At 42.0% G+C, this 58,318-nt stretch overlaps 3 protein-coding genes and 1 long non-coding RNA gene across 4 annotated transcripts in view; 2 read left to right on the top strand and 2 right to left on the bottom strand.

The window, feature by feature from the left end:
* Positions 1 to 2,793, bottom strand: part of LOC146968019 (retinol dehydrogenase 13-like) — a 4,807-nt gene extending 2,014 nt beyond the window's left edge. The window contains exons 1-6 of the mRNA XM_085761267.1: positions 2,727 to 2,793; positions 1,369 to 1,487; positions 1,090 to 1,245; positions 897 to 1,001; positions 554 to 766; positions 320 to 421 (exon numbers count right to left, since the gene is read on the bottom strand). Of these exons, the coding sequence (XP_085617393.1) occupies positions 320 to 421; positions 554 to 766; positions 897 to 1,001; positions 1,090 to 1,245; positions 1,369 to 1,487; positions 2,727 to 2,791 (760 nt within the window). The 5' untranslated portion in view covers positions 2,792 to 2,793. The remainder of the gene's footprint in view (positions 1 to 319; positions 422 to 553; positions 767 to 896; positions 1,002 to 1,089; positions 1,246 to 1,368; positions 1,488 to 2,726) is intronic.
* A 5,603-nt stretch (positions 2,794 to 8,396) lies between these two features.
* Positions 8,397 to 20,182, top strand: sbk1 (SH3 domain binding kinase 1). The gene is made up of 4 exons (XM_085761252.1): positions 8,397 to 9,067; positions 17,093 to 17,334; positions 18,027 to 18,229; positions 18,721 to 20,182. Exons 1-4 carry the CDS (start codon positions 9,030 to 9,032, stop codon positions 19,549 to 19,551), a joined length of 1,314 nt encoding a protein of 437 aa, XP_085617378.1. The 5' UTR covers positions 8,397 to 9,029; the 3' UTR covers positions 19,552 to 20,182.
* An 11,374-nt stretch (positions 20,183 to 31,556) lies between these two features.
* Positions 31,557 to 56,382, bottom strand: LOC146968016 (uncharacterized). Its single transcript, XR_015034406.1, has 3 exons — positions 56,291 to 56,382; positions 47,606 to 47,813; positions 31,557 to 31,638 (listed from the first exon to the last, which is right to left on the bottom strand). It is a non-coding gene; the product is annotated as an uncharacterized LOC146968016 (long non-coding RNA).
* LOC146968017 (homeodomain-interacting protein kinase 1-like) lies at positions 51,992 to 54,832 on the top strand. Its single transcript, XM_085760823.1, has 9 exons — positions 51,992 to 52,208; positions 52,439 to 52,629; positions 52,738 to 52,929; positions 53,018 to 53,199; positions 53,317 to 53,440; positions 53,532 to 53,651; positions 53,741 to 53,833; positions 53,959 to 54,128; positions 54,232 to 54,832. The coding sequence occupies exons 1-9, from the start codon at positions 52,169 to 52,171 to the stop codon at positions 54,752 to 54,754; spliced, it is 1,635 nt and encodes a 544-aa protein (XP_085616949.1). The 5' UTR covers positions 51,992 to 52,168; the 3' UTR covers positions 54,755 to 54,832.
* Positions 56,383 to 58,318: the final 1,936 nt, after the last annotated feature.

Here is a 58,318-nt window from a genome sequence, read left to right as displayed (position 1 = left end):
TTATTAATACTTATGTACTTTTAAATAAGTACTATTTTCAGGACTCTTTTTGCAGTGTGGATGTGAATTCTTCTTCCGCCAAAACCAACACAATAGCCTACAGTCAAATAGTACACTCACAAAGTTTAATTTATTTTTAACGTTCTCCTTATTTATACACAACAAAAAAGAGAGGAGTAGAAAGTTTGCTGAGACGCTGTCACCTATCAGAGTCTGAACAGCCTGGGCTCAACGTTGCATATGCATTAGGTAAGCAGAACCTGACTGGAGTTATTGATTACTCTAAATTCAGAATCCAATGAGGGAGCAGGATACTCACTGAGCACCGAGCTCGAGAACTGCGATTGGTGCAGGCCGGTGTGCCTCCCCAGCTCCGTGGCAACAACGCCTGGGTGTACAGCGTTCACTGTGACTCCTGTGCCTGTTACAAACACACACACACACAAAGCATTGTTTAAAAATATATATATATCCAATGGCCAATTACAAACAAGAACCTGGGCCGAACTCCCTCCCACACATGCCCACATATGCAGCAGCCAGTAGACTTTGCCTTGTAATCGCTTGGCGAGCTCTCTGGTGAACAGAACATTGGCAAGCTTGCTCTGACAGTACGCCTGCTTGGTATCAAACTTCTTCTTCTCCCAGTTCAAGTCCTCGAAGTCGATCTTTCCAACGATGTGGGCGAGCGAGGCCAGGTTGATCACTCTGCTGGGGGCGGACTCTTTCAACTTATCCAGCAGAAGATTTGTCAACAAGAAGTGGCCTGGAGGAAGAGAGAAACTATCCAGATCAGGTAGCGATGGGGAGAAGGCAGAGTTTAAACAATGTAAAGACAATGTAGCTACAGACGCCACTGTCTGTCTGAATTTGACTGCTTTTTTTCATTCTAGTACCTAAATAATTAACTCCAAACTGCATGTCGAAGCCATCTTCTGTCTTCCCTGCTGGACATCTCATGACCCCTGCGTTGTTTACCAGCAAATCCACTCTCTGCTCCTCTACAAGACAGTTAGAGATCATATTCAACCAACTGTGACTCAGCTTTTCTGTCTGTTATTGAGCGCATGATACGTTTTGCTTTCTCACCTTCCTTGACTCTCTTCGCAAACTCCCGGATGGATTTCATGGAGGCCAGGTCGAGGTGACACGCGTAAACGTGCGGATTCAGGGTGTTCCCTCGTATTTCCTTTGCAGCTTCCTCGCACTTCTCCATGTCCCGGCATCCCATAATGATCCGGCCGCCTGACAATGTGGGAATGGGAAAAGGAGTGTGTCATCAAGAGCAAAATATCTGCCTCAGATTTTTTTTTTTTTGATATTGTGTGTTTTTGCAACCAAAGGAGTGAAACCACATCTTGTGCTCACCTCTCCTGGCCAGCTCCTGGGCCGTCGCCTTCCCAATCCCAGTGTTCGCTCCTGTTATCACCACCGTCTTCCCAGGGATCGTGGCCTTACTTGGACACCGGCCTCCAGTCACATGGTTCCTTAAGGGACGAATTAAAACAAAGTGCAGTTCTGTGTTATTTAGTCACAAGAGATTATAACACCTCTTACTGCAGCATTTAGGTGTATGCAGCTTCATATCAACATATTAGATGCTCTGCACAGGTGTTTTCAATAACTGGCTGATTAAACCTCCAATCAGGATGATGTCACCAAACTGCACATGAGCAAAAATGTCTGAAAACTGTGTGTGTGTGTGTGTGTGTTTGTGTGTGTGTGTGTGTGTGTGTGTGTGTGTGTGTGTGTGTGTGTGTGTGTGTGTGTGTGTGTGTGTGTGTGTGTGTGTGTGTGTGTGTGTGTGTGTGTGTGTGTGTGTGTGTAGAGAAAGAGAGAGAGAATTAGAGAAAATCATTTTGTGTGAAAATCTAGTTTTAAAACCTTCATTATTTCATTTTTTGAGTTTATTATAGTGCATTATTTTCTATATTTATGTGTTCACCAAACAGCAAACTTTGGGTTAATCAATAATCCATCAAAATAAACATTGTACATTGCACAACAATTGGATGAACAGGGTGCAAAAAGATTATATTTGCCCCCCCCTAGATTAATGCAGTCAGTTTTAAAAACAGATTTGAAACATTTTGTCCTATTTGGTCCTTCAACAACAAAGTAAACAAAAGCAGCTGATTGTGTCACATGAATCACTTTCACACTGTTTTATTTCCCAGTAAGTGAGATAGCATAGGCTACAGCCTTATTTTTTATTTTATTTTATTTTTTAGCATACAGCCTTATTAAGCCTTGTTAAATGTGAATGGGTGGACAGAAATTCAGTCCATGAAGTCCACACAAAGACATCAGGCCTATCTAACTACAGAGCTGAGCCAATAAGACTGTATTTTGTGTAGCAGTTGTTGTCATCTTACCACATAGGAGACATAAATACTACAAGGTTAATAACCACATATAGTACTTAGACTGACTGCCAACATCGGCCTACAGCAATTCAGTGCAATACAACAACAGCCACGTTTTAATTGAGTTAATTATATGTTATGGGTCACATACAAAAGTCTTGCAGTGCTGTAGTCTGTTGTCTGCATTACATACAGATGTTCAACACATTGACTCAAGTCTCAACTTTACTGTAGCCTATATTTGTACCAGCACGTAGCCTACAGTGTCAAAAACACAGAACATCTTCTACAGTGGTCTGTTATTTATATCTATCGCTCTGGTCTGGTCTTATGTGTCAGGTTGTGAGAAGAGCTACTCACTTCAGTAAAACAGCGCATCCAAACGCTGTCCCAAACACTGACACTGGTAAGATATATCTGCTCATGGCTCCGGTGTTGTGGCCCTACTGGTTCCTAATTTAACTGGTTACGGTGCTGAACAGCTGCAGATGTTTTGCGCTCCCTCAGCAGATTCGTCACAAATTCACAAACATACACAACATATTACCAGCGAGTTTCAAGCCACAATTCACATCTACCGCGGCGAATATGCTGCTGTGAGTGAGCACTAACAGTTACGTACCAGCCACATGGAAAAAAAAAATAAAGTGGAGAAAAAATAATCTTCACATATTTGCGTGGGTCGGGACTCGATCTCGCTTCAGCAAAACCAATTACACCACTAACCACCTGTCTACCTCTGTGAGCCACTCAAGCTCACAGGTGCCCGCCACTTCACTGCATATCAGTCAATTACGTCACTACAGGTAAAGTTTTGACTCGAGCTGATCTCAAACAACTGGTTACCATCGGTTTGCCTTTGAAATACACGGACAATGCCTCGGTGTTTATTGTTCTCTTTCCTCCAGTCTAATCAACATATTCAGCGCTACACTTCTCTCCGCACAACACTACACACTATGACAAAGCCTGTCGTGTTGAGAAAGTGATGAACTAGCTCGGAAATACTGTCAAAATACGCTCAACAATATGTAAACAAAATCGAAACACTTGAGCCACTGCATGTGTACATGGTTGAAAAGTACGACTTGCATTTAATCACATTACTGTATTGCGAATGTTTTGTGTACTTACATTTCTTTACACTTCTCTACAGATCTTATAAAACGCACAACGTATTTATTGGCGTGCATTAAAAGAAATGTTCACTTCAAGTCGCCGTGGTTCGCGGAAGAGATGTTACCTGAGTCCACCTGTTTCGATCTGCCTGTGACTATGATGCGTTCAAGGGACCAGGGCAGCGTCGGACGTCGGCCATTTAGATCGCCATGGACCCAAAACTGTTTAGTTCGTCAGTTTTTTCTGTGAATGTCAAACTAGTTTTAATTAAAATGTATACCTTTACAAAGGGCAATGATAAAATATGTCGGCACACGAAATCTAAAGCATCAGACCATTCTATAAACACATTTCAAACAATCGACTCACGTCCGACGCTGCCCTGGTCCCTTGAACGCATCATATTCACCGCAGCCAGAAACAGCTAGACTCAGAGCTAACTTCACCTCTCTTCCTCGAACCACAGCGACTTTAAATGGACATTTCTTTTAATGCACGCCAATAAATACGCTTTGCGTTTAATAAGATCTGTAGAGAAGTGTAAAGAAATGTAAGTACACAAAACATTCGCAATACAGTAATGTGATTAAATGCAAGTCGTACGTTTTTCACCCATGTACACATGCAGTGGCTCAAGTGTTTCGCTTTTGTTTACATATTGTTGAGCGTATTTTGACAGTATTTCCGAGCTAGTTCATCACTTTCTCAACACGACAGGCTTTGTCATAGTGTGTAGTGTTGTGCGGAGAGAAGTGTAGCGCTGAATATGTTGATTAGACTGGAGGAAAGAGAACAATAAACACCGAGGCATTGTCCGTGTATTTCAAAGGCAAACCGATGGTAACCAGTTGTTTGAGATCAGCTCGAGTCAAAACTTTACCTGTAGTGACGTAATTGACTGATAGGCTATGCAGTGAAGTGGCGGGCACCTGTTAGCTTGAGTGGCTCACAGAGGTAGACAGGTGGTTAGTGGTGTAATTGGTTTTGCTGAAGCGAGATCGAGTCCCGACCCACGCAAATATGTGAAGATTATTTTTTCTCCACTTTATTTTTTTTTTCCATGTGGCTGGTACGTAACTGTTAGTGCTCACTCACAGCAGCATATTCGCCGCGGTAGATGTGAATTGTGGCTTGAAACTCGCTGGTAATATGTTGTGTATGTTTGTGAATTTGTGACGAATCTGCTGAGGGAGCGCAAAACATCTGCAGCTGTTCAGCACCGTAACCAGTTAAATTAGGAACCAGTAGGGCCACAACACCGGATCAATGTGGACAACGACCTGAACCATCTGTTTCCACCATGGATGTTTATATTATCGGTTTCCACAGCTGATCTGATCTGACAGGACTCTGCTCCTATCGTGCAGCACAAGGTTACGCGCGCATGGTTTCACCGTCATCACACAGTTCTGACCAACCGCAGAGAGCGAAAAACCCAATGGCATTATGGGAAATGTAGTCCGGTTTTAAAAAATTGGCTTCCAGGTTTTACTTGTGTGTAAAACAACTAGTTCATCAGGGAACAGCTCAGGCCTGTTACACAGAATGTGTAAGCGACTGTAAGTAATCCAAAAGCCACATGAGCAAAAACCACCAATGAGCCCAGGATCATCTTAAAACATAACAATGATTAAAGAGAAGAGAATAATGTGAAAAATGTGCTTGACTACTATCGGTGGTGTCTTCACAGGTCAGGTACAAAATCAAGCAGAAAGCTGCTATTCATCCTGAGCGCTGCTGTCACAGTCCTCACCAACACCATGAAAGTGGAGCACATCACAGCAGTGCTTAAATCACTGCCCTGCCCTCCTGTGTATGAAAGGGTAGAATCGTTTTGCTTGTCTATAAAGCACTTAATGGTCACAGGCCTAAAGACATTTCTTGTTAATTTGTATATAACAAAGCACTGGGACCCCTCAGCTCATCTGAGACAGGGTTACTAAACCAGATCAAAACCAAGCACTTTAGTTTCTATGCCTCGCAAACACCTGTGGAGCAAGCTTCCTGAATCTGTCAGCACATTTAGGTCAGGGCTTAAAGCACCATAGTTAGCCTACCTCCAGCTTTCCAATAAATTAATGTAAATATATTAAGCCTAGCCACTTCCTATTAGTTACTTATGCTTTTTTCTGTTTTTGGTGTCTGTCTAATATCTTCCTATTGTTTATGTTTCTGTAAAGCAGTGTGTCGAAATGGTGTTATAAGAATAAACTTGTCTTGCCTTGAAAAAGCACTTTGAATGCTATTACAGTATTTATCAAGAGTAATTCATTTGAACAAAATCTCTTTCAGTAAATCAGTAGTGATTTGTGTGTTTCTGAATTCATTCTGACAATTGGTTTTAGTTTTGACATAGACAGAGAATACTGAACATCTGGCTATTATACCTTCATTCATTCATTTTCTATACCGCTTATCCTGCACTAGGGTCACGGGTGAGCTGGAGCCTATCTCAGCTGACTTTGGGCGAGAGGCGGGGTACACCCTGGACAGGTCGCCAGTCTATCGCAGGGCCAACATATATATGGACAGACAACCATTCACACTCTCATTCACACCTATGGGCAATTTAGAGTCGCCAATTAACCTAACCTGCATGTCTTTGGACTGTGGGAGGAAGCCGGAGTACCCGGAGAGAACCCACGCATGCACGGGGAGAACATGCAAACTCCTCCGCTATTATACCTTATTTTCTTTAAATATTGAGATGGATATCATTCTGAAATAAAGGTGCGTTTAAAAAAAACATAACATGAGAACCGAATGAACCAGGAGCCAGGGATGAGATATGATATCGGGGGTGTTACAGGAGGAGTCTGCAGAGGAGGAGATGACTATATACAGTGGGAGAGGGTGATGTGGCTCTGAGTTGCTTTTTCTTTTTTTGGATTGTTAAAAAAAAAAAAGCTGCAAAATGACTGTTGTTCAGATTGAAGTCTATGGAGCCAGGTGAGACTGTGAGAGTGAACGCAGCAGAGGGAGGAGAGAGCTAAAGAAAGACAGAAAGAGGCTGTTATAGACCAGTGCCTGGAGGTGTGAAGGTGGGGTGTATCTTTATACATGAGCTTTTGAATTCAATACTTTCTTCCTGTCTGAATGCTAAATGTTGCTCCACATGTTCTCCAAAGTGAACAACCTCTCCTTCTGTTCAAAGTAGAGCATCCCAGATTTAGTTGGATTGTAGACAAGGAAACATTTCTAATATGAGGCACATTTTCATACTCTTTTTTTAGAGGGGCAGCTGAGAATGATATACCTCATCTTTCTTCCCTAACAATGAAATCAACACACTGGGGTGGATGTCATGTTCTGTATCAAACCTGTTGCGTGCCCATGATGCAGCAACAATTTCATTTTGTCTGTACAGGAAGAAAAACTGAGGGAAAACACCCTTTTTCTCATTTCCTTCATTTGATCTCAGAAATAAACAGATGCTGTATCATATCATGTTGTTGAGCAGTTTTTAATCACTTGATGATGTTGCAAATTTTGTCCAAAGTGTACAACAGGATAGGTGGAGGCCATAAATGTCCCTCTAACTATGACACTGCAGTTTACAAAGCAGCTAGGACACAAAGTAACTCTATGCAAACTCCTCATGAGGAGAAACTTGAGAACAGTGACAAAACAAGGCCACCCCCTTGCAACAAGAGGTGGAAAACTTGAGGTGACACATAAAAAGTAGAAACTAGGACGTGAGTCTGGGTGTCTGAAAAAGAAGTGAGGACAAGGAGGAGGAAGAGGAGAGGAGGAGCAGGAGGAGCAGCAGCTTTGCTCTATTTGTTCACAGCTCAGGGGTGCGTCCCCCCGGTGTGTTTGACCCTCGGTGCTCTCTGCTGTCAGCCCACAGTGCTTGACCCTTCCTATGATTTACGATAGCTCAGTTCCCCCCGATAACCCCCGAGGAAGCTCTCCGCCTCACGTGCTGTGTGGCACCTGAATGTCTTAGAGGTGAAGATTCAGCTATTTAATGTCCGCCGTCTCCTCTACAAGGGTAAAAACACCTCTGGTCGGACGATTTTGTTTCTGAAAACAAAATGATCATATTCCCCTGTATTTGCTTTTTTTTCTATTCATGCATCATCTCTTTGTGATCCTGGATGGATCAAAAAACAGTTTATATTACAGCTTTGTCTAGTTTCAGCTTCCTAGGTTATATGGTCACATGCACCTTGCAGAATATAGAAAAAATAGGAAAATGTAGAAAGAATGATATACCAAAAGAATTACTTTAATAATGGCAATGCAGGACATGCATCTTATATATCATGAGAAAGTAACAAAAATGCAGAAGCAAATGCATCAGTCCTAATCACTGCAATTTCCCTGGGGAAAAAAACAGCCTCCAATCATTTCACCTCTTCAAACCTTCACTATTTCCACTCCATCAGTGGTCCTTGATGATGATGATGCTCTGAGGTTATCCTTGTTATGTCGATGCTGTTTTCTCAGTCCAATCTGTTCTGGTTGGCAAACACGCCTGGCAGGAGGCCTGTTGTTGAACATGTACAGTAAAGGGGAGCTGCCAGGGCAGTGAATTAATTGCAAGTTTGACTTCAATGTTACCTAATAGCCTAAGGACAGTTGGCAAAGTCACCGTGTGAAGTACTTGAGGCCATAAGCTGTTGAATTATGCAAGAGTTTGGGGCAGTTTGCTCCTTCAGTGCATGAATCAAAAGTGAAAAAGCTCATGGAGGCATTGGTGGAGGGTGCATGCTGGATGGATGGACGGATGGATGGATGGATGGATGGATGAATGGATGGATGGATGGGAGAGTCCCGGCGCTAGGACCCGGGACACGTGAGCGTATTAGTTTGCCAGAGGGTGGAGACGGTGAACAATGAAGGAGCTGACTGGTAGGACCAGCAGAGGAGCAACATCTGAGACCAACCCCCCCACCTCAACCCCATAGTCCCGTTGGACCGACGGACAGAGCAGACTGACCGGCCGACACTGACTGCAGGACGCGGAGCTGAGTTTAGAGGGAGTCGGGGGGGAACATGTAGATTGGTCCGTGCAGACTGCAGAAAGAGCTTTGCTGAAGAATCTGTGTGGATGTGAATGAATGGGTTCGCCTCGGTGTGTGTGGTGCTGAACTGGGTCATGCGGACCACTGGAGGAGCGAAAGATAAACACGCACCCTCCTCCCGCTGCTTGGCAGGTTGAGATGGTGGGCGCTCAGAGGAGGGATCCCAGCCCGTGTGCTCATCTCAGCATTCAGCATCAGATGATGCTCTGAATCCATCCGCCTCCAAAGAAAGTCAAACAAACTGCAGAGCATCTCCAGAAACCGGGCAGGAATCAACAACATCATCATCATCTTGGGTGGGCAGCGAGCAAAGCGCAGCGACGGACCTCATCCAGGTCTGGTTTGGTCAGATGAGAAGCTGAAAGCTGCGGAGCTTATTTTGTTTTTTTAATAAGGACATGTGCGGTTTTCACCTTTAACTGATCGATCCTTCAAACGAGCAGAGCCGTTGGTCAGTTTCCTTTCGACCCAGCGGATCAGTGACCAGAGCGCAGCAGCTCTGCTCGCCGGGCGGATGCAGGACCATGGAGGAGAGAGACAGGTCGCCAGCAGGTGAGTGTGTAACACCTAGATGCACCCTGGGGTGCCTGAAACCGGGTCAGCCAACATGATACTGTAACCTGCACAAAAGAGCCAATATGACCTGTATATTGCCTAAGAAAATGTGGTGTGTGAACTTTGACCTCTTTATGGGCACAGCTCACCTGCACAATAAATTCAGTAAAAGCCCACTGCACAGTGATAAACCCACTGTCAGCAGTTATTATAAGCCCCACAGCTTTATTAGTCATTTGCCCATGATTAACTCTAACTAATGGTTGAGCTGCGCCTTAATTTGTATTTTCACCCACATTACTCGTGATATCCGCACCTATTTGTTTCCCACTCTGCTTTGGTGATTCAGTCTGTGCTAGATGAATGCGAGAGCATCCAGGGCACTTCAGTTTTAATGGCCCTTTTATACTTTGTCCAGAGCAGACAGGTGATAGCTCATCGTCAATGCCGTCTAATGCATTTAAATGAGCAGCTGACTTGATCGAGCAAAAAAAGAAAAAGAAAGAAAGCCTATAGGGGCTGGTAATGGTCTCTAAAAGAAAAACAACAGCAGCCAAAACACATGGATTTCATTTTGTCACAATGTATTGGTGGGAGGAAGCAGCAGGAATGGCTGGGGTCTTTGCCTTGGCAGCTGCTGTGTCTTTAAAGGAAGTGCTCATACAAAAATCAAGTAAAAGTCAGAGTCAGAGTTGCTCCACCTGAATCAGGTGATGTGTAATGTCAACAGTGTGAAATACAGACAGTATGCTCTGTCAACGATAGCAATTATGATATGCATGTAAGTTTGTCCTAATATCAGGAAATGATCATCATTAATCATATTCAGCAATGAGCAAATAAATCCCCCCTGAATGATGAATACATACAAGCATGTGCTGTTTAATGAAAGTGAGACTCAGGAGTGTGCCTGAAATGCTTCACCTTGAATTTAATGAAAAGATCGTAAATGTCCCAAGAACTAGGACAGTGTTTGCTCTTGCTGCAAACAGCTGCAGTATAAAGGTTTTATATGACCTACTCCAACAGCTGGTGCACTCCCACTGACTCAACCCATCTTTGCCCTTCACACGGTCACAAAACTCAAAGAAATGGACATGACTAATGCGCAGTTTTACAGTGAGCACTGGCAAAAAAAACTAAAGGGAAACAGGCTCAGACGCCACTGTCTGGCCGCAGATGACTGTATTTGCCACAGGAAAACAGAGAGGATGCAAACAGTCAGTGAGGACACAAGGAGGAGAAGACGCGTCATGTTTTTACTCTCTTGTTTGAGATTCTGTGTCCTGCTGGGCAGATAGAAAGAAACAACAATGACATGCTATCCTGTCATCATCTCAGAGAGAAAACAGCAGCCTAATAACACCACTGTCACTCATGGATGTGTATAGAATGACTAGTATACTGGGATTATTTGCATATCCTTGTGTTCATGGCGTCTCATGTATGTTTTCAATTTGACCTGGCACAGTTATTAATGGTTATTTATTATTTGGTTAATTGAGCGTTTGGTTTTCATAGACTATGCACTATGTTTTACTTTTAATGATCTCATATTTTACAGTGTCTCACACGGCTAATGCAGTGATTGCTGATACCCTTTCATGCAATTAAAACATAGTTGAATTTGAATTGGATTGAGAGAGGTGAGTGGGGGTGGGCGAGCAAATGCAGCCTCAGCAATCAGCATTAGAGCACTGATTGTTGTTAGAGGCTATCCTGTGTGTGTGTGTGTGTGTGTGTGAGAGTAGGATCGGAACTCATCATATCCACATATCCATACTCTGCCAGCTTGAAGAGGAGGGTGAAATGGTCCTAAAAAAACAATGTACCCCTAAGCAGTGCTGTTACATCATTTAGCCACGCCCCCATTTAGACCCCATTTTACTGAGCTCATATTAGAGCCACATTTCCCCATGTATTTGACATCAAAGGGACACAGTCTATAGCATGCGGTACAAAGGGAGGGAGGCTTCAGTTCAGTCTCATTGGATTTCCCCCAATCCTTCTCTCTCTCTCTCTCTTGCCCTCCCTCTTCCACACATCACATGAAGCCTCCCTACTGGAACTTGAGGCTACTGGATTGTGATAGAGTGGGGGGTTAGGTACAGTATGTTCCCTGGATAGCTTATTGCAGTGATATTTCACCACCAAATGATTTTCTGCACGACATGATTACAATGAGGGTGAAGATGACATTTATGATTGTCCTTTACAATCAAATGCTCCAGAGCCTGATATCAAAGCCTAATCCTGATGCTGATGCCGTGCAGCGCTTTGCTTTCGTTTTATTTATCATTGTGTGTATTTTTTTTCTTTGATAGTCATTTATAATCAACATTAAGCTAAACATCCCTGTAGTATCACCTCCCAGAAAAGAAATCTCCACTTTAAGTCATTTAAAGGGATAGTTCACCCAAAATTCAAATTTCACTCATTATCTACTCACCCTCATGTCGACTAAGAGCTGTGAGAATTTTCAGAGTCCTCTGCGCCTTCTCTGAGTTACGGGGGGGTCCGTGCAGCATTATTTGTCCATATAATGGTTGTCAATGGATACCAACTTTCTTCGTTCAAAAAGACACACCAAAAAACATCCAAATACCTCCATACTGCTCATCTGTAATGTCCCTCTTGTATTGAAGCCCCGACATGAGAAATTGTTCCGAAATAAATTAAATAAGTCTATATTTTAAGCTTGTTTGTAGCGGAAGCTCCCAGTGTCTCGGTTCACCGGCGGAACAATTTCTCATGTCGGGGCTTCAGTACAAGAGGGACATTACAGACGAGCAGTATGGAGGTATTTGGATGTTTTTTGGTGTGTCTTTTTGGACGAAGAAAGTTGGTATCCATTGACAACCATTATATGGATGAATACTGCTGCACGGACCCCCCCGTAACTCAGAGAAGGCACGGAGGACTCTGAAAATTCTCACAGCTCTTAGTTGACATGAGGGTGAGTAGATAATTAAAATGAAATTTGAATTTTGGGTGAACTATCCTTTTAACCTTGGTTTATCCCTACCCCGGGTCAGAGGTCCTCCCAGCAGGAGGCCAGAGGCTGGCGATGCCAGGATCCTGCAGTATATGCTCTAACTCCAATGAGTGTGTGACATACAGTGGAGAGAGAGAGAGAGAGATGGATGATAGGAGAGAGAATGGAGGTAAGATAAATCAGGGATGGGTTACACAGCACTGGGTCCCAGCAGGGATGGTCCATGTGGACAGCCGGACACAGCTGAGAGCAGGTGATTTGTCAAAGTGAGTGTCCGTGGCCTGAGCTGCAGGTTCACCTATCACAACACAGCGGGAGCTTTCTGCAGCCGTGTGTTGACAGAGGCACGAAAACCACCAACTCACTGGCACCGATGATCTCTGCCGCTGAGGAAGGTGATTCAGTTTTTTTTTTTTTTTTTAACACTTGTGTTGGGAACAGTGTGTCCTGAACGCACCTGGCGGACACGGTGAAGTCCATTTCTGATCGAATGATAGATTGTTTTGGAGCACAGCGCCTGTTTGTTTTTGATTCAACCTGTCCACACCGAGACAACCAGAAGACTGACAGAGAGAGAGAACATGCACATCCTCCGCTGTATGTGTGTTTCCGTGCATGCGGCTGGTTTATTTTGAGAGCCACGGTGAAAGAAACCCTGTCAGTCACATCACATTTCACTCACTGGTTTCACTCTGACCTGGAGGCAAGACACGTCGGGCATTTTGACAGTAAATTGGACACAGGAGATCAGTCTTCACCCATAATGACTCTTCTGCCGAGAGCAAAGCAACTAGTCCATTAGTAATGGAGAGAGGTAGAGGCGTGAAGCAGGCTCAGCAATCTATTTATTTCTTTCATTAGTCCCTTGTTTACATTTTCAGCAACAGACGGGAGAGAAAGAGGAGAGGAGGAAAGCGGGAGGGATGGACTCAAAAGAACAAAGACAAAGTGTGAACCTGCTGACTCTCATCCTCCTCTGTCTTCATTATTACATGTTTTATGCACATGAGTATTCAGTTGTTACACATGGAGGTGTAACAACAACTCAAACAGCCATATTTTCATAACCGGTTTCCCACATGTGAATCTGTATTTGAGGTTGACGATTGCGTCTACAGTATAAAGTCTTTATGTGGTAATCAATGTCATGTCACAGTTCATTGCAACTGTATCACATAGTTTATGGCGGGAGAGCCAACAGCTCACTGAATTCACAATTATTGTCCCTGATGAGTCACATGACACTGTGAAAGATAAGATTTGACCACTTGCACTTGGCAGTTTCCGCTGGCACTGAGCTCCTGTTAGTCTTTGCAGAGCAAAACCTTGGATGGATTCAAACATGTAAACAAACCTAACAAAAGAGCTTTGTGCAAAGTGCTGGTCAAAAGTTTACCGTTTTAATCTTTCTAGTTTAGTCCCAAAAAAAAGGCCTGCTATCATTTGTTAATCAGCACTAAATACAGAGTGTAGCTAAGGCCGATGGAATTTGGTTATAAACCAAAAAGGGGAAATTGAGGTTTTGGTCTAAAAGAGCTAGACAAAGGAGATTAGAGTTATTACAGAGGTCAGAGTTCATGGCAATCTATCCAACGTCTGGGACAGATTTCACTCAAAAGCACAAACGTTATCTCTGTATGGTGGCCCAAGTGGGTCAACACATTGCAATACAAAACTAATGTTAAACTTTTCAGTCAAAACTGTAACATAAGATGTGAGTGTCCTGATTGCTGGGTGGATTGGATGCAGTATAACTTTCCAGGTTGACTCTCTTCTGGCTGGACTGCACATCAAGGCCTTTGCATGGTTGCTGTGGCTTTTGCATTGTTGGTAGCACTAGAAGAAATCTATGTTGTTTGGATGCAGAAGATGTTAATTTATAGGATTTACCTTTAGGGAGCACGAGTGCCTGTACCAAAGTTCACAGCAATCCATCCAATAGTTGCAGTGAAACAACCAGCCATCAGAAGAAGAACCAGGTCATTTGACCAGAAATGAAGACCACTGTGAGACCTGAAACATCCGAGAAGTCCCACCTGACCAGACTCACACTCACAAGTGTAGTAGCCCTCAGAGTTCAGGGGCGAGGAACACACAGGATGACGGGCAGAGCAAGAGCACGGCCCGAGGCTGTAAAGAGACAGCCTGGTGCAGGAGGAGTGGTTGGCTGGTTCATCTCTAGTCTCATTTCTCACTAAGTGTTTGGAGAAGAAAAGGTCAACTGCTTTTGCGGTTTAATCTCATGTGGGGACACGTGCAGTCATTTCAGTCACAACAGGTTTCCAGATTGTCAAAGTGGTTATTTGGATACAGAACTGGATGTTTCGGAGCAACGCGTTTTTTTAAGAGGGTTAGACTGTGAATGCACTCATCTCACTTTGAGCAATTGCTAAATGGAGCAGGATTGTCTGTATTTGAGAGGAAATTAGTGGCCGGAAAACACATTGTTGCTGCTGATAGAAAACCCTGTATCTCCCTTTTTTCTTTTTTTAGGAAAAAGGAAAACAGCCTCATTTTCAGTCAGTCATTGTTTATGCGGTGCATGTTTGAGTTTATCTACTGAGATTTTCAAATGATCTTCAGATAATCAGATGCCAGTTGAATCCACTGGTATTTGACAAGCAGATAATCACAATTAATGCATGAATATCTCAAATATTGAAGATACAATGTCTTACCACAACAGGAGCAATACAAAAAAAAAAACAATACAGGAATTAGCGGGCAGCCCAGGGATCTGTTTTTAAAGGGCTTACAGGTGATTAACAATGAGTTGGACTGGCTCAACAAACCCACGGACATTAAAATGTGTCTCAAGCCAAATCCTCATCTGTATGTGGACCAGGTTCATGTTACCTTGTCTTTAAACCACCTAGAGGACAGGAGAGGAGCGGGGGGCAGTGGGGGAGATCAGTGGGGCATGTGGCTGTGGTCGAGTACGAGTGCTGAGTCGTGCAAGGCTCACAGCTGCTCCCTCTCAGAGGTGGGAACACAAAGGGCCTTTGATAGAGTGTCACTATGCGACTGATACACCATACTCCCCCTGTCCTCCTCCTCCTCCTCCCTCCCAAACACTCATATAAACACTCATGGACAATCATTAGACCAGAAACCAGATAACTTCATGTCCACACCTCTCAGGCAGCGTACTGCAGTTTCTGGTTCACATTTTCAGCGTCACTGCAGCTGCGGAGTGCACCGTCTTCCCAACCACTCATCACATTTCAAGATTCTTAATCCAGTTCTGCAAAGGAAATGAGTGCAAAGCATCCTGCGCTGCTGGGTGATTTTGATGGGAGGGGGGGGCTGCTTTTGTCTTTGTGGGAGCTGAGTAATGTGATTAAGATCCATGCCGGAGTGCTGCACACTCTGCCCGTGGAGCTGACTGGAAGGAGCGCCAGTAAACAAGCGCTCCCTTCGTTCTCGCTGATAGAGGCCATGGGGCCACGCGAGGTGGGCGGTCAGAGGAAATGTGCTTCCAGTCTGTCTGTCTGTCTGTCCGTTTTAAATGTTTAATCACCAAACCTGGACCACAGACCGCTTTGGATAGTGATCAACTTTTGTGCCGACTCGCTGAAGGCTATACAGTGGGCACGCTCAGCATGAGTAGGCTACAATATTCATAATCTCTTATATAACCAACTCCGAGCTTGTGATAAAAATCAAGAAGCAAGTGTGATCTGCAGAGATACATACAGGACGCGGCACTCTTTCTGTTTGGAGTGTTGTTGTGTGTTTTTTTCCCTTTTTCTTCGACAAAGAGTGCTGAGCCAAGAACACAAGGCTGCAAATGGTCTTATCCTATTTTAGTTTTCGCTGTCTAATAGCTATATTTATCACACTCTTCCCACAAGATAAGAACCTCAACACCTTCAGTTTCTGAACAAAACTTCCTGTTCTATGTTTTCATCAACTATACATAAGGTACTGTGCATTAATTCAGCTTTGTCCCCCCAGTCCACACACACACACACATATTTGTGATGCTCTTGTAAGAGCAAAGCAGTTGCCGTTGAATGATGGATGAAGGGGGCCATCAGCAAAATTGTTTGTGCTGATTTGATGCCTATTAGAGTGTATATGTGTGCATGTGGTGCATGATTGGATGATTACATTTGATTGTGTGTGTGTAAGGAGGAGGAGGGGTGGAGGTGGGGGGGGGCTGCAGAGACAATGGGTGGGATCATTAGTGTGATGCGCTTCATTTCATCAAAGAGGTCAGTTTTGTGCTGTTTTAGTTTCCTTTCACTTTACTCAACGTTCACTCAAACACTCGCAGCCGCTCGACTCCGCTGTTTAATTTGTTGTCAGTTGTTACAGTTACTGTGCTTGACTCCATCTGAACTTGCAATTAAAACAGCTCTTTTTTTCCCTCTATTTCTGCCTCCTAGGATCAGTTTGACCTATTTCAAACTTGGCACTTCTGAAAATCAGCAATAACTTTTCTGTTGCAGTATTTCTTCTTTTTTTTCCCAGCTTCAGCAACATGACTGATGTACTCAGAGCAAAAGCAGGCAGAACTAAGCGACCCTCTTTCTCTCAGCTGGACTGATTGTCTTTAGTGCATGGAAAATGTATAGATCATATGTATATGATTATTGACTTGCCTTTCCAGCCTATACACCTTGAAGCTGTCAGCTCCTTCCATTTATTTCCTTTTGTTAGCCCTTCTACCTGGTCGTATTGATTTTCCCATTGCTGTCTGCCAGTAAGTGCTGTCTGAGACCATATCTGAAAGCTGGCCAGAGTGATCTAGAGGGACAGCAGGAAGTCCAATACATTTACTGAAAGCACTCCCCCTGTTGATGCTTTTCCCTGAATTGATTGTATGGAAATGGAAGTCTGTTAAAGCCTCTCTGATTTAACCCCCCACTGATATATTCTTGTCTGTGTATACGGACAAGAATATATGGACACGCGCAAACATCAAGATATTGAAAAGCACTCCCACACGCATCCATGCATAATATGTAAATCACCTGCTCAGCATCATACCTGCCTCTAAAAGAAGTCTTGTCTTCCTTCAGTCTGCCCCACAGCGTCAAGGCGAGCCTGTCTCTATCTCCATCCGGGCCGGGCCGGGTGGGCAGCGGCGGGGGCTCCCCTACGTCCAAGATGGGCTACTGCGGGGGGGTGCCGGTGGAGGACATGCAGGCCCTGGCCATTACTTCCCTATCGGCAGCAGATGTAGCCAAACAGTATGAGCACATCCGCGAGCTGGGGAAGGGCACGTACGGCAAGGTGGACCTGGTGGCTCACAGAACACAGGGTGAGTCTGTCTAGTTTGTCCTGATACCCTTAACTATCTTTTATTATTTATCAACCAAGCATGAATACAGGAAGGAGATTTAATAAAAACCAGATTGTTCTGATCTCAGTATCCACATTGTGCCGGCATGCCTCACAGCTGATGATAACAAGTTAAAGCTGATCAGCGTGGTATAAAGTCTCAAGGCATTGTGCCAAGAAATTAATTTCAGCACAGTTAAAGGGGGTTTTGTTAGGGATTTTTTTTTTTTTTAGGAGTACCGTTTAATCCTCAGTTTTAAGAAAATCAAGGTTAGAGAGCAGGCAGGCTCAGTGTGAAAGCCATATACTAAGCATTATAAAGTAGTGCAGAGGGAGGCTGAGGGGCTGAGAGGCCATTAGAGATTAAGAGCGCTGTGTGCACGCTAAAGAGCCTCTGTATTTCTGCAACTATAACCGTGAGCAGCTGGTCGTACGTGTGTAACGGAGGTGTGTACGTATTTCCATGAATGAAGCCATCAGCTGGTACAAGACAGGGTCGGGTAGTTCCCATAGAGCATCAGGCAACACTTTTAAGTGCTTATTCTTTATGCCACATAAAGCACTCTGAGTAGTGAAATATATACAATGCTTGTTATGATTTGATATCATACACAGGTTTAATACACCAAAGCTTAATTGTGTCTACTCTTGTGTTTGTGTGATTTTGTGTAGGCACCAAAATGGCGCTGAAGTTTGTTACCAAGAACAAGACGAAGCTGAAGAGTTTCCTGCGGGAATACAGTCTAACAGGCTCACTTAGCTGCAGCCCTTTCATCATCAAAGTCCTGGACGTGCTTTTTGAGACGGAGGACAGCTATGTGTTTGGACAAGAATATGCCCCCGCTGGGGACCTTTTCGACATCATCCCCCCACAGGTAGCGCTATCATCCTCCCTTCCACCAATCACTGTCCTCGCTCAGCCCGAGCTGCTCCAATCAGTTGCCGTGTTCAGACACGGCGGTTTTAACAAGCTCTCGTGGGATTGGAGCCTTGTCTTTGTCCTGCTTTTCTGTGCGCGCAGAGCTCTCACTTTGCTTTAGTGCTATTCCAGTTGATGTGCTGGGAGTGTTCGACTTCAAGGTTCTTCTGAAGACTCATTAAAAATGCTAGTAAAATTGGAAGTGAGACTCTTTTGTTTCAGTTTTCCTTTCTGGAGAATCTTATCACTTCTCACCCTGTACATCCATTCCTCTTCTTGATATAACATTCACCTCTTATATTTGAACACTACTGTGACCTCACCATCATTTTCTTGTATCTCCTCCTATAGTTTCACCTCCTACTCACTGAACTGTGTCTATTATATTGTATTAATCAAAATCTCCATTCTCTCTCTTTCTCTCTCTTTCTCTGTCCAACGCTTCAGGTGGGTCTGCCTGAGGAAATGGTCAAACGCTGCATGCAGCAGCTGGGCTTAGCGCTGGACTTCATGCACAGTAAAAACTTGGTGCATCGGGATGTCAAACCTGAGAACGTGCTCTTGTTTGACCGTGAGTGTCGCCGCATCAAGCTGGCAGACTTCGGCATGACCCGGCGCGTGGGCTGTCGCGTGAAAAGGGTGAGTGGCACTATTCCGTACACGGCGCCCGAGGTGTGCCGCGCCAGTCGAGCCGAAGGCTTCCTCGTGACCACCAGTCTGGATGTGTGGGCGTTCGGCGTGCTGATCTTCTGCATGCTGACGGGCAACTTCCCCTGGGAAGCGGCGCTCCCGGCCGACGCCTTCTACGAGGAGTTCCGGCGCTGGCAGAAAGCCGGCTGCCCCGTGGGAACCTACCCGTCTCAGTGGCGCCGCTTCACTGACGACGCCTTGCGCATGTTCCAGAGGCTGCTCTCGGCCGAGCCGGAGAAACGCTGCGGGGTCAAAGACGTCTTCTGCTTCGTCAAGTACGAGCTGGTCAGCGAGCTGCGCCGCAGAGCCTCCTGCCGAGCCAAGAGGGGGGAAAGGTCCAGCTCGGGAGTCTGCACCGGCAGTTGCACTTCATCGTCGTCCACCTCCACTTCGTCGCGTTCCTCTCACCGACACCCTGAACCCTCCACCCCCCCGGGAACATCCTGCCTGCGCCCGGCGCCGCTCAAACGTAGCGTCCTCTCTGACCCGCTGTCCCCCAGAGAGGAGCCCGGACAGCACCAGTCCCCAGGCCGGGACAAGAACAAAAGCCAGATGGTGATGGCGACGGCCATCGAGATCTGTGTGTGACGACACTAACGTTGGAGACTTCGAGAGCTTTTCGCAGTAATAAGCGACTGTGAAGAGGTGTTAACGACTACCACAGAGACTCCAGTGAAGGAGACGGACTTTGACCATGAAAGAGAAGCTCAGGATCAACATCTGCCGCTGTGTAAATGGACGTCATCAATCAGCGGGACGTGCTCGGACAGCTTACCATTGGCACATGCCGCTTAGGTTTTGATTTGTGACCAAAGACTTCTTCCCAAGCTGTGCAGCGTTTTAACAGTCCGCTGATGATGATGCTCCTCTCAGCAGCTCATTCTGCCATCCAGACATTTGTGTTTTTCTGCTCATACACTGTGGTGGTGCTAATGATTCTATAATTAGATACTCCATGAAAACATAGTCTCTCTCTTCTCGCTCATCCATCCACGTCTCTTTACTTTACTCTTTTATTCATCTCTTAAAAGTGTGAGCTCCAGAGAGGCCGAAACGTCGCCCGGTCGGGTGATGCTGTTCAGTCAGAAGGCCGGTGATCTGCGGGCGATCTACGCAACGACATCCGTCCGCCATCTTTCAGAATTCCTGCCGACTTCCAATGCATTTGAATCTGTCCTCGACATTTTTGAGTGTTCTTAAGAAAAAAGACAAAAAAAAAGAGAGACAGCTAAATGTAGCAGTTTGTGTGAGACGTCGTCTTTTCACACAGGTGTCTCTGCTGAGATACAGATCATCAGTGACAGACACCATCTCAGGACACTTCCTCTCTGATCATTAATGGAAAACCACTGGCTGGCTGGAAGACACATCTGCCACTTCCGAACTGCTCTCCATGAGATTCATTTTCCAATGTAACGCAGTAGAATACAGGGATTGTACATTATCTGAATGGAAAGGGTGATGGAACAAAAGATTATTGTTTCTTTTCTACCTGCCGTGTGTGTTTGGACGTGTGTGTGTGTGTTTCAGAAGCTAAAGCACAAGATTTTTGTAAAGGAGGAGATAACTACAACTGTTTATTGTAAATAATTTGATATTTCTAGGAGTGCACCGTAATATCAGGTAGTTCAACCATGTAGCTGTACTAATTTTCTACGACAGGGAGAGGGTTTTAGGGTTTTACATGTACTGTCGGGGCAACGCACTGTATGTAGCAACAAAATGTGACAGAATGTACAGTTTATCACAAGAAGTGAAACATGTAGAGATGTGATCTAAAAACCTGTCATGATGTAAAACATGGTAGCAGTTGCTCTTCTATGTGTTCTTTTACTGCTTTGGGTTTTATCTGAACTGGACCAAGTTTTCTTGACCCAAATGAATAGACATCACTCATTTCTGCATTGTAACCTCATCATGAGCAACATCCATTTTCAGCATCATGCGCCTTTGCTGTCCATCAGTACCGACCACTTTGTCTTCATTCAATCAGTAAAAGCTTTGTAAGTCAACACCATGCAAATTAATTTCCCCCCATCATCACAAAGCATGGTCCAAAATTTGATTATCGAGATGCAACAATAAACACGCAATCCTGACTGCTCAGAATATGTATGCGCCCCTCGGTGCTCACCGTTAATTTAATCTTCCTGCCTCTCTCTGGGAAGCCATCCAAGTGTCACTCCAATAAGAGGACCCAGGTGTTTTTGTCTGCAGGACTGACCCCCGTGTCAGCCATTAGTGTTCTGCGAGCTGCTGATTGATCCCGACCGGCGCACGGCCCCCCCAGCTTCAGCTTCCAAAGAGATACCACTAATTATCAAAGTGTCTAAAAAGCACAGTATGTTCAGTGCGTCTGGTTCAATGCATGCCCATTACCGTTATTTTTCTTGCTTGAATTGCTTTACAGTTATGTCATTCAGGTGTGTGTGTGTGTGTGTGTGTTTGTCTTCACTTTCCTTATAGACCCACTCCTCCCATGACAGCCCATCCGCTCTGTCGCTATAGTGACAGTACCAATGCTCCTCTGGTTCGTCTCCTGTCCTCTTCTTGAACGTCAAGACTAATTGAGCCCAAATGATATAACTGGTCACTAGACCCCCTCCCAGTCACCCATAGCTACTGGCAACAGCTGCTGAGCTTATTATACTGGAGGACTCATTTCTGCAGATCCACATTTTCTCACATTTTATGAGCCAGTTCACAGACTGGTCTTTATCCATTCTCATCTCACATAATCAAAGCTTTTGACGGTCCCTATCATTTCCCTTGTCTCTTTCCAGCCCCTCTCTTGATTGTGCAAAGGTGACCTGATTGAGGCTGAAGCCTTGTCAGAGGAGTGTATTGTGTGCCGAGATGCTGGCTGCCTCGTAGCATTTGTCAAAAGGTAATCCATCAGAGTGAAGAGGGGTGTGAAACAGCACTGCCTTACAAAGAAAAGACAGGGATTAGACGGACATTCACAGTGTGTGCTTAAGGTAACACAATGTGATAAATGGATGAAACAATGAAAAGTAATGAAACAGAAAGATAAGTGGCATCATAACATGTTGCATCAAAACATGACATGACATACATAATATGCTGTATGTCATGACGCATCATAACATGACATATCACTGCATATTAAAACATGATGCATCATAATATGAGGCAATGTAACAGGACACATCATAACACAGCAAAACACATCATAACATGACATACCATAACATAACATGATGCATCATTACATGACATGATGTATATCAACATGACACATCACCACATATCACAACATGATGCAAGATAATATGGCTCATCATGATGCATCATAACATAAGCCAATGTAACATGACACATCATAATGTGACACATTATTACATGATGTGTCATAACGTGAACCCATCTTAACTAAACTTATGTAAACATGTAGCCCCTAATTGGACAAAGATAATCAGTGCTCTGAAGTGTGCAGCTGTGGGTTTTGTTATACATTGAAGCCATTGTCATCATTAGACTGCTAGCAGTGTGCACAGTTGTTCCTCATGGACTGTTAAAACAGGAACTGTCCAATTTAATGATGAGGTGTCAAATTAGATCAAGTTTTACTGGAGCTCTATAGAGTAGCCTTCCTCTTACCCATCTTATCCTTGTCAGATTATCAAACTGTTTCCTGCCAGCAAGTGTTGTTGTAGAATCTAATGTAAATATTATATGTACTGTGTCTTTAACAAAAACAAAAAAGAGAAAAGAAAATGTTAATATATGTTGAAATAAATTTATGCACCATGTCGTGGCTCCTGGGTATTTCTCTGGGTTGTCAGAAATCCTGTGGTGGAATTTTTTTCTGCCAGTGTTGGCAAAGCTAATTCGGCCCAGCTTTGTACGGTCCCCAGACTGCACATTAGATGAAGGTCAGCTTGAATCACATGTGATTTCCCAAGGCATTGGTCTGCTTCACCAGCGAGCCTCCAGACTACTTTAATATGCTGACTTCCTTCCGAAAGCCCAATTAACACATCTGTAGATAGGAATTATCTGCTGCCCTCCAAGTGCAAATGAGTTCAAGGGCGGTTAGAATATGGCACTGAAGATGAGAACAGTTATCGGCCCACCACCCCTTCTCACTGCGTCTCAGCTGTTGTGTCAGAGTGGAGGAGTTTGCTCAAGTTGTTATCAGACCCAGTTTGGACAGTGGCGGTAAGCTGTGGTGTATCTGCCACTGAGAAAAGCTAATCACTTCAGACAGTGTAAGAGAAAGGAAAGGTCAGCCATGACACGCAGGGCTTGTGTAGCGAGTGGAAGCTTGTCCTTTGTGATAGCTTGTTCTCTGCCCTTAAAGGGCTACAGCAGCCTAGTGGCAGTGTAAGAGTCTTAATTGTGTTAGCTCCAGCGCTCAGCTCATAGGATGGAAGATGCTGAACTCATGCTGAGGCAGTAAGTGGATGCATTAAATGCGGACCACATTTGAATTTTAAGCATCAGGTCATTCCCTCATTAATCCAAATGGTATCTACTGTTTTCTGCTTGAAGCAACACATTACACTGAGCAGCAACTTGTCTCTCCATAAGCAGGATCATTCACACACACATGTGGCTTTAAAAATCTACATGCATAGATACCAGTAGGGTTAAGTAGGAAAATATGTTTGTTTTTTTTCTCGATTGGGCTGCACTGACCTTGCAAAGATTCAGCAATGCTGGATTATTCCTCAGCTGCAGCTTTTAAAAGACCGTCAGCTAAACCAAATTGATTCCCAGGACTGAAGAAAGCTGGATGTTAAGCCTTCAGTAAGTGGTCCAGGAGCATGGGCAGCTAGGAAAGTGATCTCCCTGGATGCAGCTGTCTCCATGAGATCGAGTGTTAAATCCTTCCATGGTTACGCTCTCCTTAGGGAGGCCCATCGCTGGGGCAACATGAGGTGACTGTGTGACAGACGGAGAGACCGCTCGCCGCCCCGATTCATGTCGCCACCTCAAACGTCAATTGTCAGGTCTCTCGGTGAGATGACGCTTGGATCAGATTTCATGAAAGGACGCGGCTTAACAGAGAAAAGTCACACTCACACTCTCAACTTGATGTTATCACACCATGAAATATTTGGCAGAAAAAAAAAGAGGTTGTCATGTCCTTGTAGCTTTTGCCGGGGTTTATGAATGAAAGTGAACTCCAAGGACAATAAATAATTCAGGAGTACTTGAAACACATATTTCATTTTACAGAATGAGCTCATCTCCAACTAGATCTGGCTTTGCATGTGACTCACAAACCTCCAAACAAAAATTCTGCCCGGTACGCAGGGCCGTTGCTAGGAATTCTGGGCCCCCTGAAAGAATACTAAAGTGGGCCCCTGACTTTTCCACTTTTTTTCTTAGACTACGTATGTATTATCATTTTTTATTTAGCCTACTCTGTTTTGATGCCAATTCAGCATTACTATGAGTATTAGTCAGGGTCTAAGCAGAATAATTCAGTTATAAAAAGATTAGACTACTGGGTTTTTTTGCGGGCCCTACAGGGCGCTGGGCCCCTAGAATTATCATCACTTTTCTCCCCTATACAACGGCCCTGCTGGTAAGAGTTGAAAATGTTGTACAGTGTTTCCAAAGCTGCTGCACATATGAAGATGTGGACAGATTTGTGCAAACAACAGTCACAGGCATGTAATTACTGAGCATTTCTGCCTAGCTGGTGAACAGTAAAGACATGCAGCTGTTGTGTCTTTTTTACATAAAACCACCTACTGTGGTTTTCCTCGGTGGAAATTAAGCTGGGTAAGAGGACAAACAAGCACAGGCGAAGCATTCTTCTAGAGGATGTATGCATAGTAAACAAAGAAGGCTGGTATTTTTAAGTGCTCCAAGTTGCAGACTGCAGAGTAATATTATTTTCTGCTCATCCTAACACCACAGGGAACATACTGTATGGTATTAAACCTCCTGCGTCACCTCAGCTTCCTGCCTCTGCACCTACAGATGAATCACCCTGAAACCGTCAGATGCACCGTGGACTGTTCTTCTCTCGCCAGTGCATTCTGCAAAACAGCTGCAAGCATGACGCTGGAAATGCTGCCGGAGATTCTAAAGTAGGAAACTCAGATAGTGATAGTGATCTCAGCAGGGGTCGTCTGTGAAGGGATGTTTCCCCCCGTTCCCTCAGATCTAGACCGAGGCGTCATGCGAAATAGTGTCTGATCACAGCTGGAAAGCTGGGGAAGGGAAAGAGAAAGGAGAGGAGAAGAGAAGAGTGTCAGAGCAGGAAAAAAAAAGAGACAAAGTGAGTGTGCACCAAATCTAGTGCAGAGGAGTCGTTGGAAAATAACCTTGTTTATCCAAAATGTGTGTAGCTGCAAACCTGTACTGTGTCACTAACCTATTTATATGTACTGTATGTTGCCTGTGGTATGCCACTAAAAATTTTGTCAGTGTCAGACATAAACTCTCAGACAGTGTGTGGTCGTCTGCCACCATTGCTATAGCAACTGAGAAGGTCTCGGTTTAGAAAAAAGCTCAGAAATTTTGTTCTTGTTTTAGAAACCTGCGCCACATTCCTTGCAGTGGGGGTACGGCACAAACACTTGCTGTCTTTGCTTGTGTATTTTTGTTTAGGTTTATCAAACTGAGGCATTTTGTTCTCTATGTAAAAGTGGGTATTCAGTCTACAGCACGGAGGGCTCATTAAGCTGGAGGATGTCTGTTTGTGCTGCATTTTTACCATATCTCTACTTCAGCACACTGCTGCTTTCCTCTACATACTGTAGAAAATATCCACTATCATTCGCACAACAGGCTACAATGCACAGCACAGTATGTGCATGTTATGCACTGTGAATCCTGACTGTAGGGCAGACCACCATGAGAAATTTCATCTTATCCCCAGTGTATGATACATAATAAATCTAAAGACCCATTGACTGTCCCTCTAGCACAGATCTGCTGTTGATATTCATATTCCATAGAGAGTGAATCATGTTTTTTTGTGACCTCTTGGTCTTTCCTCTCACACGAAGATTGCCAGAAACATTTACAGATAGTGATCCACCCTCATTCAGACCAAGATGTCAATTTTATACACATAAAATATTACAATCTGTGATAATCTAATAGGTGGTTTAGAGATTGTGTGTGTGTGTAACAGCGTTTCAGATGGATTTTCGATGCACCATGGAAGCATACTGCAGTGTAATTAAAGGAAACCGGAAATAAGCTCGACCTGAAATTAAAAATGTTTCTGGACGGCAGGTGTTTATGTGAGCCAGGAGACAAAACGCAGTAAGATGTAAGCATAATTTTGGGAGGCATGTCTGTTTAATTAATTAGTTATATGCTAAGGTGGCCACACTAAAAAGAAAAACTCCTGTGTTTAAAAGTCCTGTTTTACTTAGGCCACATTTGAATATCTTCAGAGTCAATCATCCAAAATCCTCTTGTTCAGACTGTGAAGACTCTCGTCGCTCTAAATGAAAACCATGAGCTTCATGTTTTCATTCATATTCATACTATCACCACTCAGGGCAGAGATTCTCCCTGTGTTCTGAAGCCTGAATGTGCACTGTGTGTCTGCTGCCACGAGACCTGCGTGCGCCACCCACCAACATCTGTCATCTCCCATGCTTCAGTTCTTCCAGCTCTTCACCCCCGGCCGAAAACCACAAATCCACCATGTTGACATGTATCCAAAATCTGTGATGCACTGCGTCAACCGAGGCTGCTTAATGATGTTTTTTTATATGCCAGACAACCTTTAAATGCACAGCTGGAACGTTATGTTGAATGCCACTGACAGGCAAATAAAAATATAAAAGTAGAGAAATGACAGAGGTTTGCAGCACCTGAGCTCTGCTTTTATCTTTCATTCGAAAACATTCAAAAACAACTGACAAATTTCTGCCATTGCAAGTTGTAGACAACAAAGTATTTTCTATTCTATTCTAACATTAGAAAAGAAAAGAATATTGATCACAAACAAGATATTTTTTGTGTTATTTGTGGTCTGTTTTCACCGTCTCTGTGTGAGTTGAGGGGCTGCTATATGAAAAAAAAACTTTGTGAACTCTTATCATTGTAATCCTTTGCTGTCAGTCTGATGAGTCAGTCAATTTACTATACGGCATAACATACAGTGAGGTCAATGCAAATACATAATATAACATAACATAACCACATTGTAAAAACTACTTTTAACAAACTGCAGACTGTAGCTGTACAATAACCAAAATTTCAGCAAGACAGCAAATGTTCTGTATGTCAAACTATTCCTTTAAGGATTCAAGCTACATGTGCTTGAAAGTTTGACTTTATATCAAAATGAACCCTGAGCTATCTCATTCTCTTAAGAGCATCAATTATCTTAAGGAGGATTATTCTTAGTTTTTCCCCCTTAACCACGGGTTCCCTATCAACGGTAGTGGAGGCAAACTCGAAGGTCAATATTATGATATGGGGACAGACGTGCTGAAACACAACATAGTCATTAATCATAAACCAGAACTATTATTTTTTTTCCCATCCTGTAAACAGCACAACTCCCTTACGGATCGTGGTAGACAATAGCGTCGTCAGCATGTCATTGCCAGCTTGTAAATTGCAGAGACCCCAGGGATGCTGCTCAAGCGCTTCTCATAATCAGTGTCGTTACTTTCAATTATCTGCTAATGACTTTCGGTAACTGGGGAAACAAGAGATGCAGCTGTGACAGAGGAATTACTGCTAGCGGCTTGGCGAAGATGATTCACGTCCAGCAGAATTCACTGATAGGATGGCAAAACCATCGTCTGCGACTGGACCGTACAGGAGAGATGATTTCCTGTATTGTCTGGACTGGATCATTTAATGGCTTCGTATTTGGCCAAGATAAGCAGAGATGAATTATTGCCCCTGATTGCAAATGGACCTGAGCAGGACCAAGTAAGCCGGTCTTTGGAACTGCTCACTTCAATAACTGGGACATTCAACAACAGTCTGTATAGTAGGGAGCACTTTCCATCAATGCTTTCATTGACTATCCTCCAGTCAGACTCTCAATTAGTTTGAAGTGTATTTCAGGCGCCTGCTGGGACATGGATTTTGTATTACTGAGAAAAAAGCACTTCAGCACTGTGATGCTGTGAATGCACCTGTTTGGAGTGAACGCTGTAGTAGTAGTCTGCCGCTCCATCATCATCCTCAGCCTAATTGTAGATCGTTTTTTGAAGCATACTGCAAAAGGTTTCTCTAATAAATTCAAAATCGCCTCTGTGTTTATTGCTTTGTGTGCCATGTATTAAGTCAAGTGCTCATACTTTAGCATTGCATTTCCATACAGTGTAGAGGAAACAGATTACAAAATCAGTGCAGCAGAGTCCAATTTTAAGTCCTTATCTATGAAAACCCAGAAACAATTACTTCCTTTATCAGCTGGAAAATCTGCAGAAAATTAATCAGCAACTATTTTGATTATCACCACAGTAATAGTTCAAGCACAAATTCATTGGTTCCAGCTCTTCAAAAGAGAGGACTCTGTACGTGTTTTGGCATTTGTAAAATAAATATCCTCTGTTTTGAGACTGTTAGACAAAATAAGCATTCTGAGGACACCGCTAGAAGATAATTGTTATATGATCGTGAAAATAAGTAGTCCAAGCATTACTCCCTAAAATGCAGCTACACCTTCCAAGACTGCTAAATGTCAAACATCAAACATTTGAGCAATTACCTCAAACTTGACAACTTTGCTCCAGGGCCAAGACGTTATAAAGGTTTTAATTCTGCCTAGATTATGATTTGTAAAACCTGTGGATTTCCATTTTAACCAAGCTTTCTTCCTATTTAATAGATGGTCATTTATCTGCCATCTTTGCTCAACGCCATACTCCACTTTATATGTTAAAATGAATTAGAAAGTCCACGTTAAAGTCTCCAGTTTTAAGTGTCAAAGTATGAGTTTTGGTCTCTAGGTGATGTGAACATTTTCAACTCTATGGGAAGACTGTCTGTGGGTGTATGAACTAAACATAGCAGCCAAGGCTTAGGCTTTAGACCTGGACTGAGGAACTGTTAGTGTTACAGTAATGAGTGACCAGAACACATTGATCTGTTAATAATATAACCTGTGGGGATCTCATTGATATAGTCTCAACTCTAAATCTTACAGGCAGCCAGTGGAGAGATTTTGGTAGGGAACCTGGCTGCAGATCTTTGATCAAGTTCTTTGTGAGTCTGGGGAAAAGAGATCAACACTAATCATGAATATGGTCTCACTGTCATCCCATGAAAGGAATGGCATGACTTTCATGATGTCTTTCATTTTAGTGACATGTAGTTTAAGCTTTAAAATTTTAATATCTAATTGCTGTCAAAGGTTACCTCCAGATTTATAGCCATAGAGAATAAGACGTGAAGACGTTTGGCCTGTTCTCCACTAATCAGTATCTCTGTTTTCTTCAATTAACTTAAGACACATATTGCTGAGTCACTGATATCTGAGATGCAATTTAAAGATGACTGCAGATATGAAGTAATTAGGACAACAGATGCAAATGTCTGTGGCAGAATACAGTAAACAAACAAAAGAATAGGGCCCAGGATTGAACCTTGGGGCACACCATACAACGTGTTTACTCCTGAACAATACTCACCAAGAGAGATGGTATCGGGTATGATGTACAGTAAACCAGTCTAAAACTGTGCCAAAAGGCCAACCAACATTTCAAATCACCCTCTCACAGAGAAAATCACAATCAACGTAACCTATGTCTGATATTTTCTGCTATCAGACTCCAGTGCGGCTTCTGTTTCAGTTACCCCATCGTTTCATGCAAGCTTATTCAGGTTGGAAATGTTTTTGTATCTAAAGCCATGCCAAAGACTTCAGAAAGCAGCAGGAAAACCACCCATCTGTAATGAGAAGTTGATATTGTGCAACAGCTTAAAAAATATAAGCAAGAGGTGCAGGGAACAAACAGAGGAAAGAGGAAAGAAGATAGTATTTTGTTGAGCGAATTCTACAAAGGTCTTGTGCTGTTGCTGGTCGGTGGAGGCAGAGTTCTGACTTCAATGGGCCTCAGTAGTACAGACCTGATGCTGCTTATTTCATCTTGGAAAAAAGCTGCAAACGCATATTTGAATACAGACAAAAGACCAGAATCTGTGAATTGGCGAGAATTCAATAGCATTTCCTGTGAAATGTCGAGGCGCCCTTGTAATTTTGTTTTCATCCTTTTCCATTCAGCCTCCATGCAAAGTGCACCTTTGTTTGTACAGATCTGTCTCGAACTGTTGTTATTTTAAAGGCTGCAACTGAATCAGTGCTGGTACTTTTCTGCAAAAAACAAGCTGTTAATTATCATGGACACAGGTCAAGGAAGGTGTTGAATTCTCATTAAAAATGGACATGAAACGCTTTGCAGCATCAGAGTCAAGAAAACAGCCAAAAATATAACAAAAATGATCAAAGATGGCGACATCAGTGACAGACGTTGATCAAGTGTGTGGTCTGGTTAAGAGCAGGGATGCTCTGACTCATGGGTGGCATACAAAGACAACATGCAATGCCAGGATCTGTTGTGACATGAATACAAGTGTTAAAACCACCCAATACATCATACCTGCAGTTCTGAGAAAAATGCCAGAGAATTCATCAAAGAAAACAGGACTGTGCTTGTAAACCATAACAGCAGAACTGAACTGTCGTGTTGCATTTCAGTAACCCACCATCACATTCAAAAGAAGAAAAAAACAGCATGAAAGAAAGAGGAAAGAAGGAGAATAGAGTGTCAGCCCTGTCTGTCCATTTGTTCCAAGGTCATAGCCAGAAAATAAATGAGGTTATTTATGATAAAATACTAATTTGAGAGATTTCTCTGCTGCTCTAGCTGCAGAATAACCAACAATTAAAGAATTAGGTTAATGTGACTTGTGAGTGGTGGTGTTTAAACCTGGATTACTGACAGTCCTCATGTTCTGCCTGTGCAGCCATTAACCTGGTTTTTAGTTTTATGGTCTGTTTTGCAGTGGAATAAGCAGAATAGGAAAATGGCTTTGATTCAGTGGCTGTCTCTGCTTGTTATCAGCATGCTGTGTGAACTTTGCGTGTATGCACTGAACTGATTTGGTTTGTTAGCCTAAAAAAAAAGAAAGAAATATCCATCATATGCAACTTACTGAAGGAAAAAAACATTTTTGTGGCAGTCGCATAAAGCGTTCAGTTAGACTCTGTTATTTTTATGGACAATGTTACAATTCTCCCAATGTAACCCCTCCATATGTGATTGCCTCAAAGGTGCTGACAATTAACTGTGCACCTGTGGACCCAAGCAGCCATGTAATTGGTGCCTGTGACCTTGAGCAAGTATTAAATGTGTTTTTATTTGTCCTGAGCCCTGAAGCTGCAGTAAGTAATCCTCCTCAGTATCAACATACAGTAGACTGACCTCTTTTTCTCACCCTGTATTAAATATCTGGGCGATACTGTGGATCTCATCCCAGCAGCTGCTTCTTTTTAAACATTAGAGGCTGCCTGATGAAACCTAGTGCCCCGCTGCACCGACAACTAATGAAGAAGGCTCAGCTTTGACGTCATACACTAGTCTTACTCACCTCATGGCGCTGCCACCAGCTATGGAAGAGTGTGCACTGGAGCCACTCTGGGAATTTACTCTCCCCTGTCTGCGGCAGATAATTCAACCAGCGGTGACCCAGTGCATCCTGCAGCCCCTGCCAGTGAAAGAATAAATCTATTTCAGTTACTGTGTAACACTCTTATGGAAGAGGATTAGAGTCAGGGGAGACAGCACTGGTATTTTGTGAATTTGAATTTGTCACAGTTATATTGAGCAGCTGAATCTAAACAAAAGCAGGTATGGAGCGAGTACATGGCTGGACCGTGTATGGGTGTGACCCGTGGCCTTGGGGCTATGCCCTTTGTTACAGGCTGTCAGGCAGTCACTCAGCCACACTGACCTCTGGCTGCTGCAGAGGAGTGCAGTCGCACTTTGAATTTGCTGAGCGTCGCCTCCATTATGGCAAACAAACTATATTTATTACACGTACCCTTGATGCCAACAAGAGAGGAGAGAGGAGCCATCAGTGGCTGTAAACTAAAGAAACCAGCAGGTCTTTATAGAATGCAAACAAGAGAGACAGCAGCTCCTGGAGGTGGCACAACACACTGACTGCAGCAGCAGCAGCAGCAGCAGCAGCAGCAATAAAAGCTCTGCAAGGACATGAAAGGTTTGTTCCCACTGAATCTGAAATGTCTGGAAACCCTGAGAGGGCATTCCTTCATGTTCTCAGGATAACAGGATCGTTTTCTTGAGATCTAGAGAAAATAAACTTTGCTTTTTTTGGGCTAATGACATAATTAATTAGAGTTGTGCATGAGATTTCTGTCTCACAGTAGGTGGCGGTATGTTAATAGGCATCTCTCGGTCATCATCTGGTATCCACGGAGACACCCAGGGGCTCGAAGCTGGTCAGCTGTGTAGTTAACAAGACATCAGGCTCACTAAGATAGCGCTTGCGATAAAGCTGAAGCCTCCCTTACTATCTTATTAAATGAGCCACACTAATGTTGTTTTGATACCTCAAGATCTCCAATTAATTACACTGTTATCTTGGGAAAACAACGTCTTTTTTCCCCGAGATCTTGAGAAAATGATCACGTTATCTCGGCCGCTGAGGGCTTCTTTAGAAATGGTTACAAAACGTGTTGAGTTTGTATAAGCACATGATGTAGCGACTTTAACAGGAATAGCATTACGACAGAATGTATATCAAACAGAGGGAGTTAGAAATAAAGGCCTGGTGGGCTGCGTTCAAAACTTTGGCTCTAAATGCCAATGTCCTATTTTCCCATTTTTGGATTAGCTGGAATTGTGCAGAATTGGGTACTGGCAAGGTGGCGGCAGCAAAGCAGCCCACTCTGAGCTTAAAAACCACTGGTGGACAGTGTCACTATCGGCGCTTTTTCCATGTAATTTGACATATTTGAGCATTTAAAGGATAATTACCGTTTTTTACATTCTGGACCTTATTTCTAGCATAAAATACGATCATTTAGCCTACTCACCCAGATTACTTTGGTGTCATTACAAATCGTTCCGACGAAATTAGATCTAGCCGAGAGCTGCGTATATCCGTATAATGCGAGAGCACGGGGCAGCGCAATGCAGCCTCTAAATAACACATTATCCGCCGCAAAACTCGTTCATTTCACCAACATTTTCTTATGATACACTAGTGCTATTCCTCTCCAGGGTGTCCAGGCTGACCTTTTATCAACATCCGTGGTCTGTAGGTTGACCTACTGACCTCTGACCTGGATGATGTCATCTCTGAGCGCTGCCCAGCTCATTCTGATAATAATGATTCTGCTTCGGCATTCGGGTCCATTTTTATCTCAACTAGCCGGAGCTTTAGTGAGTCCAGGTTGAGGAGAGGAAGCCTGTGGAAGCTGAACTTCATCCAGCTGCTCATTTTGTTCTGACAAGTCAGAAACACGCAGAAACTAACTGTAGCATTAGCGGTAGCAACAAGCCGCGCTGCGGTTGGAGATGACATCATCCAGGTCAGAGGTCAGTAGGTCAACCTACAGACCCCAGATGTTGATAACATGCCACCACGGGCTCGGAGAGGAATAGCACTAGCCTATCAAAACTAAATATTGGCGAAATGAACGAGTTTCGCGGCGGATAATGTATTATTTAGAGGCTGCATTGTGTGCCCTGTGTGCTCACATTATATGGATATACGCGGCTCTCGGCTGGATCTAATTTCTTCGGAACGACTTGTAATGACACCAAAGTTATCTGGGTGAGTAAATGATCGTATTTTATGCTAGAAATAAGGTCCAGATTGTAAAAACCGGTAATTATCCTTTAATAAAAAAGTAATGCAATAGTTACTTGGTGATTAGTTACTGGCTGTGGAGGGTGCCAGCGTGTTGTTGGAAAAGGTTGGGAGCCGTTGGTTTATCTTAGTGAGTAATGTTGTTGTTTGAACTAATAATAACACAATAATGAATTCTAACATTAATGATATAATTTTCTGCGCATTGTGCTGAGCTGCTGCAGTGATGTAGTGGGGCACCAGGCAGATTCAGAGGCGTACGCAGCTGAAAATAGCTCAGAGCAGAAAAAGAAGTTAGACGTATGTTGATATGCAACAGGTTGAGACCTAAGTGAGTCATTCTCTACACCTCTGTGACTGTGCTGAAGGAGTGAATCATAGCTGATTTCACTCCCAACAGCTTCACGCCACTCTGGCTCTCCTGTCACAACCTGTGATCTCGTTCCCTGTTTTCCATGAAACGGAGACAAAGTTTGATTGGGGCGACAGCAAACACCAGCAGTTTCCTAGAGGTGATTAAAAACAAGTCCCCTGAAGTGGCTGCTTTGCATCTGCTGGAAACACACACGCCTGTGTTGCCAGGGTAATCTCACTTCCCTCTCCCCGGTTGGTAACATGATACGAGTGGATGCTTGTTGTTTGTGATTAAAACAGTCGAGAAGAGGGGTGGATTTTTTTATGGAGGCAAATAGAAATCCTGCTGAGAGAGGCGTCCACTTCCTGTAAGAGATTATACATCATGAAAAAAAGATGAGCTGTCTTGGGAGGAAACTTTAAAGAAATGACCTGACGACTCATTGTTCTCAAAGCAGCGGGAAACAAAAGAAACAGCAGCTCAATCTCATTAACGGCATTAACACTAAAAATACACAGCAGCGCAGACTACCTCATTAATTATCTCATTGTATGTAATGTAATTAAGACAGCTCTGCTTGCTATTCAATTTTAACACATCATTAAAGCGAAGGTCTGCCCAAGTGCTGCATATAGCTCTGCTGATGAGGTCATCACACAGTTTAAGGTCAAAACCCAAGAAACTCTTTTCAGAGCAAAGCTGCATTTATCAAAACGGACAGAGAAATTGGCTGTTGTGCAGCAAGAGATTGATTATGCGAGCTCGAAAAAAAAAAAGATTCAGACTGAGAGGGAAGGCAATTTCTCCTGCTCTTTTTGAACATGCCATCAAACCTGCACTTAGACTTTGCACTAATTCTTCATATCAGAGCCCAACACAGAGAGAAATAATACTTATCAGAGTGTGTTCAGTTAATTACTTCCCTTAGCGTACAGTGGTGGTTCTGAAAAATACATACTTTTGTCTGAGAAATTGTTTTTTTTTTTTTAATAATAAAAAAGTGCAAATCTATAGTAAAATAAATAAATAAATGTTTTGGAGCCTGAATGCTACGTTTCATTTATATGGTAAAGCTTAACAATAACAAGTTCTTGTAAAAGGTTTGTATTTAATGAATGATACATTAATATATTAATGCTTTGCACATTCATAATGAGGCCTCTGAGTTGCCTTGGAGGTTGAGAGCCACATTTAAGTGAAGGATCCCCATAGCTACAGAACATCTGTACCATCAAAACATGAATAAATAACTAATAACTATAAAGCATAGCTTTTCACCCCATTGAAGTTGATATATGACAGATATGTCACTATAAAGCTATAAGCCTATTGATGTTGCTATATGTTTCCTGGGGATATAGGCATGTAATATTATCACATTTATACATCCTCCGGATATAAGAACATAGCAAAAAACACAAATTTGTATAAATATATTAAAAATATCTTCATATATACATTTCATGTATATTCTGTTAAAAATGTTTAATGTCTTTCTTCCCATTTCAATTCCTATATAGTATATAGTATCTACATATAGCCTACATATTTACAGTACATACTGTATATTTCATATATGGAATCCATGATGTAGACCTATATTTATATTAGATTTGTATGTGAAAATACAAATTGTGTCACTGTGTTGATTTCTTATTTCAGATAAACTGAAGAATTAGGTATCCCCTCAGTTGAGAAAATCTTCTACTTTTCAAGCTAAAAAAAGCATTTTAATACCCAGTATTTGAAAAAGAAATCACACAATCATGCACAAGTTGACATTTTGGAGATCCGTGGCTTCAAGCAGCACTGAAACGCAGCTTTCTTGCCCATCGAGGGAAACATTTTCGATGTTATCTGTCTGATCATGTGCCCATTTGTCGTCACTTAAGTGGGTTAAAACAAAGAGTCCCAGGAAAACTAAACACAGGAGTTGTCCTGACGACCAGCGTGGCTGTGACACTGTGTTCTCCCTGAGATGCATCTGAATTTAGCGCATAAGAAGCCCTTGAGGAGGAGGAGGAGATATTAATAGTCTTCTTCTCAGGGTATTTTAACCATTTACACTCTGGTATTCATGTACAGTCCAGGCATTTTCATAAACAGCTTTGTCTTGATGTGTGTATAGAATTATGTCTGTTCTATTTGCTGTACGTAAATCTTGTCATCAGTGTTTTGATGGGTCACTGACAATGAAGTCATTTCATGTGTGTGCATGTGCACCCTCAAAATACTGATTGTTTTATAATTAATCTTTCACTTATTTTATTATACGACCTTTATGGTTTAATGTGGTTTAACTGTCTTATAACTGGAGCTCTAATGATTTTGTACGGTCTGTCTTCTGGGAATCTGCTGCTGCATTATTGTGGTTCCAAAGGAAACTACAAAAAGTGGTGTCACTGAGGGTGGCACCAGCTGCAGCTAAAGACTATAGGTTTAAAGATGAAAAAAGAAAGAAAGATGGTGCTGTGATATCAGAAAGAAGTGAATCCACCTAACCTGTGTAGGCTGCTCCTCCACTCTGCTCTACATTATGGAGGCTCTGTTGTAGGCTGCTAGAACTGTCAGCAGGTGGAATTATGGGTAATGCCAGTGTAAGAGTTTGATAAAGGTAAGAGCTTGTGGTCTTTAAGGATAATGCCATTCAATCCGATGCCTACAGTAAAAGCATATAGTGTGATAACCAGTATCAACCTCTGACCAAATCATTTATCAACCATTAGTCTTATTTCATGAAACATTTAATTCAGATTGTGCATTCATATTATTATATATCCATATTATGTAATTTCATGTTGTTATTTTCTTTTCGGATGGTGTTAAAGAATAACAGGAACTATGAGCGTCACCTATTGATTGCATAAGTTTCACTTGGCTGGATTAACATGAGAATTTCTCTGTGTAAACTCCAGTTTCATCAGAAATGAGTGTGAAAAAAACAGATGCAGCTCCACCTACAGAGACCGGAGCTGCAACCAGACCTGGACGTAAACTCAGTCAATGCAACCAAAATATATTAACAGTAGCGGATTACGCGTGCAATGACCTGTTATGTTCTGGTCACCTCAATATAATTACAATATGTTCCAGAGGTTCTGGTGTAAAGCTTGTTACACAACACACTCACTGGTTGATTAAATTTGGTCACATTACATAAGCATTTCTTGAAAGCTGGGTGGTGGACACTGTACAATGGTGAGCAACAGGAAGACAAGTTTAAAATGTAATCATTCTTAAAGTACTTTGGCCTGTGTGACTGGACCGGCTGAGTCTCGGGGGAGGAAGGGATGTCCCAAATCGAAACAGATGGAGAAATGCAGGGGAGCAATTTGGAAGTTAAAAGCAGGACTGGCCGCAAACATTTAAGGCGCTCGGCATCTGAGAACAGTTTGGAAGGACGGTGCATTTCAGGCAACCATCAAGTCAGTGTTTACCATTATGAAACTCTAAGACAGGAGGTGGAGGGAGGAAGGGATAAACACATACAGACACATATGCACACACACACACACACTACCGCCAATCAACAGCTTTAAAGTTGAGGTTGCCTAGCAGCGAACAAAAGGTAGCCTACAAGCTTCCGCTCTGCTCTCCTCTGCAAACCCTGTGTGCTGCTGTGGGCACCACTGTTTTGGATAAATGAGCGCAATGAATGGAATCAGACCTATTGTCTTGCCGTGGGCATCTTCTCTTTTCTTTCTTTTTTTCTGTCCCGCACCAATCTATGCATTTCATTGTGGTGATGAACATTTTCTACTGTGATGCTGACAGTACAAGGCGTCAAACTTTCATCATCATCACAGACAGAAAACACTTTGATTCTGCTGCTGTATAACGTCCGTGTTCATTCCTCTGGTGCTTTAATAACATTTGCTTTGTGAGTTAGTTGGGAAGGAGAAGATTTTCTAATGTACTATGAGGTTATTAAAACAGATTAAGGAAACACCACTGTATGAAATGTGTGTTTTCCTTATTGGTAACACTTTACTTGACGCCTATCTCTATAACTCATTATAACCATACTTATAATGAGTTATAATGCAGTTATAGCACTGTAAAACTATAGTTATAAACACTCATAAATGATCATAATGCTTTATAACAATAATCATAACACACTATAAAGCATTTTATCATGACTTATAAGGTCAGGTATTATAATACGTTATAATTGTTAGTAACTCACTGACAATGCCCATATTATAAATATGGTTATAATGTGTTATAATTGGCTATAGATGTGTATAACCATCATTATAAACACCTATAAATTACCATAAGGCTTTATAGCAATCAGCATAACATATCAGAACATTTTTATAATGGCTTATAAGGTCAAGTATTATAACAGAGTTATAATTGCTCTATGATGCGTTATGCTAATTGTTATAAAGCCTTATGGTAATTTATGAGTGTTTATAATGATGGTTATACATGTCTATAAGCCAATTATAACACATTATAACTATATTTATCATGCATTATCGATGTGGTCATTGTCAGTGAGTTACTAACAATTATAACCTATTATAAAACCTGACCTTATAAGTCATGATAAAATGCTTTATAGTGTGTTATGCTTATTGTTATAAAGCATTATGATCATTCATGAGTGTTTATAATTATAGTTATACAGTGCTATAACTGCATTATAACTCATTATAAGTATGGTTATAATGCGTTATAGAGATAGGCATCAAATAAAGTGTTACCCATATTATTTTTTCAATTATTCAAACAAACAATTGCAAAAGAGCACAAATGGATATTACTGGTACTCAGGGTTTTGCCTTAGTAACTGCAAGGCACTGTACTTTTAACCCATGCATTAATTCATCATACTTGTACATTTTTAAATAAAGGGATTATCTTGCTCCTTTTGTGGTTGTTTTATTTTCATCTCATGAATATGGGAAAGAAGACTACATGAGGTATGAGCCAAAGCTGCAAGATCCCATTAGCATCCTCTGTGTCCCCTCCTTCATAAATTTTTCCTTCTCCCTCTTTTGCATGCATGAAGCTTTTATACCCAGGTTTCGTACTAAAACGCTACAATACGCACATACAGTGATGTCAGTATAGTGTCATTTCATACTTGACTGATCAGCCCAGGTGAAACACTTCAGAAATAGGATCATTGTGTTTTCATGCCGTCCCGCTGAGTCTGTCACACTTGTGCTTTGTTGCAATCATCCTCCTCATCATCAGCTAAATCTTATAAATAACTTAGTTACACATGTCAGCGTTCCCGTCACCGAGAGGAAACAACAGCCCCTCGCACACAGAGCAATTCTGTTTACGCACGCCGTTCCAGGCGGTATGCTCATATCACATTCATCTCTGGAAGTGCTCTATGCGCCTTATACCCTGTGTGATATTTAAATAGACAAACAGAGTTCTGCTCTGTTAATTCATCAAAGTAAAGGGTTCATTAGTGCAGGTGCTGGGAGAGAGTGAAGGCCTGTTTCTGCTGAAGGCAGGGATGTTCAACACTGCGTGTAGTTATTGGCTGAAGCTAACAGGTCACAGAAGGAGGCGAAGAGGGATTTGTGTGAACGTAAAGTACAAGCAATCATTTTTTTTCTCTTGCATACGCTGATTACAAACTTTCCTGAGCACGACGCTGCCCATAACTATATGAGGACACGGCCTTGGTATTTTATTGTGGAAGCGTGGAGGCTTTAACAACATAAGGGGGGGCTGGTTTATGCCGTGCAATAAAAAACTTATGCTGGATATTTTAGGGATCACAAATTTTTTATGCTTTGAAGTGAGGAGATGTCAGCTTTTATGGTGTCACGTGAGCAATTCAGTTTTGTGGAGAATAAAATTCAACAGTTAACAAACTATGAAATTTACACATCACAAAATCCAAAGTGTTAGAAAAAGTAAAAATTTTCCTTTCACTGCATCAACAGAATTTTTCTGTGAAGGGTAAAGGGTGGACAGTGGAACAATGAACTTACTTCTAAACTCCTACAGCCCTTCTTACACATGTTACATTGTCTTGTTATATATATATTTATCGCAATATGTTCATTACTTTCATAAAAACAACTGTCATAGCATCAAAACTAAGGTGCTACCTATTATCCATTTACACGTCAACATGATATAGAGCTGTGCACATCATTCCCATGAATTTGACCTCTGAGCCGCTGCAGGCAGCAACTCTGACTGACAGCTGTACAGATAACTGTGTGTATGTGCGTGTGTGTGTTGTGTTCAGCTCAACCTCTGGCTGAACTCAGGTCTTACTAGAAACTCTGTCTTTGTTATTTTACTCCAGTCTGTATCAATTCTCTTCTCTTCTCTTTTAAAGGAGAATCGAAAAAATTCCTGTGGGGGTGGCGAATTTTGTTGAAAATTTCAACTTCGCAAAAAACAAAACAAATAGTATACAGTATGGCTTCTGACGAGTTGTGAGTTTAGGTGGAGATGAACACAAACATTCAGACACTGTAACTCCAAAGCAGCTAACATCTACTGTATGCACTTGCTTGTCAACACATCCCGCATTCCCCCTGGAGAAACTTATTTCACATTCAAAGCCATATGATGCTGCGGAGTGAATACGCTCACCCTTACTAATTCCATTGAGTGGAAATATTTCAGATGTCTGAAGGATAATTGTAAATCAAAAATGTAGCCTGGTGTACTGCCTTTGGCATCTGACTGAGCTCAGACAGGAACAAACCACAGGCACAGCAGCCCTGGTTATAAACTGTATTACAGTGCACAGATAGATTTATTCTCGACTCCATCAGTGTGTTGTAGTCATTACCTGTTTAAAGAGGCTTGTGTTTCATTCCCTGCTCTAGGTATTACTGTAATGAAAACATATTTAAGTGTAATTCACCAGGACTGCTGCACCATGGAAATTGAATTAACTGGAGCCTCTTTTTTCCCACCACACTGTGCTCTCTGAAACGAACCCAGCAGGAGATGTCACCTCTAATGAAACCTTTTACTGCTCTAAATTCAACACATGTGACATTTAAAGTGGCTATAATTTCTATTTTTATCAAACACAGCCTATGAAATGACAATGTGAATACAATATGACAGTGGTGTTTCCAATGATGAAGGTGGACAGAATTACCCAAACCTCCCTTTATATTCCCTTTATTATGTTAGTGTGTTTATAGTGGCTTTCAGATCACTGTTCACAATTTAGTGTTCTGGTTTAAGTCTCACCATCTCTGACAGTGTTGTTTGTGGCCTAACCCTAACCCAAAACCAAAAGCTCTAAATTAACTGGTGAAAACAATGGAGACCAAAAAAGAGCAAAAAGGGATTATTAGACTTTGATAGGTGGCCACAACGTGACGTAATTGGTAATGTTGTTAAATGTTTGCCATATCAACTCCAATGGTAACTCTGGGTGTGTTTATATTAACCTGCTGGATGTGCAATTTGAAATTATGAACAGTACAAGTAACAGAAATGCATGAATTAAAGGAAAATGTCACAATAACAATAAAAAAAAAATTCAAAACTCGCTCGAGGTGTTTTTTCAAACTATTCAACAAAGCGATATTTCACAAAATTGAAATGGAAACATTTCTCACACTCAAGTGGTGGCACCTGCTGTCATCATGCCCCAGGGAGCTAGTCCCAACTGAGACACCGACCTGCCTGAAATCCGTCATCACATTTAATTGGAGCGATATCACAAGGCGAGAATTCAGCTCTATTCTTCTCTATAAATGGAAACAAAGCCCATTTGTGGCTATGTTTTGTTAACTTTCTTTTGTATGTTGTACAAAACTCTAATGAAAACACAGCCTGCTAGAAAACACATTTAGAACCATTTCTCAAGGTATGTTGCAGTGACAAATGGCTCCATAATGTATTTTATTTCGGGACTGAAATTGAGATTCTGGGAGGTGGCCAATGTGAAAAGTTCATGACATTTACACCAGAGCTCAGGGTTTACATCCTGACTTCTGTCTGTCGTTCTGTTCACTTGAGTTCAGGTTGGGGAATCTCTGTCAATGATTAGAAAGAGCATTTCTTACACTTTTTCTGCTTTTAACAACTATAAAACACATTTTCCCTTAGACTCTATAATTGCTCAAATAGAAACACAGATTTCTTTTTTTTTTTTTATGCTGTTGTCACTACAATAAGATCATCAGTGAACATTTTGTATGTACAGTCTATGCAGTTTTGGCAATTGTACATCAAAAGGAAACTGCATCATGCTCACTTTAAAATGTATTAGCTTTGGAAAATTAGATTAGGGTTGAGTTCACAACTTGATTCTGTTTCCCCGTGTTTGTTATGAGAAAGAATTAATGCAGGTGTGAAATAGGGAAGAAGCAGAAGGTGTGTGCGCACATAACACAAACTTCTACTAAGTCTTTGTGAGGTCAGAGCTGCTAACGGCCTCAGGAGTTTGCAGTAAACTGAAGATTGCTATTCAGCTCCTGTAGTCAAATGTTACGCTATGATACAAAGCTTGTATCTTATATTTTGACCGTGTGCAAAGCTCAGTGTTTTTTTTTTCAATGTGCAAACGATCACTATGACTATTTAATAATTTGTTGAGTTTATTTTGTCTCTATTTTATTTATAAAATAGAGATTTTATTCATAAAATAGAGACTCAGGAGGGATTCAAATATGAAACAAGGGAGAACTTTGAATGCCCCCACCTCCACCCCCCCACCCCCCCACCCCCCAGCCTCTCTCTAAACATCACTTCAATTCGAAACACTTGCTTGGTGTAGTAAATTGGCATTTGCCTCGCCGTGGCATGCACAAACATTCATTCATCAATCTGTCCCCTCTCACATTCCCCCTCTTCATCTGTCTCCCTCAGTCGCCTCCCTCTCCACTCCCATTTCCTCGTCCCCTTTCATTTCTCGCTCTTCTCCCTGCCTTCTCCTCTCAGTCTCCCGTTTCCCTTTCGCCACCACCCCCCTACCCCTGTCTGTTTCTCTCCTGAGGACTACACCACCTACTCTTATGAATACATCTGCGTCATTTCTTCCCATGCAGCGACGTCAGACCTACTTCAGGATCCTGAAAGAGGGGAGGGGAGGTGTTTTTGGGTTGTTGTTTTTTTTTGTAATGCACCCTCATCCATGAAGACGAGTATATGAAGTGTGGAGGGAAGAGATGGGGATGAATGAGGCTAAAGTAATTGGAGGAAATGGAGACAGAGGAAGTTGGAGCGGGGCAGTGTGAGAGGAGAGAAATAAGAAGTGGAGAAATGGGGACCAGAATGGGGGGAATAAAGTTGCATGCTACTGATCTACTGATTTCTCCAGGAAATAACATATGGACTGAACATAATGTGCACATTTCTGCTTCCTTGTGTTGCCACTGGAGCAATTATACAGTATTAAAAAGGACTGTCCTATAAAAGTTGCATGCTAATTTTTGCAGTTCAAGCCAAAACCTAATTCCTGGATTGGGCAAAACACTGCAAAGCACTGGAGTCAAGATGAAGCAGATGACCGCTACATCCTGATGGGGATTTGCCTCTCTCTCTCTCTCTCTCTCTGTATTCTCTGTGTACCGCTCCAATGCCAAAAGAAAAAATGTTATTCATATATCCTGGATCGGCCCCATTCCCGATTCTGAGGATCGCCTCGGGGCATCCCCTTCTAAAATATTAAACAAGAAAGCCAATCTTTATAGATTTGAGTTAATGCATATTCAAAGATGATTGGGAGCATATAACATGACATGAGATACTGAAATACTGAATCTACAACGTAGCACAGCAGTAAAATTCAGGCGTAAAAACTTGGGAAATGGAAATGGAAATGGAAAGAGGACAGATGGGGGAATAAAAATGAAACATTTGTAGAATAGGAAATACCTAAAATAATTAGATCTGTAAATGTGATCCGTCATTATGACTCAGGACAGACTAAAATTTAACTGATGAATTCCATTAAACCTCCTGTCTTCACCACTCAGGACCGAGCTGGGGCGACACTACGCTGGTTTGTCCACATTCAAAACCCTGAGTAAAACTCACATTTAGAACTGCTATATGTGTGTGTTGTATTGAACATTTTATCTATGTTTCTGTGGCCAGTTTAACTCATGGAAAGCCTTTTTGTGTACCATAATTATGATGTATTTTTATCATCATCATTATCATCATTTCTATTATTAATGCTTATTATTGCCTCTATGGGCTCTATAGGCCTTGAACTGATTCAACAGACTGCCACACATTACAGAAAGTGGAGGCTGATGACATTAGAGCGACATTAAATAGGCGTCATTTTGGAAAATACCAGAGAGGAAGCTCAACCCTGACACTGAAGTCTGGTCTGCAATTATTGCTCTGGGACTTATTGCTCATTAGTCGTGTCTCTCTTATCTTCAGCAGCATTTTCAGAAATGGAAGCAGCAGAGACGGCGGGGAAGCTGCAGCCTCTAAATGCTGAGATACTTTCACTTGTCAGGATGCACAAATCTAAAGGAAACAACACTCTTGATAAAATTCTTGTAATGCACTAACAAAAAACAAAACAAAAATGTAAGTACAGTCTTTCACAGACAGTTACGAAGCGATGTGTTTGCATTCTCATCTCTGCCAGAATGATGGGTCCTCTGCAGTCATAGCCCAGTGGAGCTCTTACATCATCACCGGCGTCAGAGATGCCCCAGTCTGGATCGCTAAAGATGGATCACATCTAAACTGGCAGTTATTCAAACAAGACCAAAAATACTATTCCCGGCACACTTGCCAGGAAATCTAAACAGGGAGTCGGAAATTCAGTTAACCGTGGTTTAAAAAAAGGAGCGGCTGGGCTGACTTTGCCAGTAAATATGACCCTCGGAGCTTCTTCAGATCTATGACTCAAACCCCGAGCGTTTTTTTCTCTTCTGCTTGAATGCATTTTGATTTGTTTGGGTGTGTTCACCAAATATATAATCTTTATCTTGAGCTTTTTTTTCCCTCCAGTTTCTTATCTCTCAGTCTTTGCCATTTATGCCATGCTCTTTATTAAAAGCTGTGGCTTACAGAGGAAGTGCCATCTGTCCTTGGCACCCTCGATCCTGGCGCTGAGTCTGAAGAGCTACTATAAATACAATCAGGACATATGTGATGGAAAGACATACGTCTGAGGAGATTAAACAGGCTGACGTGATTGAGATGTGTCGTTTTGATAATTTGTGATCATGTCATCACTGACTGCACACTTTAGGGTCTGTGTGCAAATGCAGGTTTGTGTCTCATGAGAAATGAATGAATGTAATTTATTTTTGTTAGCATAGGTAACAAAAGAGGATGATGATTAAGAGATAATCCAGAAGGTGTAGGGTTGCAAAATTCTGGGAATTTTCAAAGTTGGAAACTTTCCATGGGAATTAATGGGAATATATGGGAATAAACAGGAATAAATCTGAATGTATGTACATAATGAATGTATGGCAAACAAACACTGCATGTCTCCAAAACTTATCAGGCAGGTTTCCAGGATTCCAAGTAGCCTACTCATTTCAATGATGAGACGGACTTCATGATCGATTACCATGGCAACGAACGAAGCTTCGAAGCTTCAATATTTTTGGGTCAGCCCTAGTTGAAATGTCATGTTTTTGCTTATGACAAAACAAAATATTTACATTTATGTTTGGATATGATATAGTTTGTTTAAATCACCCCCAATTTCCAGTTAAAGGGATAACCCCCCCCCCCCCGTAACTCAGAGAAGGCACAGAGGACTCTGAAAGTTCTCCCAGCCCTTAGTCGATATGAGGGTGAGTAGATAATGAGTGAAATTTGAATTTTGGGTGAACTATCCCTTTAATTCCTATAAATTCCCAATATTTCCCATTAATTCCCATATTCCCATGGAAAGTTTCTAATTTTGAATATTTCCCAAATTCTCCAGCTTAACTTCCCATGGAAAGTTTCTGGAAATTTACTGGAAATCTTCCGCCCCTTTGCAACCCTATGAGCAAGCAATGACAGACTTTGGATCTCTGAAAAATTAAGCTATCTACTTATGAAACACTAAGCCCTCCTCCCAACACACACACACACACACACACACACACACACACACACACACACACACACACACACACACACACACACACACACACACACACACACACACACACACACACACACACACACACACGGCGAGCACTGCAGATCTTCATCTGCAGCTCAGTGTTATTCTTCTGGACAATTGATTTCCCTGATCCAGTGAGCAGCCTCCTCCCTTAGAACAGGAGAGTGTGTGAGTGTGTGTGTGTGTGTGTGTGTGTGTGTGTGTGTGTGTGTGCCTGCGAGCTGGGGCCAGCTGTGTGTTTCAGGGTGTCTGTCCCTCTTCACTGTCCCTGCGTGACCTCAGCCCACTCAGGCCGCTGGGATGGCAGATGAGGCCACATGTGGAGAGAAAGTGGCTGAAGCAAAGTAATGAACCGTGATGAGAACGTAAACAGTTCAGGAGGTGCACACACACACACACACACACACACACACACACACACACACCTCTGCTCTGTAGCAGCTAGTGGCGACACCGTGACATACAGTGAAGCGTCAGTCTGGCTCGAGGCTGCGACCAAAGCAGATGTGCATTTGCCAGAAACTTTTGCTTTTGTAAAACCAAAGAGAGAACGCTTCAGAAAAGGACTAATCTCTAATCAAAAGTTGTATTTTCAAAAGCAACAAACAAACAAAAAACATGACTCATGAGGTGAATACATCAGTAAGTCACTTCTGAATATATTCTAATTAACACAGAATAACTTGCATTTCTTTTTGCTGTTGTCTGCCAATTACTTCACTGGAGTCAGATTTTTATATTGTGCTTTTTTGTGCCAATCCACCTGATGCTTCGATCGCATTCAAACTGAGGTTGTATTGGTAGTATTAATACAGTTTCTATATCTACACTGTATTTTTGAGCTTAAGATGGAAGACTTGAAGGCTGTGGACTGACTGGTCAGTTTGGAGGTGCTGCAGGTCTGGTTTACCTCACTAAGCCTCTCAAGGCCAATCAGATAGGGTTTGGCTGCTCTGGGCTGAATGTGGGTGAACTGGCTCCAGGGTTGTGTGGAGATTTTTTTATGTTTTTTTTTTTTTTTGTCTGGCTTTGCCAATATACCATTTATGTGTATGTTTTCATATATACACACACAAACATGATGTGAGCTGGATCAGTCGATTCATTTGCTTAATGCTGATTTTAAATTCATGACTTCCTGAGATTTGTGAGGTGTAAATTGGCCTGTCAGGGTAAGAACAGGGTAATACATTCCCATTGATAGCATCAAATCTTTTAAATTAGAGCTGCAGGTCCAAAACAAAAGCAGTGAACTGCTGCTGGGCAGATGTAAATTGCTTATGTCTCTGATGTGAACTATTTCTAATGAATGGTGTTACTGATATTTACAGGTGCTGTTGCCGTTCAGTGGGACGGTGGTGGTGAGGAGAGCCGTGGTGGTGAGGAGGGCCGTGGTGGTGGGCCACAGCAGAACAGTTCACCTGGCAGAGCTGGGCCGGAGAGTCTTCCTTTGAGAGCGTTGGTGCAAACATTTGGGAGGACATCTTGGACTCGCTGGGGGACTACATGTTCTAGGTGGCTTGGGAGAATTTGGGATCTCCTAGGAGGAGTTGAACGGTGTTGCTGGGGAAAAGGACGCCTGGGTGGCTCTAATCGCCGAGTTACCACGGCAACACAGCACCGGATAGTCTGTGAGGGGTTGGATGAATGGATGGATGGATTAGGAAAAGGAGAAAGTTTTAATGTTCAAAAATTTTGCTCCAAAAGGAGAAAGATATCTGTCAGATCTGTCTGAAAAACAAATTCACAAAGGTCGGTGCAAAAACAACAAAATATAGATTTTTAACGGCTTCGATATAGAAAACGTCCAAATCAGTGTTGGCGCTGGTAACAAAAACGACATGTTTGTCAGACGAGCACATACGTACTGTATGTCCTCCCTCAGGACGCCGGCACTCATGCACATGAGCACTTATGCCAACAAGCAGATATACATGCAGACAGCAGCCTGTGTTCACAGAGGAACTTTGCCTTTTTAGCAAACTCCTCAATAAATTAACAACACCACCGCACAGAAAGACGTGTGAGAGCGGCCTGGGAGATGACGCGTTTGCTTTAACAAAACATGAGCAACGTTAAAGCGGTTCAGCAAACTAATGCAAACCACTTTGGTTAATTCATCTGTGTTAGGGAAAAAAGACGGTGAATAGAAGCCTATATATATGTGCAGAGACAACTTTTACTGCAGGCAATGATATAAACATGAAGTCTGCATAGAAATTACAACATAAAAATGGTCATTGCAGCAATAAAAGGGATGCACGGCATAAAGCGAACAACAAATATGGTTCAAAGATCAGTGTGACTAACACGCAATTATCCAAAGCTTGTGTGTGCCCATGAGATTAACGACGACACACTCCACTCAGACCATGGAGAATACGCATGCTAATCAGTTTTTTTGGATTTTAGGCTTTAGTTTTGTGTATTCATGGAGGAGACCTGTGCGGTTGACGGCAGAGAAATGAGTCCCAGGTCCTCTCAACAATCTAATGAGGACCTGGTGGCGAACTAAACAACCTTCTACATGATTAAATTTGTACAACTCATTAGGCAGCACTGATTGAATATGCAGACGTGTAAACGGCGTGCGCGCCTGTGACCTTGCAGACTGGAAACACACCCAGGCTCTCTGCACCCTTTTCGCATTCTTAAATGTGCCGTGTTCATTTTCAGGACAGCCGGCGGCGGCCTATCCCAGCTGCAGCTGTGAACGGTATTCCCTGGGTGGTGACCAATCAGGACCCCTGTCATCGGAGCAGCAGAGTTAACAATCGATTCCAGGCCTGAAGCGTGGAGCAAGGGTCTCGCTGAAAAAAACAAAAAAAGAAAACAGTGATCTAACCTTTAGGCTTCCATTAAAAAAAGATATACTTTGTTGATGGTGTCTTTCAGAGAATTTTTAAAAACTTTTTTGTGCTCATTTCAAGCAGGAAAAAGACAGGACACATACTTCATGGATGCCTCCTTTTAGTTGTTTAGAAAGGAAGAACTCTGCATGTGTTACCAGTGAAACAAAGACTTCCTCTTCATGTTTACAGAGGCAGGAATGGTCCAAAAGTGATACATTCTCTCCTTGGCAGACTAGATATGTAAATGTCAGCATTGGCTGTGTATATATGCATGAGAATTGTGAACACACATTGTATCTGCAACCAAACTTACAAAAAAAAAACACAACTAGTTATGCATGCAGAGATGCTCTTTATGCCAATGATATCCATTGATCAAATCGTACTTTCAAGTGAGGTGGCACATCTCCTCGACCGTAAAAATCTTTCTCTGGATGAAAACGATGCCGACTATGTAAATGCGCATGGAGAAAAAGCTAATAAACGAAAGAAGTCATTCCAATGTGATTAATGCAGGCGCTAAGTAAAGCAGCTCGCCTTCAGCTCAGAGTGAAAACACAAAAGGCTTCAAACAGAGAAGGTTGTCTTCATTTGTTTGTTTTTTTGTTTTTTTTTAGGTATTCATCACTAGTGAGGAAGTCAAAAATAGCTCGCGTTGCAAATGGAGGGATGAAAGAGTGGGAAAAAAGCCACTTCAGGGAGAGAGATGGGCTTTCCAGGCTAATTGTGCTAGCTTCTCATACATAGTGTATCAGCAGCCACGGTGCTGCGTCTGTCGACTCCGTGCCAGCAGAAAGTGTCTCCTGTGGGCAGCTGGAAGGAAACAAACTGTCTTAAATAAAAACAGGAGGATTTGTACCCAGTATTTCTTTTTAGAAGTGACATGGAAGAAACCTGTGTTGTTTTGAACGCAGCTCTGTCTCACTGTGTCAAAGCTGCGTTGTCGATGATGTTGGTTTTTGCAGCTTGAGGTCAAAGGTCAAAGATATTTCACGGCAGAGTTCGGACATTTATTTTAAACAACGCACCTTTTTGTACTTTGAACAAGACCTCAAAGTGCACTGACTGCACTCACTGACAAAGTGACACCTTCTATTGTTTGTGCTGCATGATGTCTAAAGTGTGATGTATTATCTTACATAATTTCCTCCCATTCCCATTCTGGAAAACCATTAAAAATTAATGAACCCTTAGAAATGGTTGCTCTTCAGACTATAAATTCCATTTTTAATTATCATGACGCATTCAGGCAGAAAGATTCGCATGGGCCGCGGCAGCTGAACTGCAAAAGATACGGAACTGGCTCCTGCAAAAAGAGATAACAAAGGTGAAGATGTGCAATTATGGCCTGAAGCCACAGTGATGTATATATGATGTTGTTAAACGTGTGGGGAAAATAGTGTTGCACCAAGTCTAGTTTAATAAAAATAAAATAAAATAAAATAAAAAACCTACAAATTTGAATTTGATCACTAAGATAAATTTATATTTGATTTGTGAACTAACACAAAACAACTAACAAAGCCCTGTGTCAACAAAATGCACTTTCTATGTAAAGCACAGGAAAAAAAATGACTACGATTTGCAGTTAGTGATCATCCTGCTGTTGAAAAGAGAAAGCATGTTTCTTTTTCTTTTTTTTGGATAGTTGGGGCTCCGTAGAATACTCGACTTTTACATAACTGAATCTGACAAGGCTATTTCACTTTTCTGTCCCAATGTGCACCTTCATCTTCTTCCTATTCTGACTTTCCAATCAGTGAACTGTTTGCACAGAACCAGACTGCTGGATGCGATGCTGTAAATCTGTGACAAGACATTATCACTACACGGCTTTGATCTCTGGGTGTAATTCTCAGCACAACAGCTGCTAATAGATGTTGATCTCTACCATGCATTTTCATATACTTTTCCCAGGAGTCATGCACCAGGCTTGTTCCTTCCCACTTATTAATGTTGGATAGAGCTGAGGAGGACACAAGGGCTAAGAGAAAGTGGATTATTATGAAAGACAGATGAATAAAGAGTAGAGAACAGAGTGGTTTCAAGAAAGCGAGTCAAACACTACATATGCTGGTCATGATGGGGCCTTATAATGTAGCATTATTGAAGCCTTTCATTATTCATGGAGTTATATATCTTATGAACTATGAATAATTTCAGATGGCTAGAAGATATCAACATATGAAAAGCAGCAGCGCTCCACTGACAGTTAATAAAACAGTAGCATGTTAGGAAATTAGAGATCAAGTTTGGTATGTCAAAGGATCTAATTCACAGTAGCTGCCTTCAACATAAGATAATAGCCTACTACAGTTGATCTTCCCACCATGACATGATGATTTTAGTACATAGAAACGATAACAGCTTGAGATTCACAGCATCAACATTGACTGCAGGTTACTGGATTTTAAAAGCTACATATTTTGCACTTCTCTTGTGTTTCATTTACTTTTTTCCACCACTAGTAGCAGGGAATTCCTGTTTTATCCTTCCTGTAGCGACAGTTGGACAGTGCAACTCTGTGTTTGGGTCAGGATCTGTTTCAGCTTTGACAGTAGGCTACAGTCATGGTTCAAGGCCCAGATAACAGTTCAGTTTGAGTTTTGCTTGGATTTATCTAATGTTCAGGATAGACAATTTGTCAATTTCATCTTTTGGTTTAGTTTATTCTGACAATGGCTAAACAGCAGCACTGGTCTGAGGTCAGACAGTATTTGGGGATCAGCTGGCAGATGGGACTCATGGGGGAATTCATCTTCTTTCTGACTTCTAACTTCTATTCAATTAAGAGGTGCTTTACTGGTATCAATTTACAAACATATTAAACACAAAATGTAAAAAATCATGCATGCAGAGATTTCGAATAATAACATGGATCTCAGCCTGAGTTCTAAATGGAACAGAACACACGTGAGTTGTACATGACATTGTGATGTCATAAGGAGAACCGGGTGTTGGAGCAGAACTCTGGGTGAATTCTGGTCACTTCACTATCAACCCTGATAGAGAGAGACACACGTTTGGAGACAGGAGTCATTTGCAGAAGACAGACACACGTTCTGAATTCAAGAAGACTGAAGCTTCGTTCTCAGCCTCAGACAAACTAAACTGAAAAGATCTGACTGAAAAATGTCATCGTGGCCCGACTCAAACGCCTCTGGTGCAGCAGGTGAGACAGACCACGGTAAACACACTGATACAGTTTAGGTAATAGTGCATTTGTCTGCTATGAAAGCACAGTGGGGACACCAGTGTGTTGTCAATCAACAGGTTGGTCTGTCTAATCCACTGAACTTTCTGTGCTTCACGGTCTTAAAATGACAACCACAGAATACAAGGACATAACTCACATAACTTTCTATCTGCATTTATATTTTATCTCACCATGTGTCTCACTAGTCACAGCGACAGCACCTGAGCTCCAGGCAGGTGATACCCTGATGAGCAACTCCTCTACTTACTCCATCCTGGAGTTTATTGGTGAAGGCTGTTTTGGCAAAGTGGCCAAGTGCCAAAATCTGGCAACAAGAGAGACGGTGGCTGTAAAAATCCTTAAAACCTGTGATTTCATCCGGGACATGGAGAAGGAGGTAGATCTTTGGACTCCCTTTGATTTTATTCCTGTGTTCAGTTTACACCCGCTACATCAGATTAATTACCACAGGCCGTTGATGTCTTTCCTCTGCTGGTCTTCCCAGATGTCCATATTAAAGGTCATCAGTGTCCTGAATCCAGACCACACCAATCTGGTCAAGTTCTTTGAGCAGTTTGACCACATGGGAAAACCCTGTCTTGCATTTGAAATGCTGGACATGAACGTCTATGATTTGTTGCAAGAGCAAAACTGGCAGCCTCTGCGTGTGCGCGAGATCCGATCAATTGCACATCAGGTGTGTAACCAGGACTGAGTTACTTATCTCTTATTCCACATACACCAAATGCAGCACATGGAAAACTAAACTCTGCTTTGTTCAACAGCTGTTGGTGGCCTTGGTCGCTCTGAAGGGTCTGGGTGTCCTGCATGCTGACATTAAACCAGACAACGTTATGCTTGTTCGCAAGACGGATCAGCCCCTGAGGGTCAAACTGATAGACTTTGGTGAAGCCATTCCAGCCTCCGAAATTCACCTTGGCCTGCAGCTTCAGCCACTTGGCTACAGGTGGGTTCTTCCTGACCTGCACAGTTGTGTTCAGCATCTGTTAATCAAGCAGATCTCATGTCATTATTCTTCTCTCAGTCTCAGATTTCTCACCTTTACCATGTCTTCCCTCCTCAGGGCCCCTGAGGTTGCCCTTGGCTGTCCCTTCACCGAGACTATAGACATGTGGGGAGTTGGCTGTGTCCTGGCCTTCCTCTACCTCGCTGAAAACCTCTTTCCTGTTGAATGTGACTATCAGATGGTAGGTCTGCTGCTTAAGGCACATGTCCAGAACCAAGTGGAAACTTCATGCAGACTACCTGCTGAGATGTTTCTGTTCATTCTGTCTCCAGATGAAGTGTATGGTCGAGGTTCTGGGTCAGCCAAACGACCACATGCTCCGCACTGGGATGTATACCCACTACTTTTTTAGTAAAGAGGAGTCTGCTTATGGTCCAACATGGAGGCTTCTGGTAGGGTTCCCTTGTTCCTCCTTGTTCCATCTCTTTTTTTTTTTTACTAGCTTTTTAAAAAACTTTTCTTATGTATTTTGTTTCTTCAGACACCTGAAGAATACACGACTGCCAACAAAGTGCAAGTACTGGAGCGGAACAGTTATATTGCGCTCCCCAGCTCTCTGATTGACCTGGTTAATGTAAGTGTTCTCTGCTGTGTTGAGCAATAATCACTTAGTACCCAAGCTGAACCAGTAACACTTATTTATCCGTCCATAAGAGACACCGGCTGGATCATTTGACCTGACTCTATTTCCAAATTCAGATGTATCCAGCAGAGGGCATGGCTGAATTTGAGGACCAGTGGGCTTTTGTGGACATCTTAAAAAATATGCTGCAACTTGATGGGGATCTGAGAATCTCTCCGAGTCAAGCTCTCCAGCATCATTTCATTACAATGTCTCACCTGACAGAGCATCCAGAAAGCAAATCCTAGTAAGTGACCACATCTCTCTTTATACTGGTATAACACATGATGGACTTATGACTGCATTCATGTCCTGTCTCATTCACTAATTGATTATCATACTTATTCCAGTCTGAGCCCCTCCCAAGTTATGAACAATATCCAACCAATGGAGGACTCAGCAGTCAACACCTCTGCAGCTTCCGCTGGGACTCATGACAACGGTCCAACCACTTGGACACCAGATGGCGTTCCTGTCACTCGCTCCTATGAAGAAGACAAACTTTCCTTCTATTCTGATGGAGAACTACTTCCTGTCTCCGATGACAACTATCCAGTCACCTGTCATTCTCATGGAGGACTAGCTCCCGTCACCTATGAAAAACACCCAGCCACCTGGTATTCTGATGGAGAGGTACATAAACTCTCCCGTAATGAAAAGACAGCTGCCTGGTTTTCTAAAAGAGAAGCACTTCCTGTCACACAAGATGAAGATCCAGCTGTGTGGCTTCCTGATGAAGAAAAACCAATAGACTCCACTGCCGTAGCCTCATCCTCCTCTTGTCAACCCACAAAATTGCTAAAGAGGATTCAAAGATTCTTCAGACGAATCACAGCTCCCCTTTGCTGCTGGCGTTCAAATGTGGAGGACTGAATTTTTATTTGTTATTCTTTTCAAATTATTATTTTTGTCTCAATTTTTTGTATTTTTTTTGTATTGATGTAACATTTTACATAGTATAATAAGTTACTGTTAGTTAAATAAGTTGTTTTTTATTAATACTTTACCTTCATTACTGCTTTCATTTTACATTGTATGAATTACATAATAAGTTAGTTAAATAAGTTTTTATTATTATTATTATTATTATTATTATTATTATTATTAAAACCTTCAATAAATTATACCATTTTGCATTTATTCATTTGTCAGTTGTATCACGGTAACTGATACTAACCCTAACCCTTCTTGTTATAAGTATTTGGGTATATGGCTGGATGATAAATTGTCTTTTAAATTACATGTTACAGAACTTTTAAAAAAGCTGAAGCCTCTATTGGCATTCTTTTATAGAAATAAATCCTGTCTTCCTCAGCACTGTAGAAGGCAGATAGTGCGTGCTACATTTTTATCCGTTTTAGATTACGGTGACATTATTTACATGCATGCTTCTCCCTCTGTTCTTAAACCACTAGATACAATTTATCATTCGGCTATTAGATTTGTTACGGGCGATGGGTTCATGACCCATCATTGTCATCTTTATCATAATGTGGGTTGGACTTCCCTAGCCCTAAGAAGGGAGCAACACTGTATATTGTTTATTTATAAGTCACTGCTAAAAAAACTTCCACTGTACCTATCTAGCCTACTGAGCTTCAGATCTTTTAAATATCCCACTCGTACACAAAACCCACTGGCTCTTAATATCCCAGCTGTTAAAACGGAGGTAGGGAAACTCGCTTTTATTTATTTTGCTCCTTTTAAATGGAATAATTTACTGTCTCAGCTTCAGTTGGATTCACTGATTCCTTTTAATCATTTTAAAAACATTCTTGTTGATCTTATGTATTCTGAATGTACATGTGCTTCTTAAATTCACAATGTGCTATGTTGAATGTTGAATGTATATATTAGGGATATGTATTGTAATGTGTTTAACTGGTATTGATTTGTATTGTGCTGTAATCAGGGCGCCATTGGAAATGAGAGCTTGCTCTCAATTGGCCCCCCTGAATAAATAAAGGTGATGAATGAAAACTGAAAGTGAGGGACATCATCAAATCTTGGTGGTAAGAGAAATGCTATTATTAACGCACAAGGAGTCATTTTTATATATATATATATTAAAAAGTGAAAAAAGCCACTGCTCATCCTTAGGCAAAATACTTGGAAGAGGTGCTGGAGGTGAACTTTGAAACTTAGAAATAGCAACCGCACACTCAAAACACTGCATATATAAATGAACATCATCCTCCGCTTTTGGTGCAAAACACACTCCTCAACCAAGGCTGGTCTGACTCAGTCAGGTCACTGAGTTTCTCTGGTCTTTCACTGACCATCACATTGTTGTTCAGTCACTGTCAGTCACCACAACCATCTCACACAGAAGCTGAGAGTTTACATTAGCTGAGTTTACACTGCTGTTTCAGCAGCTAACAAACAACATAACTCATGAAGTGCACTTACCGCTGTGATACATCCCATAATCACTGGTTTTAAAGCACAATAAACTCATTGAAACTCTTGAGTGAAGCTCAAACATGTAGCAAAGTCTCTTTAGTTTCCTCTGGTTGATTGGCTCTACTGGTTCACCTGTTGACCGGTGGAGGTGGGCGGGGCATAAGGCCTGAGTCTGATTTTTTTTTCTTCCTTATACAAACTTTATTCAAATGTTGGAGTTAGGTAAAATATAAATGCCATTGTACAATTCTATTCAGCTTAAATCAAACATACAATATTAAGCCACAGAGCTTCAAATCACTCTTCTTCGGTTTAAGTGAATTATTTCCTGTGGAAAATGTTGAAGTTTGGTTGCGTCTTCAAGACTTTATTCTTTTGTAGACAAAATAACTCCCAAGAATAATGACTGTTTTCATTATGTGTAGTGAAGTATGGATTTATTTGCCAAACATCAGATTTTCCTTTATTAAATTTAGAGAAATTGTCAACGTTAGTCAGTAACCATGTAATGTGAGGTCTTCAAGCAAATTTACAAAGCTAAAATAATATTATTCATTTGTCTGAATACTTTACTCACAAGCAATTTTAGCTGCAAATAGCTGTCTGAAAAATTCCCCAGAGGAATCCAGACTTTTCTGTGAGTCAGATGTTCCTCCAGCCCCATTTTTTTTTAAATCATGTAGGACTTAGTGTGACTTAGGTTAATTAGTTAAAATTGGTTAAACATGTCAACATACTGTATGACAGAGTTTAATCACATGAAATGACAGGTGGTGTTATGAATGGATTATCCTAATGGGAAGATAGAAAGCACTATAAAACATACTGTTTGCTGCATATAAGAACCTTTTCCTTGATGAATTATAAAACGTAAAAAGTGTTTGGCTTTACAGTGAGAAAAATAAAAATCATTGTCTATTGAAGGGTTTACTTGTGATGTAGTGAGTCCTAATTCGACTAAAAGAAGTAGCTCACTTTTACTTATTCAGGTGCACATCTATGCTACTTTTTTTTGGCCCACTTTCCTCCATTTTGTGGATATATTTGTCTGGGTGAAAAGTGGGCCAGAATCTTCCCATGAGCCTCCACATGTAGACAGGAATTAGATTTATTACCCAGAATGCCCCACAGGGGAACACTGTCCCCTGCCCTGTCTAGGCAGAATCGATGAAACATGGAGGGGAGAGCAGAGCGGTGGAAAAGAGCAAGACAGAGAGGAGAAGTTACAGCTATTTTGGAATACAGCGCACCCAGGAGAGAGAGAGGCAGAACATCTTGTGAAGAAAAGAAAATGCAGAGGAAAAGAGAGGGAGCAAGCAAGAGGGCACAAGGTCCACAAGTTGTTAAACACGAGGTACAGGTAAGCTTCAGCTGCAGGTGCACGAAAACGACACCCACTCAATCCCAACGCACTTACAGAGTGGTGAACAGTTCAACCGCTTTATGTAAATGCAGCTCTACTAAATATATTTACATCAACAATGGGTTACATAACTACGTCTATGTGAAAGGGACCACTCATTGTGATGAGTCCATGGAGAATTAGCACCTAAATCTGCAGTTCCCCTCGGCTTTAAAACACCTTTATACTCATTGTTTTGGTTTTATGCGCTGCAGCTTTGCTGATTTGGTTCACTGTCAATGCTCGTGTTCTGTTGTTTTTGGTCATCAACGCTAAAATGCTGCACAATCCCACAGTACACTACCTGTGGACAATGCAGTTAGCAAATGGCAAGTGAATGAAAAAGTGAAAGTAAAGCTTATAGGTGAAATTCATTTCATTAAATGATTTTTATGTCTTTCTTTGTGTATAATAGCCTACTGTGCTGTATAGCCTACGCCCCGTGTTTTAATTTGCAGGTCTGTATAAGCCGGCTGATCTGTCACAGTTGACATGTGAGGTGTTGTCCATGAATTAACTTCCTGCACGTGACACATTAAGCATCACAACAAAGTGTGGCTCTTCAGTCCTTCTAAATCATTGTGTCAGCCATATATGCAGTCCCATTTGACCATAAATCCTTGACACTAAAG

Source organism: Trachurus japonicus, chromosome 19, assembly GCF_045865225.1.
Source record: "Trachurus japonicus isolate A0001 chromosome 19, Traja_1.0".
NCBI classification, from domain to species: Eukaryota; Metazoa; Chordata; class Actinopteri; order Carangiformes; family Carangidae; genus Trachurus; species Trachurus japonicus.
Note: the sequence above shows the minus strand (reverse complement) of the source record. Positions and strands in the feature narration are given on the sequence as shown.

What these genes read in the sequence shown, in the direction of transcription:
- LOC146968017 (XM_085760823.1), top strand. Translation starts at nt 52,169, where the DNA reads ATGTCATCGTGGCCCGACTCAAACGCCTCTGGTGCAGCAG. An exon ending in TCCGATCAATTGCACATCAG is followed by an intron (nt 52,930 to 53,017) that starts GTGTGTAACCAG and finishes TTTGTTCAACAG; the next exon opens with CTGTTGGTGGCCTTGGTCGC. An exon ending in CATCCAGAAAGCAAATCCTA is followed by an intron (nt 54,129 to 54,231) that starts GTAAGTGACCAC and finishes TACTTATTCCAG; the next exon opens with TCTGAGCCCCTCCCAAGTTA.
- sbk1 (XM_085761252.1), top strand. Translation starts at nt 9,030, where the DNA reads ATGCAGGACCATGGAGGAGAGAGACAGGTCGCCAGCAG. An exon ending in GAGAGACAGGTCGCCAGCAG is followed by an intron (nt 9,068 to 17,092) that starts GTGAGTGTGTAA and finishes GTCTTCCTTCAG; the next exon opens with TCTGCCCCACAGCGTCAAGG. An exon ending in GGTGGCTCACAGAACACAGG is followed by an intron (nt 17,335 to 18,026) that starts GTGAGTCTGTCT and finishes GATTTTGTGTAG; the next exon opens with GCACCAAAATGGCGCTGAAG.